The following is a 72,089-nucleotide window of genomic DNA, read 5'->3' as shown; positions in this document are numbered from 1 at the left end:
AAAACCCGAGAAAAAAATGACTGATTAATTGTGGGCTGTTCTTTACGAGAGCTGGGAACATAAAATAGCACAGTCTATGATGAAAAAAGGCAACTTGAAATGGGTTTGGGAAAGTGAACCCTGAACATATAATGTTAGGGACAGCAGAACAAGAGAGCACTGGTTCAGAGATGCAAGGTAATTTTAGGACAGCCACCAGCATGTATTTCTTTACACAGGGTGTAATTAATGATTAGAAAGGTTGTTGAGGCCAGGACACTGGATTTATTTAGTGATGCTGTGATGGGAGGATGGTAGAGTGGGTGTTCTGGAAGGATAACATCAAATAAGCTAAAAAGTTTTATTCGTACACCCATATCCCTCATAAAGCTACGAGGATTTCACAATATGAATGTTCCTTAGCTGCGTTAGTGCTGAATTAACAGTGTGATGATGCTTCACCCTTGCATTTAATAAAGTACCTTATCAGGTTGTTGAAAGGTTGTTCCATAATCAGCCATTAAATAAATAAGCAAGTTAATCTGGGGAATCGTTACCAGGACACCAAATAAAACTGCCTTCTCTTTTTGAGTAGAGTAGAGTCATGGGATCTTTTACATACACCTGAACGCTTAACATCTAATCCGAAGCATGGAACTTCCAAAAATGTGGCATAACCCTCAGTACTGGTATGGAATGTCAACAACAAAAACAACAACAACAACAACAACAACAAGTAATTGGGGGGTAGGGTTGTCATGAATGTGGAATACACTGCCCCAGAAGGCCACGAATGTGCAATCAATCGAGGGGTTTAAAAAGATAGATAGGTATTTGGGAATAAGGGTGTTAAGGGATTTGAAGAGACAGAGGAACAGGATTAGTAAAATACGCAGGCGTGAACTAATTAAATAACAGAACGTGCTCAATGTTCTGAATGGCCTTCTCTTGCGAGAATTAAAGTCATTTACAGCACAGAAGGAGGTCATTCGGCTCCAGGTGTCCATGACAGATCTCAAAAAGAACTCTCCTGTTAAGACCCCGATGTTCACATGGAAATAAAAACTGGGATCCAAACCATGAAGCGAGATGACAACCTCACATGTCGCTGTTGAAATAAATGCCAGTCATTCCATTCTCCACTTCGAGCGAACATTTCTTGTTGACATCAGCGGCTGATACACATAACGCTGGTGGCAAGGAGGCCCTATGTTGTCGCTGAGCCAGGACAAAAGATTAATGACTGGTACCTAATAATCGCTACAAGTCCATTGAGTGATAATCAACCATTGATTACCAGGAAATAACAAGATCGATACACTGTGTATTGTGAATAATTAAAGCCTCGCTTGATTGGGAATGAATAAATCTTCCAGCCAAAAAAAACACGCGATGGTTAGCAGCTGTTAGCATTGATTTAAAGCGGTCCGTAAACACCAATGACTACAACAAAATCTAGCCCTGATGTAGCACCTTTCAAGTCGTTGAACATCTCAAAGTACTGCAAGTGTTGGTAGTGCAAGAGGTTGTGGTGAGGGGTTGCTACAATCAGGTCAGCACTGCAGTTAGACTGTAAGTGTGCGTTAAGTCAGTAACTTTGTGGAACGAGTGACTTCAGCCTGATAATCGGTGGCGACACAATCATTGTGCTAAAGTCAGAGTTAAGGGACAGGAAGTGATCACTAATGTTCCTTGCTTCAAAAGCACTTCACAGGTGATTATCTGATTATCGCTAAGCATGATGGCTTTCCATTTGTAGCCGAACACTGGCCTCAAATACCTCAAATACCCGCCAGTAGCCACCAACTCACTGACCAATTTATCTGGAATGTTGGTTGCTGTGCCAAGAAGAACTCCCTCATTTTTTTAAAATCCACCTTCAACAGGATATCCACTTAATGCCAGATTCTAAGACTCTGAGCTCAAAGCCCTGACATGTAGAGCTCCACAGCACCACATGGGAGTGTCAGCCTAGACTACGTGAACTCAACTTCCGAACATGGGATTTGAACTCACAATTTTCTGGCTGAAAAATAAGAGTGCTACCAACTGAACCAGGCAAGACTGTTGCAAAACCCACAGACAAGTCAACAATTCTCAAATGGTTTGACTGCCATTCCTACTGAGGCCATGATTGTAGCATCATATGTTCTTTTAACCCTGAATAATATATAACATTTGCTGTACAGATACAGTTAACTAACGGAACAGGAGTGATAAGACTAGTGACGCCCTTATGTTTATCTTGCGATGTGGATTTGGGCAACTAAGTGGGCTGCAAAGCTCCAGGTGAAATAATCTGACCGACTGATGGTAGAGACATGAGATGTGTAACAGTATTTGGAGTACATATCCTAGACTGAATTTGCACTGGTTTGATGTTTTCTCATTCGCCTAAGAAGTTGTGTCATCCTAGCCTAGGGATCACACATTGCAGCTCAAAGGAGTTTGCATGAATTGGAAGTGCGCAGTTTCGTGCTGCAGAAGAGCAGAAAACCATTAGCTTTAGAGAATCAATATTCCCTTCTGTGCCCAACAAATCAGAGCAGAACTAGAAACATGTTACCCTGGTATCAGTGTACATGAAGAGCTTTTGCCACTGTAAGTGTTAAAGTATGCCTCTTGCTTGGTATGCAAATTAGAGGTAACAGCCTGAATCATAAATTTACAACACCCATTTCTTTTAAATAGGGAGTTATCTGACCTGGAAAATATAAAGAAAACAAACAAACTAATGGTTGGAGGCACTAAAGGAGCAACTCAAAAGATTCCTTAGAAGCTTTGTGCCTTGGCGTGTAAATAATCTGCAATAATATACATTGCTCTCTTGGTGCACATTGCTCTGCATTGGGATTTTATGATTATGATACGTTCCTTCTGCAGGTTCCTTGCTGTGCTGAGCTCGAAGCCTTTCCCATTGATATGATTTAATAATCTTAAAAACTAAAGGACTTGCAAAAATGAAAGTTTCGGGAGCTTGCAGCCTGTGAATTTCATTGAGCCTTTGCAAGTTATCGTTTGAATTCCAGCTCTTCTAAATAAAGTGACCACAACAGAATCACAAACATTGGTTTATGCTCCGTCCATTCCACAACACTGTGAAACATTGGCAAGCGCTATTTTTATGGGCTTTTTTTTAAGCACAATAATGAAAAGGTATAATCAGGATTTATAAGGGCTTTCCCTTGCAGAGAATAATGAAGCTTAAAGGATCACATCAGTTTGAGATTCTCATTTCGGAACTTTCAAGGCTATTTTCTACATGAATTTACTTGTTTTTTTTGGAGATAAAGGCTAACATGGATGGTCATTTCTCACACCGTAACAGATCAAGTACAGAATTCAGGCAGGGTTCAAATCCCTGGGAAGGATTTGTTATAGCTATGTTAACCACATTGAAACTCTTGTCTTTACAATAATACATTACAAAAAAATATACCAACACATATTCATTTTGCAATAGTGTTATTGTCATCTATCCCAACAATGTGATCCAAGTTTAATCACCACCACTTCATAAACTTTGCTAAGATAAAATGAACAATCATGTGATGTGACGTTAATTGGAAAGAGATTCATAGCGTCTATGTATTCAATTGAACAAACACCATTTGGCAAGGTAAATATACTTGATATCAGTTTTCCTTGAAACCTCATTGGCATTATCTGATGATTTTATTCTCAGCTGTGTCTTGTCTATGGCGTGCTTTGATAAATTAGGAATCTGTAAAATCACTATATTAATTACGGATTGATTTATAAATATTTTCAGTCTGTTCAACATGTTCATAAATTATGTACAAACATTATTAAGCAAAATAATGAAAAGGTATAATCAGGATTTATGAGTGCCTGGAGTAATTTTCTGGTCATAGAATTTTACAAATTGATCACCCGAAAATGTTCTTCTGCTAATTGAGGAAATCAATTATTTTGAATTCAGTGCATCAGAAATACGTGTGGAAGCTCACATCAGCTAATCGCTCTTCATGACAGCGCAGAGTTCTGTTAACACATTGTCTAATGGAGCTTTGTAAAGAAATTGTACTTTCAAGGCTGGATTAACAGCTGTCAAAATTTGGGAATCTGGTTGCACAGAACTGTAGGCGCTTGATGGCTAATGCTTCAAGTAATTTTGAGTCTTGTACTTTTGTGGTTTTGCCTGAGTGAGATGCTATTGGCAGACACAGAAGCATACAGTGGGAGTTTAGAAGATTTTTTTTAACATGAAGGGTTATTAGAATGTGGAACTTGTTACCCCAGGTGGCTACTGAAGCCAAGTCAATTACGACATTTAAAAGGGAATTAGCTAAACACATGAAGATTAAAGATATAAAAGCGTATGGGGAAGGAGCAGCAAAATGGGATTAGAGTGCATCGCTCTATTGGGGGAGATAGCAATAGCATAGCCACATTGGTCTGAAAGGCCTCATTTCAATGAGATACTTGTAAATTCATATTTGTCTTTTAATCTTCACATAACAAAGGGAATAATTGACACTTGGGAGTGATTGCATTCAGAGATAAACACACAGTTTGCAGTGTGTTATACGCCTGAGATGATAACCTGTAAGTGAAAAGCATATCTCAACACCTGAAATATATTACCGGATTGTGTGTTATTCATCATAATGTATGAAAATATAAATTTGCTTGTCATTTGGGGGAGGGCAGGGGATGATTCAGAAGTATGAAGAGTATCACTTGAATAGCGCCAACCAGGAATATGCAAAGTCAATCCACATGACTTGAACAGATATGATAATGAACTAGAATCATAGAATCATAGAATTGTACAGCACAAAAAGAGGCCATTCGGCCCATCAAGTTTGTGCCGGCTCTTTGAATAGAGCAATTAATGTCAATCCACTCCCCAGCCCTTTCCCCATAACCCTGCAAACCCGTCCTCCTCAAATACCCGTCCACCACGTTTTTAAAAGTTGTTATCGAATCGGCCTCCACCACCATTTCAGGCAATGCGTTCCAGATTCGAACAAGTTGCTGCATGAAAATATTTCTTCTCACCTCCCCTCGGCTTCTTTTAGAGACTATATGATTTAACTATATGATTTAAGCACTCTGAGATGCTATTCGGCGTGGAGGGCGCTAAATAAATCCAAGTTGTTGTTGTCGTATGATTTGAACAGCAGTGATATCGCCCAGAACACACACACACATACACACACACACATACAGTCACTGCACTTCATAGAATATCGTGTGAAGCATTTTGGAAAGTCCTCTTGACAAGAAAGGCACTATATCAAATGTAAGGATTATTATTATATCAAGAATTATTCTACAGTCTGTTTCAGGTGAATTGTGAAATTTTAGAAACGACATCAGGAGGCATTTCTTTATCCAAAGGTAATTAATGACTGGAACAGATTACCAGGAAGGGTGGTTGAGGCAAGGACTTTGGAATAATTTTAAAAAACTTAATGCTGTGATGGGAAGATGGTAAAGTGAGTGTTTTGGAAAGACAAGATCAAGTGGACTGAAGGGACTTCTTCATCCAAACCCCTCTTGTGATCTTTATGGTTATCCGGTTTCCAATTCACCATGCGGTTGTATTTGCTTTTGGTGCCAGCGCTCAGTCTAGGCATCGGCCAGTTGTTATTGCCATCCTGTTGATTTATAATGTGGGCACAACAGAACTTATGATCAAGAAGGGCATGATTCCATGGTTCCTTGAGAAATTTCCAGTGGAATAGTCCAAAAAGCTTCCAGCTAGTTTACATTACAAGTGGACAGATGCAACATTTCTACAGTTGCGAAACACCATCAACCACATTCAGCCTAAATTATTCATTATATCAGTGATTGATCCGCGTGACCATGGAAATGATTGATCAAACAAATTACAAACCATATTCAATAAATGGGGAATGTAGATGGTGTCAGAAAGCTTGAAATTGATAAATATCTGCATTCAGATCATTTTCCTGGGAACATTGAGAACAGCACAACAAAATGTTCCTTCCCTTAGAGTTTATCCAAGTACTGTAGAATACATTCATACTTAACAGCACAAAATGCTTTTGTGTGCTCACAAGAAAAAGGTCAACAAACCATCAAACTAGCACCTACTACAGGTTCGATCTCGACTGTGACTATTTAAAGTTTCCGATTTTATATACACACAAACAGATACCTGGAAATTCAACAGCTAGTCATTATCCTGAGATTTGCCATCCAAATGCCAGCCAAACTACTGTCAACATGAAAATACTCGACAAAGCACAAGCTAAGTGCAAATGAACTGGAATGACAATTGATCCCATTTGAGTAGATTCAAACTGATCACATAAACTAACATTATGGATTTCATGCAAATAGAGTCATTGAGTCAGCCAACAAGGGTTTAATTAATGAACTTAGGATATTAAGGGCCAAACAAAATTCCAGATGCAGGCAGGAATAATGGTCCCACTCTCTGGTCACTCTGTATATTAATCCTAATATACGCTGCTCTCATAGGTTGCTTACTCTAACCTACAAGTCCTGAGTGGATGTTAAAGATCTCATGGCACTGTTAAGATTAGAAGTGAGTTGATCCAGCTGGGCAACTCTCTTCCAGATAAATACATCATTGGCCGCCTCTGATTATTGTCATGCGCACATTGGCTGAAGCCTCTGCCTACGAGCACACATTCACACCTCTCTCTAACATTATAGGTGCTGCATCAGTGCAAGGATCATTATTAGTAGTAGTTTCGAGGCCTGGAAACAACAAGAAACAGTCTTAATATACAAGTCGACCTTTGCCGAAGTCAGGCAACCTTTTTTGTTTTTGCTGATCAAAGTCGAATCGTATTTTGTATGTTTTTTGCAATGTAGAAAAAAAACTCTTTCTGATTTGACCGACATGAATACTTTCAGACAGAAGTCATCTTTTGTCCTTCTCTTTCTGCAGTGCCATTGAAGTGTCACCAGGCCCAGCCCAATTCCTCTATGCACAGCTGCAGTGACTAAACTCTGCCTTATGGTGTCTTCCTGGGACCAGCGGTGGTGCTGTGCATGATAACCAGATGGCATCTCACTTATAACTCATTTTTACTGCAAACTAGGGGTCAGAATAGACCCGACATCTGCTGAAATCTGACCTCCAATTGACAGCGTCAATGGCATGCTTTCTGTGCTCCAATGCAGTCCCAGTCTGAAACAAATTGACATCTGCGATATCTGTTACAGTAGGATTGATTTAGAGGCTATAAAATGTAAATTAATAGTCAGGTTTGACGATGAATCCATCCGTCGCCCCTCCCCACACCATCGTGGCAATGGGTTGATGCCAGCACGCAAACAGTGTCACTGCTTCATCAAGATGAAAATAAAATTGCTCATTCACTTCCTGACTGTTTTGCGGGACAGTGCAAATCAGTTCGGCCACAAAATACATAGTTTCTCTACATTTTACAGTAAACAGTGCCCAGTCATGGGTGGATCCATGGGGTGGGGGGTCAAAAGGGGACTGCACACACACACCACGCCCCGAAGACCAGAGTATTTATTTTAATTGTAAGTGTTTCTCACAATCATAAACCATCTGTCAGTTTCCTGACCTTTGATCATGTTTAGAGATCAATGGAAGTGCAGAAATTAAGTCCCATTGCCCACCTTTAACGTTCTCCTCAATTAGATGTGAATCACTGACTTTTCCCGCTGTCTGTAATGACATCATTACAGATAGAGGAAAATTAAAAGAATAACTTTTTTCAAAATTAGCCTTTCTTTATCAGTGAGTGACAGGGACAGACAGAGGCTCTGATGGATTTAGAGAGGCACAGAGTATTTAAAAAAAGTTTCCCCTCTATCTGTAATGATGCCGGTATGGGGATGATGGGTTTTGGTGGCAGAGGTGGATCTGGGGTGGGTTGGGGGATAGAGAAAGGGGCCCACAACCTCCTACCCCAGACCCAAAATAAACAATGTATGCCTGATAGTCCCCACCCCAGGTAAAATCCTGGGTGTAACGCCTTGAGACGTCCTCCTGATATGAAAGACACTTTATCAAATGCAAGGATGATCATTAAGACTCACGGAAAATGTAAACACTACAATTTTAAGCCATTCATTTTGGCTGGTGGAAATTTAAATGAGGCATCTCAGCTGGATATCAGCACTCTGGGAAGCTACCCTGCATGGAGGGCGCTTTATAAATGCAAGTTGTTGTTGTTGTTCCATTCAATGCCGCAAACCTGAGCACTGGGTCAATTTTGCGCCTGGGTTTCACTGTAAACAAGATGTGAGTGAATGAGTTAACGATGCTGGAAACGTAATAGTCCAGGTGGATATGAACAGAAGAAGTGAAACAATTAAAAGGAATAGATTTTCTGAACACATTCCTCAGAGTGGCTGATTCTTTATGATTGAACCTTGATTCAAAGGCTTGATTCAACAGTCAATATCCTATATCCAAACTTTCATCAATAGATGAAGAGCATAGACTAACAATCGAAAGTTGGGTGCTAAGTTTTGCATTTTCCAATGGGAACATGCCTCAAAAGATTTTTGCTCCATAATGCCTTGATATTAAAAAGAGTAACTTTGCAGGAATTACTAATTGAAAGCAATCATGACAATTCCAATTAAACTGCAAACAGATAATCAGGAATTCAATTCCAATTACCTGTTTCACTGAAAGTAGCCAATATTGTTACAAATTACACACATATAGTCATTGATTACTGCTCAGTCAACTTTTTAGCTGAATGCCAAAAGCCCTGGCTTGAATATAATTTTTTTCTCATGTTGCTTCTAAAACCATTGTGATTCAGCGCAGGCCAGCACATGGGATTAGGCTATCACTGTAAAAAAGGCCCATTGTAAATCAGATACTTGTGGGAATTGGCCTAGATCACTCTGAAGACACAGTTACCTTGGGTTCAATTATATCCAAAATGATATAATCATTCACATCTGAGTGAATAGCTACAAACAGACTGAAGGGAATCACAAATTTCCCATTAAGTACAGTCGAACTTAATTGAGGATACCTTAATGTCATATGTTGGGAACACAGTGGGTTTTACTATATGTAACTGGGGGTAGGGCAGGATATCTTTTCGGTGTTTTACAGCAAAATGAGGCAAATACACATAATAAATGGATTATGCCTAATAACCTGCACAAGAACAGCAACAGTGAAAAGTGCTGTGCATTGAAACATTTTACAAGTTCCATTTAGATCCTTTTTTGCTCCCATCATTCGGAGCTTCAGATTCTAAATCTCAATATAAATAACACAATCAGAAATGTTGTTAAGTTAAATTCTGTGTATACATTTTCCCATCTTAAAATCTTCTGACTGGGAATGTAGCTGGGAATCTACCACTCGATATCTCAAGACATATCTCTTTGACCAGAATTTTGGTCACCCCCAGCCAGCAGTTTTGAGTGTTTGACATGAAAGGCTCTATATAAATGTAAATTGTACTGTATTGTATTGTTAATGGCACTGATCAGCTGGCTGATGGGAGATGGGCTAGAGCAGCTTTGATCAGGAACTCACAGAATGGGAAAACATAGATTACAAAAAAAGCATCGCAGGCTCTGTACTGTCGAGCAAGCACTCCCAGGGCACCTGGAAATGATGGTATTTAAAACGACACTATCAAAATGCAATGGGGAGATGCAGCGATGCAAAACAGCCAGCCAATTCCATCAGTGAGCAACTTTACACTGAGATAGAATGAATCAGTCTGTTAGAAGTGAACAGCAGGAGTGAAATTGGCTGAAGAGCGACCCGGGTGGGGGGCTGTGTGGAATGCGGATACCCCTGATAGAGAGTAGGCCATGATTTGAAGCTACTCAAGTCAGGTCAATTGGTCGCTGAGGTGTCAAGACCCCCGGTGCTAACAGATTGACTAGGTTTATAGTCGCGGAAGCACAATAAAGAGCAAAGTAACTGCTCGTGGAAAAACAATTGGGCCGCTACAAGTGATCAGACTCAGCAAAAAAAAACATTTTCAAACTCCATCTACCTGAATACATCCCAACAATGGAACCTGGAATTTCTGTTTTACCAAAATAAATTCATCCAATGCTTTTCTTACAATGTAAGTTTACTATCTCAGCTGAGCTACCCGCTGGAGAGACCAGAAAAAACATCAAACCTCAAATAGGGGGTGAAAGGAGCAAAAAATAAGTGATACATAGTAATCATTGTTCTACGTGACCTACAACAACAACAATAACATTTCATTTATAGAGCGCCTTTTATGTCGGGAGGATGTCCCAAGGCGCTGGACAGTTGGGTCGAGACCCGAGCAGGGGAGAAATGGTCAGGGTGAGGGGAGGGAAGGGAGGGAGCGACGAGGGGGTAGAGAGTCGAGAGGGGAGCTGAAGGCACGTTCAAAGAGAAAGGTCTTGAGACCGGCCTTGAAGGAGGAAAGGGAGGAGGCGGCGAAGGCACTGGGGGATGGAGTTCCAGAGCCTCGGGGCTGAGAGGCTGAAGGCCCGGCCACCAATGGTGCGGTGGTTAGGGCGGGGGGTGTGGAGCAGACTGGAGCCAGAGGAACGGAGGGTACGGGCAGGTAAGTAGGGGGATAGTAGGTCGGAGAGGTAGGAGGGAGCAAGGCCGTGAATGGCCTTGTAGGTGAGGATGAGGATCTTGAATTCGATCCTCTGGGGAATGGGGAGCCAGTGGAGGCGAGCGAACGTGGGAGTGTCAGTGTCGGTGAGGATATTCTAGAATTAAAGTAGTTCCAATGCCCCATAGAAGTGTGTTTCAATCATCAATGAGGTGGACAAAAGTAAATTGGCACAAAGACTTCAGAATTACAGGTTATAAAATCGACATCGACACAAGTTGTAAATATTTGCCTATATTTATTTCCTTCCTTACTTCCCCCTTACGCTCGTCCCTTCCTTTCTTCGCTCACTCGCTCATTTCTTTTTTTCCTTCTCCGCTGCTGGACTTTTCTTATACTCCCACTGGAAAAGCACCTTTGGTGTCTTTCACAAATACTCGTTAAACTTAACAATGTCCGTCTCAACTGGCTATTAACCATAACATGCAGTACAAAGTATTTCTTCACACAAAGGACGAAGAACAGCTGAATGGGTTACTGGAAAGGATGGTTGAAGCAAGGATTGCTGGGCATGTTTTTAAAGCCGGCTTGAAACTGCAATATACACAATACATTACAAAATTAAATTTGTATAGCGGCTTTCATGTCGGGAGGAGAGATGGTAGAATTGTTATGCTGGAAAGACAAGGCCTCAGTCAATGGAATAGTTCAAAAGCGAACTGAATAATAATAATAATAATCTTGCATTTGATATAGCGCTTTTCACGTCTTCTAGACGTCTCAAAGCGCTTCACAGAATATACTGTAATGTGAATTGACCGTATGTTTTGGGCGAAATGTGGATATTTGGGGAAAGAGATTTAAGGTGGGACTAATACAAAAAAGGACAATTTGGTAAATAGGCTGCAGTGGCAGACATGATGAGCACTTGTGTGCTGAAAATGTTTGTTTTTATATAAATTAGCCGAAGGGCCTTCTTATCTGTATCAATGTTGTGACACTCTGTGATTCCTATACTGTCAGTCAAATCATGATCTTATCAATGCTGTGTTATTACTTCCTTCAGTATACAAAAGAAAATCTTGTTCCAACCCTATTCCGACTTTCCGATTTTTTCTAATTAACAAACATGTTTTATTTTATATCTGCCGTCACAAATAAGGCAATTTGAGATGTCATACTTTCCATGAAAGGTGCAATATAGTTGCAAGTTGTAGGTGTCAGACTTCAAATTTGAACACCCTAATCTTCAATAATAAAAATATTTTTTTGATAAAATAGGCAGCCATGATGCTGTAGCGGATAGAGCCTGAAGTTTACAAACCTGGAGCTCCCTGCTTTGAACCCCAATCTTTGCCAACTTTCCTGATCTTAGCTGGGGCTTCAGGGGTGGGTAAACTGGTCTTGGAATTCCCTGGGTTTAAAATCAACTGGTTTTCAACAACTACAACTTGCATTTATATAGCGCCCCTCACACAGATAGCATCCCAGTGTGCTTTTCCTTCTCCTGGACCTTTTATTTGGTCAGTCAAGTGTCAGATACATGAGGAAACCCATTGCCATGCTTATGAATATCCAAACTAGACAAAGTTCAACATATGTACACCACCTGCACATGGACATTTCTCTTACAGTACAATACAAAATTCCATTTGTACAGCGCCTTTCACGTCGGGAATACGTCCCAAGGTGCTGGACAGTCAGGGATTTGGACCCGAGCTGGGACTTGGAATCGGGAGAGTGGAGGACAGGGAATGTAAAAGGGTGGCCAAAGGCCTAGTCGAAGAGGAGGGTTTTGAGACGCGCCTTGAAGGAGGCAAGTGAGGGAGCGAGGCGAAGGGAATGTGGAATGGAGTCCCGTAGGGTGGGGGCAGAAGGGTTAAAGGTCCAACCGCATTGTTATGGAATGCGCACCCAGAAGGACACACCTTGCTTACTTAATTACTGAGAAAACTGGCAAAGGTTTGGGATCCCCAGAGTTGCGTTTGGAAACTGCTGGATCTTAACCAGATAAAATTGCATAGCTTGCAATTGAAAACACTTCCTGCTGCTTGATTAGCTCAGATCATATTGCCCTGGTCCGTTTGTTCAGCACCCTCTGCTGGTTGTGTGTGTGTGTGTGTATGTAAGAGGTCAGGCTCGGCTGTGAAGCCCTCTAAAGCCGAGTGACCTGCCAACACTCACTGCCAAGGATACCACATGAACAATGCTGACTTGGAGGGGATGCCAGAGAGAACCAGCAAGAGGCGACAAGGGAGTAGGAGCAGCAACATATGCCACTGGGGAGAAAATTGGAAACACTATTTTTTTCACTATGAAATAGCACTCTACAACATCAAAATATCTAACACTAATTCATAACATTTTCCGTGAAACACGCATTTAGTGTACATGTGTAGGGGAAAGTGGCATCTAATTTTCGCACAGCAGTGACCCATCAACAGACTTAAAATGAATGACCAATTTTATCTCTTTCCTTTGCTCTTTTTGAATAGCTAGGAGTAGTTTTGAACATTGTAATATATGTCAAGATGTTCCTCATCGCATTATTATAAACCATCAGGGAAAAATGCAATGGAGAGTCAGCATCTCATTTGAAGATGTTACAATGTCTGCTATCAGCCGAGATTATTCCATGGGACACAAACAAAAAAAGCTATAATAATAATAATTCTTGCACTTGATATAGCTCCTTATCACGTCTCCGAGACATCTCAAAGCGCTACACAGAATATACTGTAAAGTGAATTGACTGTATATTTTGTGGGCGAAACCTCGCAGCCAATTGCGCACAGCAGCGTCCCACAAACAGTCATGGGTTGAGTGACTAATTTTTTTTTGAAGGAATTATTATCCCCGGAAAAGCAATCCGCCAATCAACTAACAACTGGGTTCCTACTTACTGCTGGGTAAACAGTGGTGCGTGGAGTAAGGAAACTTGCCTAACATTTTGCCCTGCCCGGAATCGAACCGATGTCTCTCGCTTGCGAGGCGAGCCCTCTAACCATGAGCTACAGGACTCTATATTGAAGCAAAGAGTCTTCAAATCTCACCTGTCTTGTATACGTGTGAAGCCACCCCGCACAGAACCCTACTCCAACACCATCTTACGTTCAGCTGCAGTGCTGTCATCTGTATCCACCCATGCTCTTCAGTGCGGCTGAAACTGTCCAATTAAGGAACAATATGAGGTTAGGTGACTCATTGGATAGGACACGTTTCACTGTGCTCCGAACAAGTGGTATGAAAGGGAAAAGAGCAGTTGGCAGCTGAAGAACGAAACAACAGTGGTCCCACCTACACATTCTTCTGAGTACTGCGGTGCAAGTGCTTAACTAAAGAGCACTGAGGAGGAGGCACCTACTCACATTCGAAGCCAGCTACGCTGTAAAACACAGCAGTGTAATCGGGCAGGAGCAGCGGGGTGACAGAAAGAAGTAGCAGTCTCACACAAACCAAACTCAGAAAGATTTATTTTCGATACGACCTCAGGTTTCGGTTTCACTTGTCCAAATCTGATCCCGACCTTCAACTGAAGTGACAGGTCAGGTTTTGAAGAAGAGCTCACCTTTGACTGGAATTAAAGGCAAGAAACATATTAATAAGGTGTCAGTCTGGCTCAGATTGTGGCACTCTTGCCTCTGAAGGTTATAGGTTCAAACACCATGTTGGGACTTTGAACTCGAAGTCAAAGCTGACAATCCAGTGTAGTGCCAGGGAGAACCGTTCTTCAGATGAAACATTAAACCTAGGTCCTGCCTGTCTGGTCCAGTATTAAAGACACCATAGCACTATTTGAAGAGAACATAGTTTCTGGACAACAATCCACCAGATCAAATTGCTCATTTACTTCACGAATGTTTCTGGGACATTGCTGTGGCACTACACTTCACAGTGAAGCATGTTTAGATGTCTCAACAACCTGACAAGGAGAGTCACATGGTTACCAAATATCAATCCCAATTTTTTCTTAATAGTTACTTTATCCAAAGTTTCTTCTGGTTTCTCCCTTTCCCTGCTTATCCAGCTTCTTCAGGAGATGAAACTTGTCCATATCACACAAGCTGCTGGAATATAGGAATTACAAATGGTCTTGTGAACATGTTGTTCCATGTTTGTTTGCATTGCAAACAAGCAAGGAATATCAGCAAGTTCAAGCTAGATTGTGTTGCAATCGAATGCTCAGGAAGATCATCTCTAAAAATAAAACCAGGCAAGTATTGTGCAAATTGAAATTCTTTTGTTACATTCCCCTTTCTATTCACTCCACCCCAGCTCAGGTATTGGACGACCTTCTGTGTATAAACAATTCACAAAACCCTTCATTAGACTCACCAAAAATAAGTGGCAGCGAATAACAGTATTAAATGTCCTGTCCTCACACTCAATAAAACAAAATCAAATATTTTTCTCCAATAATAACCCCTGTGCATATGTTCCCCAATTCCTGGGTTGGTGACCATTGATCTCCCTGCAGATAGATTGTCCAACCGGCTCGAAAGAACGAAGATCAAACCAAAACAAGACCAAATAAAATCAGTCGCTCAATTCATGGCTGTCTGTGGAAAATTGCCATGAACAAATTAGCCGCCATGTTCACCTAAAAATACACAGTCATTAAACTTACATCCTGTGATGCACATTCCATCCACAAAATATACAGGAGAGGACCATTTTGCCCACTGGCCACAAAATATACAGTCAATTCGCTTTACGGTATATTCTGTTAAGCACATTGAGACATCTCCATGATGTGTTACCTAGCAGTGAGCAGGAATCCGGTTGTTAGTCAATTGGCGGATCGCTTTTCCGGGTGTAATATTGCCTTAAAAACAAATAAAATAACTTTGTTACTCAATCCATGACCGTTTGCGAGACACTGCTGTGCGCAATTGGTTGCCGTGTTTTGCCCACACTTATAGAGTCAATTCGCTTTACAGTATATTCCGTGAAGCACTTTGAGACATCTTGCAGACCTGATAAGGCCCTATACCAAATGCAAGGATGACTATTTTGACGAAGTGAGTTCTGATGAAGGGTCGTGGACCCGAAACGTTGACTCACTTTCCTTTCTCCATAGATGCTGCCTGACCCGCTCTCTCTGTTTTTGTGGCTTGATTACTATTATTATTATCAGTAAATCGATACATGAGTATAGATGGTCTTCGTCTTTTACTGTCTCTTATCAGCCTGGCTCAGTTGTAGCACTCTCACCTCAGAGTTAGATTGTTGTGTATTTAAGCCCCGAGTTGGGACATTATACTCATAGTCTAGTCTGACACTCCAGTCGAGTGCTGGGGTGTTGTGCTGCATTGTCAAAGGTGCCAGCCTTTGAATAAGACGTAAAACCGAGGTCATATCTTGTGGATTATAGGAAGGACATCTTTTTGAAGCTCCACTTCTTTCTATAACTTTCATTTTTCAGGGTTTTCAGTGCAGGAAAGACAAGAGCGAGGCTGTTTTTTTGTGGTTGTGTTTGCCAGACATATCTCCATGGAAAAGTGGGTCAAAGAAAGTGTATCATCGGAGTGCTGTGTGTGGAAAGGACAGAGACATAATGGGATATAAAGTCAAAATTATAACTGCAGACATGTGTTCAGAATTTTAAAAATAATATTTTTGCATTCTATTTGCAATTCATTATTTTTTAGCGCTAATGACTTTGGCAAATGGAACAATGGACTGGATTATGCCATCTGTGCCACAGTGTATCATCAGATCTCACTGATCTTGGGCAGAAAAGTGCTGAATAGGTCAAGGTATAGTATGTGGTGCAAAAGTCCAATGACAAGATCTTATTACTTAGCAGTGTTTTTGTACTCAGGATATACTCTTGTGTTGTTTACAGTCCAGATTTAGTCCAAGTAAGTCCTGAATGTGGCTCAGTTGGCTGCACACTTGTCTGCGAGACAGAAGGCTGTGGGTTCAAACTGTTGGCTGACACTCCAATCCAGTGCTAGAGCATTGTTAAGTTGTCTCATCCTCTGAATGAGGTGTTAAACCAAAGTCCCCTCTGCCTGTTCAGGTGGAGGCTAAAAATTCCCATTATTTCATAAAATCGGTCACTCACTTCATTAGTGTGGTTGCCACAACTACCTTCAAAGTGCAAAGTCACTACACTTTACACTGTACAGCATACATATCTGTCTGTGAAACCTAATTGTATATATTAGAATAAAATACCTACATTTGCCTATAAAACACAGCCATTACATCTTAGTTTTCCTGTGAATCCATTGACACATCCGCCTGATATGGTGGGCATGATATTTAGTGCAAGTTTGTTGCTGCCCAATATGTTCTTCTTTTCCCTTTTGTAGACACTTGGACTCATTTTATTTCCACTTACAAGATACGAGTGTTCTCCATAGTTCTACAGTGCTCTTTATTCATATGTCAGTCACAATGAATGCGGTGTTAGCACATTTTTTAACTATGGATGTCATCACAATACAGTCCAGACCTGTCATCACTCGATGTCCATTCATCTTGCAGCAGGAACCTCTGGGATAGAGATCAGGAGCAGGAACCCTGACTGATTATTCCCCTCCTGACCCAGGGACATTGAGGGCAATTGTAGCTCAGCTAATGTGCCACCTGAGCCTGACTAACATAGACATGGAACTGAACCTGTCACTTCTGATCCATGTGTGGATCAGTGTTTACCAGGCAGTGCCTTCATCCAGCTGTATGTGTGTGTGTGTGTGGGGGGGGGGGGGGGGATGGAAAGGAAAAAAAATCCCTATTTCTGAAGGAAGACACATTAGTGGGAGATAAATTGTTATCGTGGAAAAGGAAGATAATGAGAATGAAAAATATTTATAAAAAGTAGAACTGGTTTGACATTTCTGTTAATATTTGGAAGAATGAAGGCAGATTGTGCTCTACTCCCCACAGTCACTGAGTAATACTGATATTAGAAAGATTTCCATTTCTTGTTTGTTGAAAGATTATGGAGAGAAATACCATCTGGAGCAACATAATTACTCAGTAAGGTAAACTGCAAGGACTGGTTTGCGAAGATAGAAAAAATATTTTACTGCAATGAATTTGACTGCCTGGTGAATTTACCTGACCCGCCAGATAAACAAATCTAATGAGAAGAGTTTATATATCTGCTCCTGTAAAGTAAGAACCAGTTCAAATTTACTCGCTTATTTCAACAAGTAGAATGGTGGTTTTCTATGTCATTTTTTCCATTCTGAACAAAAATATTCATTATATGCTGCATGACTGCTATTCAATATTGCTCTGCTTCTTGTTTCATGCCTCCATGATCACAAGGCCTGTGCCCATTGGAGGTTAAATTGTAACTTGCCTAATGCTCATGTGATTGTGCAACTTAATTATATTGCAGCCTGTTGGGGATTGAGTGTTACAGTACATTAATATACTATCCTTAAAAAACTGTCCTTCCAGTCCAGATCCATGAGAAGCATGGGTTGCTTTCATTCTTAAGGTCACTGATCAAATGAATTGCAACCGCCTCAATCCTTTTCCTGGGGAGATAGTTGCAATGTTAAAATTTGCTTCAGATTGATTTGGGATGCTAACACAGTTTTGCTTTCTTACATTATAGGATAGAATCATGAAACGTTTGTGCCACAGAGGAAAACCAATAAGTCCAGTGTGTCTGTGGAACAATCTTGCCTTATCCCATCCCCTGATGTTCCTTTCCCACAAGGATTTAAACATAAGAGTACCAAAAACATAGCAGAGTGTAAGCAATGGAAAATGGAAAGTAATGTTAGTTAGATAGAGACAGAGGGACTCGGGACAGTCAATCATCACCATCACCAACTGATTTCAAATCAGCTGCACACCACATGGCGCAGTTACTGAATGTGCGATCAGCGGAGCTTTGCAGAAGAAACAGAGTTTTAAAAGCTTATTAAGACATTGTACTGCTTAATAGGTTTCAGACCAGCAGGTCTGATGCAAATGAAAACGCAAGTCATGAGAGCAACCAATATTTGAGGTCAATAGTTCCTCTTCACAATAATTTATTTTAAAAACCTCGTAAATATCTTTTGTATATCTCAGCTTCTTGGAAGCATATTGTTGGGTCAACATTAAGCAATAAAAGTCTGACTCTGTGACACAGAGTTGTCCCCAAGAGATGGTATTTAGGCTATTTTATAGTGAACTCTGACATGTGAAGCATTAACCATGTAACCTTAGACGCAAAGTCTTTGTTAACTGGAAGATATGGGTCACTGGTTAATCTCCAGAAAAGCAATTAATACCATCAAGCTCAATTCAATATTATCTTAGATATCTTACAAAATACCGAGTGCACATCAAAAGTTTTGAATTGTAATCCTCATTAGTGGGAGGATCATTTTTATTAATATCGCAAACTTAGTGTGAGACCCAAAACTGTTTTTATCCTGTGAAACCAGATTTGTGAAAAATTGTTACAGTCAGCCTTAATTTGAAAGTCAGTTTATTTTGAAGAATTGCAGGAAAAACACAGCTTTCGAATGAAGGACTTAATTGAATAATTTTTCAATTCTTCCTTATACTAAATTTAAGACAATCATCTTAAAGCTAAGACAAGGATGACATTTTGGCTGTGGCTTGGAAACCCCATATTCCTCCAGAGATAAATGATTTTTTTCTGGATACAATACAATACAAAATTACATTTGTACAGCGCCTTTCACATCAGGAGGACGCCCCAAGGCACTTGACAGTCAAGGATTTGGACCCGAGCAGCAGGGGGTTGCGATCAAGGAGGTTGGAGGGCAGGGAGGTTAGGAAAGTGGCCGAAGGCGAGGTCGAAGAGGACGGTCTTAAGATGTCAAAGATGGGAGAAGGAAAGGACAGCTACAGGCAATTTTAGACAACCATAGGAATCACAATTACATACGAAAGATTAGTGATGTCAATTCAGGTTCTGCTGTAATTTGGGGAGTTAAGGTTGGACCCTTTGGATCTCCAAAACAACATTCAGCAGGGAATAGCCAGATCCATCTGCCCTCATTCTCACCCTTCCTCTCGGCTTAGATGCCATTGTTTTGATTCGTTTCCCATTGAAATGAGAATTTATATATGACAGGTGTACTTATATATATATTATATAAACTTTACATTTGATATGGAGCCTTTCACATCAGGAGATTGTTTCAAAGTGCTTCCCAGGACAACTAAAGTGTGGCAATTGTGTGTTTTGTAGGTGAATACAGGCAAAAGTGTCCATTGTAGGTGAATATATACATTCATATATGAGAGTCGACTATACATCCATTCAGAGAACTTAACCATGGAAGTGAGTTCCATATTCTCATCGCTCCTTGTATAAAGAAATTCCTCCTAAACCTTACTTAAGATATGTTAGCATTTTATACTGATGCCCCTTGTTATGGACTAGACAATAAATGGAAATAATCTATTTACGTTCACTTTACCTAAAATTGGGAAGAAAGAAAGGTTACAAAAATAATTAATTACTGCAATTCCAGTATTCCAATTCTCATTTGAAAATATTTTTTCCCTTCGCCCCATAATTTTTCTACACAAATCAGAGTGTTACTGTACCTAAGCGATATTAAACATTTCATTGCTAAATCATGCAAAATGTTTGAAAGGCAAGGAGAGCAACTGAATTGCAGTCATGCCTTCAGAACAAGGGAAATTCTGGAGAAACCTTTTTCAATCGTAACACAGCCTGTCAAAGGCAATCCACATAACCCTTTTGATTTTCATCCTATTTTATTGGGATATTATGCAAGATTAATACAACAAGGCTTTGTAGTTCAAAGCCTCATTGCTAGGATATCAGGAATCCCAGGCAGCAATTAAAACAGACACACAGAATAAAAATGGTGCAGATTAAGACCTTGACATCCATGGTTGCACTTGTGTATTTTCGCTGTGAAAAGCAGTTGAAGTTTTTTATTCCTTAAACATTTTGCAGATTTGAAGATAATTTTATGTTAATTGGAATTGAGTTCCGTAATTGAACAGCGGTAAAAACGTAGCAAGATTTAACAAAATTAGTTTTAATAGCAGAAAGTTTCCAATTTGCATTAGTAAATGACCCTGGATTATAATGTGATGCTGACCATAACCAAAAACAATCTAAAAGATAAGTGAGAAGGAGCACTTATTGAAACACTTAGACTTGCAGACTTGAAACTCAGCTCTTTTACTTAATGGAAGCAATTTGAAATTCCCCAAGACAGAGCAAAACAGTCCTAAAACTGACAATTTTTAAAACGTTGGGGAGTGCGAGATGGATCTCGTTGAAAGACTCAGTTCTAGCACTTTGCTGGTAAATTGTAATTTTGCTAAAATAATTCTTAAGCAACAATACTTTACTATCTAATTAAGCACACACATATTACATGGTGTCAGCCTGTTCAGTTGGGAGGGCCATTGTCTCAGAGACAGAAGGTTGTGGACTCATGTCAAGGCTCACAGTCTGGCGACACTCCAATTTGATGCATTCTTAGAAGCTCTATCCTTCGGATAATACATTAAACCAAGGTCCCATCTGCGTGTTCAGGCACTATTTGACTAGAGAGGGGAGCTCCTCCTGGTATCCTGGCCAACAATCCCTCAAATAATATTGGTCATTCATTTCATGGCTGTTTGCAGAACACGATTTGGCTGCTGTGTTCACTTACAAAGTACGCTCACTACATTTTACAGTAAATCCAGTGAAGCGCATTCCAATCTCACTTGGGATACTTCATTAATGACCCATTCTTCTCTGTTTGGTTGATTCACTCTTATTCTCAGTGACTATGGTATATGAACAATTGATTATAATCCAGACACAGTTCCAGCCACTATATCCAAAATGAAACTAAAAAGATACAGGATCACCTGCCCCCTCTCTCTTGTTTAGTTATGCCCAAATGTCTTACCAGCATTTGCTTAATATGCAATGTTTAAATTTCATCTTGGTACATCTGTCACCTGATGCAGGAGAATTCTTTGCTTGACATTTAACGAAACTAACAAACATTGCCTATTATGGGAGATGGCATCTGGTAGCATAATGCAAACCCAATCGAAATTTCCCTTGTGTCAATGTGCTGTCAAAGTACCTGTAGAGTATGCTGATGAATTAGTAAATTATCCACCCCATGCTTTGAGTTTTGTTTTAAATTGCTAATAATGAAACATATTTAGTTGATACTTTGACGAACACATTGACACGACATATTGTGGAACTGTCAGATAAATCCCCTGTGACTCATAACTCTTTCTATCGCTTTCTCTCTCACTCTCTCTCTCTCTCCCTCTCTCGCTTTCTCTCTCGCTGAAGTATAGGTGTGTTGGTGATCCAAGCGAGAGACTGATATATTTAAATCAGTGTAAAAAGAGGGTATTTGATGGGAGGTGACAGGGTATAAAATAGTATACCGATGTACAATATCAGACCTAATAAATCTGTTGTCACAGGTATGAGCAATTTGGAGGCTTGATGTCATGAGTGCTGTGCTATTTCACCAGAGATGTGTAGGAACAGGAAAAGGCCATTTGGATCACTAAGCTTGTTTTTCCATTTGTAATACAACAACAACAACAAGATTCCATTTATAGAGCGCCTTTCACGTTGGGAGGACGTCCCAAGGGGGGAAATGGTCAGGGTGAGGGGAGGGAAGGGAGGGAGTGAGGCGGGGGTAGAGAGTCGAGAGGGGAGCTGAAGGCACGGTCAAAGAGAAAGGTCTTGAGACCGGCCTTGAAGGAGGAAAGGGAGGAGGCGGCGAAGGCACTGGGAGATGGAGTTCTGGAGCCTAGGGGCTGAGAGGCTGAAGGCCCGGCCACCAATGGTAGGGCGGTTGGGGCGGGGGATGTGGAGCAGACCGGAGCCAGAGGAACGGAGGGTACGGGCAGGAAGGTAGGGGGATAGTAGGTCAGAGAGGTAGGAGGGAGCAAGGCCGTTAATGGCCTTGTAGGTGAGGATGAGGATCTTCAATTCGATCCTCTGGGGGATGGGGAGCCAGTGGAGGCGAGCGAGGGTGGGAGTGATGTGTTCCCGAAGCCTGGTGCGGGACAGTACATGAGCTGCAGAGTTCTGAATGACCTGCAGTGTGGAGGGAGGGCCGGGAAGGCCGGCGAGGAGAGAGTTCCCATAGTCCAGCCTTGAGGTGATAAAGGCGTGGACCAGAGTTTCAGCCGCGTGAGGGGTGAGGTAGTGCCGTAGTCTGGCGATGTTTCGGAGGTGATGGAAGGCGGTGCCAGTTGTGACGCGGATATGAGGAAGAAAGGACCACGACAGATCTTTTAATCCATTTTTCCACTTTTCACCATTTCCCTGAAATCCTAATAATTTACCTATCTCCCTATTAAACATACTCTATGACAATATTATGACATATTGTAATATGATAACATGATAAGGCGCTATAACAATAAAAAATTACAATGCAAAATTACATTTGTATAGCATCTTTCACGTTAGGAGGATAACAGATGCAAAGATTATTATTATTACAATTGTTTTTCACCTACTCTTTCCCTGACACCCGGCTACCCGTTGCAACATACAGAGAGATGAACACATGTTGCAAAGGCCTATGAAAAAAAAATCAGGCCCTAATCCTAACATTAGCTAGTCCACATTGAGAAAACGCAATTTAAAACAAAGCATTTATCACAGTGTTAAACCAATTTAAAGAATGCCATTAATGGTAAATTATCTATCCCTTCTGCAGAATTATTACATGCTACTGCTTCTTCACTACTTATCATCGGCACAATACTGCGGTATGGACTTTGATCTGTAAATGATGGTGCATAAACACCAGAATACAGAATTCCTAAAGTGCATGTAAAAAACCAAAACTCCAACTTGGCCCAATCTACGCAGCAAAATCAATTTTCTATTTCTTTCCTGCAAAACTTTGTTAAGTTTTATGCTGTAATAGTTCTCAGCATAGTGTCTGGCTGAGAAGCCATCCAAGAAAACTCCAGTAAACAGTGATAGGTGTCTCCAATAAAAAACAACATAGATGCCCTGGACACTGCGTTAGCAATTTAGCGACAAATAACTGGCTCAAGCGTAAATGGTTTTACTGGACTTTCAGTCTGTGGATTCAGATGCTTCAAAATTATTAGCAAACGTCTACCCACGACTCTGCCAAGAATTCCGTTGTCAAGCAACAAGGTAGAGTGTCTAGATTATCGCATGACCAGTGTCACAAGTAAACACCAACTTTTGAGAAAAAAATTACCAGCCGTATCAATAAATTGTCAGGCCCGTTTCTGTATCTATTTATGGTGCTATGTGCAATACATTCAGGGCTTTTCATAAGCTGAGGATCAGCTGCAACTTTTATCTTGAAAGATTCTCTGATGTTATTGAACACCAATACACCTGCAGCCCACACAGGAAACTTAAGGATAAAATGCGTGGTCTTTTGAAGGTTTTAAACAAAAACTTTGATAATTGCAGCCAGTGGTAACCCTTCTAGAAGTAAGTGGAATCATCTTCTTCCAACTCACCTGAATTTTTTTCTATTCCTTGTTTTTTCATATCATTTTACCTATGGGAAGTATATTAACCTTTTTTTAAATATGTGCTTTGTGGGCTTGATCAGCCTTCGAGGGGATAAATCTATGTTGTTCCGAGCCTAAAAGTAACCTTTAACCATTAATGAGACTTTGACTCAGCCTCGATCCCATTTGCCACCTGATAGTTATCAAGTGTTCTTTGAATAACACAAGAAGCATTTTAAAAACATTACTACAAATTGTACTCTATAGAAGCAATTCCTGCGCTTACATTTTTAGGAAATTGATAAGTTCTCACCAACAAGTCCACAAGTCCATAGTTAGCTCCAAGAAACCCAGCAACAATCCTGCCCACGAGATATTATTTAGAATTAAACACATCAAAAAGTACATTATTTTAGAACACCTTCCCACCGAACCTCTGCAGGAATGCCCATCAACCATCATGATACTGAGACATGGACCTGTATTATATTGTATACGACCGACAATATTTCACTGGAACCAATTTAACTGTTGGGACGAACTTGAACTGGATTGATTCAAGCCACTTAAAGGCTTATAGCTGGATTCATCCATCCGAATCATCTGGAAAGCAATGTGCGAACCATAAAACACTTAGGAGACCATCAGTCTTGATGTGGTCTGTCATAGATAAATGTAACTGTGACTATGAATTGAAAACTTTGCTAAACTAATGTCCCCAAGTTGTAAGACACAGAAGTAAGGGAGAAAGTGTGGTGTGTACCAACTAGGTTCGGTTGGTGGCACTTTCTCTCATCCCTGGATTCAAAGGCAATGGATTCAAGTCCTACTTCAAGCAACTTTTCTCAATGTTCTGGCCACCAATCCCCGAAGTAAACTGATTGTTCATGTCATGTGCAACCTTTTCAGATTTTTGTCTGACTCTGACTCTGAAAATGCCATCGCTACATCTGTTCTTTTGTAATAGCTAACGATTAAGGGAATGATTAAATCATATCCTATTTTCCTTGAAAACTCTTAACAAAATTGCAAGTGAAACTACTTCAAATTAGTTTTAAACTTTTATAATAACCCTTTTTATTACTTCTGTTCAACCATAAATAAAAAAGCAGGTAAAATTCTGTGCCAGTTGCTTTCATTTTCATTCTTCCACTTTGACGTGGCACTTTGTAACCCATTGAGGTGATAAATTGTTCCGACCTGTATTTCTAACCAGGCAGAGGTATATAATTTGCAGAGCTCTGAATCCTTCCAATATTCCCTATTGAAGTCTCTGATAGCTTTCAACATATCTGTTGCTACTTGGCAGCTTTTTATATTTGTGTTACCAAAAACACAATTCACTCTTTGGCACCTAGAGGCGTTGCTAAGTGCATACAAAACTATTTTTCCCCCAACTAAGCATCCTGCTAATGTGATGTTTTCTCATAGTGTGCAAGCTGATAAAGCTTGTGAAGGGGTGCACTAGTGCCATGTGCTGATTGGTGCCAACAAAGTCATTCGATGCAGGTTCGTGCCAGTGAATCTTCGCTTGGCAAGTTCTGAGCTTCACTATCACCATCGGATGGAGATGCCAAACAGAGTCTGGTTTATTGCTGCTCACAGCGGATAAAAGTGACATTGGAAGTGGATTGATCATATTTTTATTCCTCTCGTCTCAGCTAGCAAATGGTGCATGCAATTGGACGACTTAAGGGGCGTTGAGAATAAAATCTAAAAAGCATTTGATTAAATATTTAAAGAGGAATAGTGAAGGGCTCAAGGAAAGGGCAGTGAATTGGAATTAGACTAGATACCTCCAGTAAACAAACTAGCACCAACATAGGTGTGATGTACTGAATGTCTCTATGTCATTCAATAACAAACGTAAATAAGTATAAAAAATGTGTGGATAAATTAAATATCTCTGTTAACCTTCACACTACCTTAAAACATTACCTTAGTTACCTTGAAACTACTTTTTAGCTTCAAAAATTCTGCAGTACTTGTGCATAAGGATAAGAGACAATGTGTTAGTTTGGCTCAGTTGGTGGCACTCACATTTCTGGGTCAAAAGGCTATTTAAATCCTACGTTGGGACTTAAAATTGACATTCAAATGCAGTATCAAGGGAGTGCTGTATTGCTAGAGGTGCTGTCCTTTGAATGAGACATTAAACTGAGATCCCATTTATCTGTTCATGTGAATATTAAATATCTTGCAACAATATTTGAAAAGAGAATACTGTTTCTCCTGGTGTCTTGCCCAACCATCTGGTCGTTCATTTCACAATTGTTTGTGGGGCATTGTGGTGCGCAAATTGGCTGTGGCACTTGGCTAAAAATACACAGTCACCACACTTTGCAACATTCCCTGGAAAATGTTTTTCACATTGTAGGTTCTGTATCAAATGAAAAAGAAGATTAACAATAGGAAAATAAGAATCCAGTCCAAATCCCTATCCATCATTTTTAAACGCTCAACCCTTCTTTGCCAGAATTGTGTGACTTGGATTGTGTGACTTGAATACTTGAGCAATGGAGAATTTGGCCTCTACTTTGATACTTTGCGATTTGGATAATATATTTGATTTCACACTATGAGATCCTTTAGGCATATAAAACCCATTCCTCCCTTTAGGAAGTCAACAGATTGACCATCTCAGCCCTCACTCTGATGAATGGCCTCTCCTTTTCTACTACTCACATATTGGTGTCAAGTTAGAAACCGGACCTCAAATTGGAATATAGCATTAAGGACACGGTTGTATTACCAATAAGAACGGATACAGAACATGAAACTGTGCTGCCACTAACTTTTCCTGCCCCTTTGGTTCCCGTTGAATTATTGAACATTATTAAGCGATACTTTATGCAGAAAAAATTGGGAGGAAAGATAAATTTATTTGAGGATAAAGCGTTAAGGCAGAGATTGGGGCTAAAAAAAAAGTAGCAGCAGGCAGGAGTTCGGAGGTATTCATTTTTCATAATATGTGATTATTGCATTCTCTCCAATGTCAAGTAGATTTATTGTGCAAAAGTACTTTTTTTTTAAGCTAGCTGTGCCCACACTCTACTTCCTAAGCACATTCATGGCTCAATGTTGCACTGACTTTTTCACAAACCCCTGAAATGCTTTCAGCCACCCTGCTCATCCAGCTTTTCGAATTTGTTCCCAGCTGTAATTTCAAGGAAAAGCATTTACATCTGCCTTTGAATGAATGACACTGGACTTTGTACAACTGTTATCTGCAGTGCAGACTGAAGAATGCACAAAGGATTTAAAATGCTCCGATTTCACCTAAATACTTCTGAATTGTGATTTAGATGTTAACGCAGCTATCAATTTGTCTCAGTCCAGTGCTCTTGTATTCATCCAACAGCTGCCTCTTGACCCAGAGGTCAGTGTCTGTGAGTGTAAATTTAGCAAAGTTCAAGATACTTTATCACACATGAATTAATTGATCTGAGGGTTCGCTGGCCGATGGGGAGCGAGGTTAAACATTTGAGTGGCAGATGGTACTAAAGGACTTAACCATCACCTGCCTTTTACTAAACAGCTGTTGAACCCTCGGCCTGGCTCCATGACCTCAGACCCTCCGCCTCATAAGATCTCCCGCCTGACTGAACTCAGGGCAAAGGCAGCTGGGCAGAGTTTGATTTCACACGGCGCCCTGTAAATCGATTAGACCCATCAGCAAACTTCCTATCTTCCCTCTGCATCACTATATTCAGTGGTAGATCAGTAATCTGCTTACAGAAACAGAAAGGGCATCTGAACTGGGGCTGGTAATGCACAAACCTACGCTGGATACATGCAAGTCTTTTAAAACCACTCAGAAAGACATTCGGTTCACAAATGGGTAACAGAAAACTTAACGCTTTTAATCTCCAGGATGATTTTAATTGGTTATTTTCCAAATGCACGCATCTGTTACAGTGCAGGGTGTATAGCTCATAAATACTGTACCTCGCATGACAGATCAAGTATAATTCAGGCATTTTAGGGGAAGAAATATCTTAAACCTTGATTATGGAAGTAAAAGGAGTGTTTTGTTTGCTCACCTTGACTGAAGGATGGGGCATGTGCTGAGGTAGTTTTGTCCCCTGAAGTGATGGGTACTTTTCTGTTTTCTCAGTTTTCTCAGAACTTGGCCTCATCCTTGTACAAGTAGTGGAATTTGCTACATTTCTCGATTCCATTGTGCAGAATCAGGAACCATAGAACTGTATTCAAAGGCCATTCAACCCATCGTATTATTGGTATGTCCTTCCAATGTGAAATGCGCTATATAAATGTAACTTCTTGTTGACGGTCGGGCCTTCAGTCTCTCTCTGCCCCCACCCTTTGGAACTTCATCTCACATTCCTATTGCCTAGCTCCCTGCCTTGCCTCCTTCAAGCCATGCCTCAAGATCCTCCTCTTCGACCGTGCCTTCAACCACTCTCCTACCCTCCCCGTTCTCTATCCTCCCTTACCCCAACCTCCAGTTGTCCAGTGCCTTGGGGCATCCTCCTGAAGTGAAAGGCGCTATACAAATGTACTTTTGGTATTGTATTGCGTTTGTTTTTCCAATGAAGCTAGATGCCCCAATTCCAATTCCCCATTCTTTCCTCATGCCTCCAACATTTTCCATCTGCAGGTCTCCATTTAAATTAAATATCCACATTCAACTCTGCTTCAACTACCACCCCTGGGAAATCATTTTTTTTTAAAAAAGTGATCAGTTATTTTTCCAATTTTCTCCCAATTAGCCTATGTGTCCTTGTCCCTTGTCCCAGGGCTTCCATATTCTATGGTTCAGTTTCACAGGCACTGGTCTCTCTCCAGTACCCACACAAGTGATGACTATTCATGTGGGACCCTTGGTTAGTGAGTTCTGATAGTCCACATAACTCTAAAGGGTATCACAATGCCTGATCTCTCTTCACCCAGCTGCCCCGCACACTGTCATTTGAGGGATGCTTGTAAAGTGATGGCAATCAGGAATTCTGACTGGGTTACCCTAACCCCAAGACAGCCTAGGCCCAAGTTAGCTTCCCCATTCAGCGGAAACCAGCAAACTCATCCTTTCCTATTCAGAATTTAAAAACTCCTCTCTTCGAATAGTTGATCTGGTCTTCACAGGAAGGGAGCCTAGCCAAGCTGGTATAAAGTGGCTGATGCAAATCTCCTGACCTTTTCCGTGTGGAGGCAAGGCCTAACACAAGCAAAGAGTTAGTAATTTAATACCACCCATGAACTGAATATGTGATGCCATAAATATAAACCCTAGGAGATCACATTCAGTTCAAATCATCCTGATTCATGCTCAATACAATCTCTACAGGGGCTGTTACATAAATGAAGCTTGAGGGAGTCAGCGTCTGTGTCTTTTTGAAGCAGAAATGCTTTATGATGCCTGAAATCGAGCACTGTTAACCAGGTTCTGTTATTCTGGTAAAACGCAAAATTTAACTAACACCTTATCTCTTCTCCTTATGCACAAGCACATAAGGTGCCAGTTTTAGTTCATTTCGACATCTGGGATTTCTCAAAATATGTTTTGCCCTTTGCAACAAGTACTTGAAAATCGTGAAGAGGTAACAGTATCCAGTAATATGGTAAGAGCTTCCGAGGCATTGGTCTCTGAACATCAGTATCACTGGGTTGCGTGTCTTTGTTAACAAATAATTCAGGTGCTACATTAGTATTAAAAGTAGCAATAAGAAGAATCTGTGCAATATCACATTGTTGAGATTTCTCAAAGTGCTTCGCAGGATCTAATGTAAAGTGTAGTGACAGTATCTGTAGATGCAAGAGGCAGTCATTTTGCACCCAGCAATATCCCACAAAGATCCATGGAGTGAGTGACCAATTATATCTGGAGAATTGTTGGCCAGGATATCAGGAGAAACTTGCTTCTCTTTTCGAATAGCATGGAATATTCAACATCCACCTGAACAGGCAGAAACCTCAGGACCTCAATTTAATATCTGACACAAAGAATGACACCTCCAACAATACTGCCATCGTTGACTGTGAACACCTTGGAGCTTGTTGAAGGTCTGTAATAGTTTTATTGTGGATTTACCATAACACATTATTTAAATCATTGGTATGATTAACAGATATGCAAGGGTTATTGTACTTATTAAGAATATGATTTTCAGCATGCAACTACACTAGTTGATATGCCTTCTGCTGACATATGAGGCAAAGGGTAACACTGTATGATGAGTCATTCGATGACTGTGTAACCTATGGAATTAGGTGTCACCAAGCTTACAACAGAAATTCTGAGCAGAAAATAGCTTTGCATGACATGTGCACGCAAAAACAATTTTCTGACTTGGAATGAAACTGAAATGAGCTGCGACCAAATTTGGATACCATAGTTAGTAAAATCTGCATTTTGGCCCAATTAAGTCATGTTGAATTTAGTTGCATCTGTTACCTTGCAGAGACTGCGGCTGTACAGTCATCGGTTACACCAATGGTTTCTCATGGAAACATATAATAGGTGCCACAAGTCCAGGAACACAACATTAGTATTCAGATCATGAGAGACTCTATTCGCAAGTTAAAAGTTTGCTGTTGATATTGATCTGCTTACAATTGGAAATCTGTAGAGAATCCTTGAAGCCATCAATAGAGCTAACTAGCATTTCAGAATAGAGATAAGCAAAGACAAGAATAAAAGAAATCCAAATAATTAGAAATAACTTCTGGCTTAACATTGAATTGGATGGTTTGATTAACTGAGATAAGTAACTTTTTTTTTGGGTGGGGGTGAAATGATCACCATTTCCTCTTTTCATCAAGTCCCAGATTAATAAAAAGCGAAGTGTGAGACAAATGGATGTCTGCTTTACCTCAAATCTATGAAAAGCATTGTTGTGCATCAGTGTGATATTCATATATTCATATATTCTGCACCAGTGAGCATTCTGTCCTCCCTGAATAAGTCTGCTGGATTATGGGTTGTTTTGTGATATAGACTCACATCTAGTAAGTGTGTTTGAGACGGTTGCCAGCTAGTATTACTTTGAAGTCTTACAACTGGAAGAGAATGGAGGCTTCTATTCAGACCTTCAGTTTCGAAGTAAACTTGAACTCAGTGCTCAGACGTAAGAGGATAATTGACTGTGTCAACCAATCCTCCTTCATTCTGAAGTAGGGATATTTTACTAAAGACATAAATGCCTAATTGAAAGACAACAGATTATTTTGGTTGATATTATCCCCCACATGTGTAATCATTCCTTTGGTAGGTTAGATCACAAAATCTAAAGAGAGGTATAGATGAAAGTCTCTCAGCCCATTTGATCATTCCAAGAACATCCCTCCCATATTCCCATGACAACAACAGCAACTCACATTTTTTAATAGCCTTCACGTAGGGTAACGTCTCAGAGTATTTATGCGTTAAGCTTATTTTGAGACAAGTCCAGTGTCCTGGCCTCTACTGCTGATTTCAACTATTTGATGATATAAGGCAGGCATCCAATTTGTTTTGCTTATGTAAGCAAAACACAGGCAGGCATCTGTGACCAGGGCTTCCTCTGCCTGCTTGTCCTCCTGGACCTCTCCGCCATGTTCGACACAGTCGACCATGCCATCTTCCTCCACCGCCTTTCCTCCGTCATCCACCTCAGTGGGACCACACTCGCCTGGTTCGAGTCCTACCTCACAAACCACCAGCAGTACATATGCATAAACAGCTTTCCTCCCGCTCTCACCCAGTTACCTGCGGGTACCCCAAGGATCCATCCTTGGCCCCCTCCCCTTTCTGATCTATATGCTCCCTCTTGGGGATTTCATCCGTAGACATGGGGTACATTTCCACATGTATGCAGATGACACCCAACTCTATTTTTTCACCTCTCTTTGCGACCCCCAGTCTCCTGATGTTCTGTCAGCTGCCTGTCAGATCTCAAGGGCTGGATGAGCGCAAATTTCTTTCAGCTGAACATTGACAATACGGAAGCCATACTCTTTAGCTATCGTCAACATCTAAAATCTCATGGTTCTCACCTCCTCCACCTGCCCGACCTCCCCCTAAAACTCTCCAAACCCGTACGCAACCTCTGCATCAGGTTCGACCCCCAATTATCCTTCCTCCCCCACATCCGGTCCCTTACCAGCAGCGCCTTTTTCCTCCTCCGTCGCATCGCCCATCTCCACCAATACCTCTCCCCGAAAGCTGCTGAAACTCTGGTCCATGTCTTTGTCACCTCTTGGCTGGACTACTCTAACGCCCTCCTCGCCGGTCTTCCATCCAGCACCATCCATAAAATCCAACTCATTCAAAACTCTGCCGCCCGCATTCTAACCCGCACGAAACTCCACTCCCCGATCACCCCAGTCCTGGCCAGACTGCACTGGCTGCCTATCCCAGAGAGGATCGACTTCAAGATCCTCACACTTGTATTCAAGTCCCTGCACTCCTCTGCAGTCCTCTACCTCTCTGACCTCCTGTGCTCAAAACAGCACCTATTGCCTTTGTTCCTCCGGGTCTGGCCTCCTCCTTGTCCCCCGAGTCCTCCGCTCCACCCTCGGTGGTCGTGCCTTCAGCCACTATGCCCCGAGGCTCTGGAACTGCCTTCCTCACTCCCTTCGTCTCGTTCCCTCCCTTCCCATTTTCAGGTCTGTGCTGAAGATCTTTCTTTTCAACCACGCCTTTGGTCACCTTCCCACCCCTCCCCCTCCCCCTGGCTCCTCCCCCTCTCTCCGACTCCTCCCCCTGTCTTGGCCCTGGGATCCGAAACTGTAAAGCGCTCTGAGACGCCGTCCGGCGTGGAGGGCGCTATATAAATCCAAGTTGTTGTTGTTGTTGTTGATGAGTCAATTAACACCCCTACATGGTGTGGAATCTTGTAGCTCAGCGGTTAGAGCACTCACCTCGCAAGCGAGAGACTTGGGTTCGATTCCCATCAAGACAAAACCTTGGGCAAGTTTCCTTACTCCACACGCCTGATAATAATCCCTCAAGAAAAGAATAACTTGGTCACTCAATCCACAACTGTTTGTGGAACGCTGCTGTGCGCAATTGGCTGCCGCGTTTCGCCCACAAATTATACAGTCAATTCACTTTACAGTATATTCTGTGAAGCATTTTGAGACGTCTCGAAGACGTGAAAAGCGCTATATCAAACGCACGGATTATTATTATTATTTACATCTCTTTTGATTTTCCCCTTGGCAAGTTCTGTTCCATTCATGATGTACATATGTGTTTTATTTTTAATGTCTATATCTTTGTTTATTTGTATCGAAATTCATTTGACAGTGAATGAGCCAGGAGCCCTGTTAAATACCCTTCATAAGATCTTGTCTGTTTCCTCAAATTCAACTCTCCCTAGCTTTGTATCATGTGCAACTTTAATGATCTAGTAATAAATATGTAAATACAGGTCATTCATTTTTTGAACTCGATACCAGTTTCTAAAGGAGTTTGTCATGTAGTAACTTTGGAAAAAGCATTTTGGAATTGTGGGTAGTCAAATTTGGGAATGTCACTGAGTCATGAAAATGAAATAAGATCTATCCTTCCCCACGCTCTCATTTATTAGGTTTTTTTCCATGCAAGTAATCATCCACTTTGCATTAAATGATTAATTATTTGACTATTGACAATTGAGGTCAGGCTAATGGATCATAGTTCTTGAATCTGGCAACCATATGTATTTGCTTCCAGTCTGTCAGAATCTCCTAACATTGATCAACTCCCTTAAAATGTCCAATGGTGCTTCAGAAATCTTCTGACCTGATTCTTGGAGAATGCTGGGGGTACAGTTGATGTATCTTCAGAGACTTGTTGATTTAATGTTCTGCCTCAACTGATACCAAAGCCCTGGTGCTCACACACCATGTGTTGAATGCTGTGATTGTGTGCCCTTTCAAGCAAAATGTAGTGAATTGAAAGATTTGTTATCTGTTCATAATTGTTTGCGCACCTTTAAATTTTTCCCTAACCACAGTCTTACTATCATAACATTGAAATAATTTGTAGCGTCAGTAAGGATATCCAGACATGGAACTCGAACCCACAACCTTCTGATCTGGAAACAAGAATGCTACCAACAGAACACAACTGACACCTAATGCAATAAGTAAGCATATGGAAAGTTTGAAAAACAACAAACAGTGTATCTGTCCAAAAGTGAAGTTTATGACCATGGGATGGATGCATTGATTGGCCCAGTTGGGTTTAGGTTGTAAAACATGGAACAGTAAGTCTTGATGAACCATTAATGGACACCGTGACAAGCTCCCAGAGTGGAGTGGGCAAGGGAATGACATTGAGTACTTGAGCTGGAAGAACACTCTGCCAACTAACAGAATTGACAAATGGAGAGGAGTGCAGATCAGTCATTTTTTGCGCACTAGCCTTCCAAGCCACAAATTGTGGTGCATTTAGAATGGTAGAACTAAGTGTTACATAGATTACTCCAGCTCCGAGGATAAAATAAACAACACCAGGCGTATGGTGGAAGTGCACTGTGTGAGTGCCTCAAGTCACAAAGGAAAAGATCGAAGACCTTCTTAAAGACCTTCAATGGCAATATAATGTGATACAAGTTTATCTTCTTCTCTGCTGCTGGGGATGGGGGTTGCCAGCTAAAAAGGAATTACAAAGATTGGTTGTTTTAAATGACTGGTGTCCATTCAAAGTTTGGTCTTTTGGTCATTTATTCATAACACTTATTTCCCTATTGATGTAGCAGAATCTCTGTGGCATTTGTTCACTGTTGGGCTACTCAGTCCAGTTACCGCTTCATTGAATTATAACTGTGACAATGTAAGCTTGATCACAAGAGAGACTGAGAACACCCTGAGTCTATGATCTATTGCCTCCTGTAATTGAACTGGGAATGCTGAACGGCATTGTTTGAAAGTAGCTGCTATCACGCTCTGTATTGGGGCTTTGAACTCACAGTTCAGGCTGACACTCAGATGCAGTAGTGCATTGTCGGAGGTGCCGTCCTTCGGATGAGATTTTAAACCAGTTCAAGTGAAAAATAAAGCCTGTTCAGGTAGACCATAAAGATCCGATAGCACTATTTTCATTTAGTTCATGGCTGTTTGTGGCACTTTGGTGTATCCAAATTGGCTGCCACATTCACCTACAAAAAACACAGTCACTATATTTTACAGTAAATGTCCTGTGAAGCACTTTGAGATATCTCAATGATGTGATAAGGTCAAATACTATATATGAAATACAATGATTAGTATTATATTATTGTTTAGTTAGAAGACAAAGTTATTATTATTATAAAGACTTGTAGCTCCCTTCGAAATCAACTTCACCGTATCAGCACTAAGAGATTACAGAGCTACAAAACATCTAGAGAAATTAATTGACGCCTCTTAGTTTCACATAAATTTTTTTAAACAAAAAAGCCTGAGAACAGGTCTGGACGCATAATGTGTTGAGCCTCTCTGCCTCTTGAGCTTTCTGGTTGAAAAGAATAATGTTTTGTTTAAATTTGAATACTTTTGGCCCATTTGATTGCATCATTCCAAAATACATACATTATCTTCTCATTATGGCATCAAGCTGTTATTTAAATGAGTCCCAAGGTTCTGGCCTCTACCATCTATCTTTGCAACACATTCTACTTGCTGGCTATCTTTTTGTGTGTGTGTGTGTGTGTGTGTAAAAAAAACACTTTCTGATGTTGGCCCCAAATTGTCCTTCACAACCCTGAACTCATGCTCTCCAGCTGTGGCATGTCTTTATTGCTCTGGGATTAGTTTATCTCTCATGCAGGAGATAATATGCATCACTAGAGAAAGCTATCTTGGTAAATTCTATTCATAGGACAAACGTTGGAATCTGGTAGGGCTAACGATGGGATCTTCAGCTCCGAAATGTAGTTCAAAACCCAGTTTCTCTTCAAGCCCAACATTTCTGAGTTTGAGTTTGTCAAGGTGAGTTCAAAGACCCGACATGGGACTTGAATCCTTAGGTGAGAATGCTACTAACTGAACACGGCCCTTGTTTCATATAAAATTAATACAACATTAACAACAAAGTAGGAAGGCGTGTTTACCTGTGCATGAATCTCCGTTGAAGTGAGTTGTTTGTAGAAAGTGTAACTATGTGAATGAGTCTGCTTGTCTTCATGTACGTCTCTGCCCCCACCCAATCCACCCCTCTTTGTCGTTATATTTTCCCCTTTCTTGTTCTCCATTTCTTTCTTGTCAATATTTCTCTGTGAGTTTTCCATTGCCTTCTGAGCTTCCTAGTTGTAAAGCTGGAAAGTTCTCTGCAGCTCCGTGTTCAATTTAAGTCCAAACACTGTTGTGATGATTCTGGATGGAAACCCTTTTTGTGCCAACCTGCCAAAATAATTCCATTTTAATTCAAACACATTTGCTTTTAAAAATATCGCAGAGTATGAGTTACCCTTTCACAAGCTCATTTATGTGTCTGTGTTACAAGGTTAAGTAATATATGTTGCAGTTGCCAAGTTTACACTTTCACAGAGAATGGCTCCCACATGCTGAATAAATGATAGGACCATGTTGCTTGAGTGCGTGGGAGCAGGGTTTTGCCCAGTAATCTGAACAGCTCAAAAGAAGATCAAAGGAAATTCTAAGAACAGAATAAGCCAATATGGCACAGTACATCTTCATTGATCTCAGTCCTACTTTCCCAATGAATCCCAGAGCTGCTGTGAAGCAATCGAATAACAAAGTAGGTGTGATGGACCTACTCTTGCATGTATATTCTCTCAATCTCTTCTTTCGTGGAGTCCTGTAGCTCAGTGGTTAGAGCACTCGCTTTGCAAGTGAGAGACCTGAGTTCAATTCCAGGCAGAGGGTGAAACCTTGGGCAAGTTTCCTTACTCCACACAGAGCCTAATAATGATCCCTCCAAAACCAAACAATAATAAATTGGTCATTTTCAATCCACGACTGTTTGTGGGACATTGCTGTGCGCAATTGGCTGCCACGTTCGCCCACAAATATACAGTCAATTCACTTTACAGTGTGTTCTGTGAAGCGCTTTGGGACGTCCTCCCGACGTGAAAAGCGCTATATCAAATGCAAGGATTATTATTATTATTATTATTATTTCTCCAGATTTGAAACGTGATATGGTTTGTCTCAATGGCTTTCCTAAATCTCTCATTCTATCTAAATAATGGGCACTTTTATTGTGCCTTAACCTATGCTAAATGGAGCAAAGAAAGCAAGCCTTTTTCGTTCTCTGTTCTCAGCAAACAAAACTTTCAAATCATCAAGGAAGTAGGATAGCATTCAATAATGTAACGTGCATATTTACAATGAGACATAATGGCTTGATGTGAAGGATAACCAATAACTACAACAGGTTACCTAGAAAGGGTGGTTGAGGCCAAGGGTCTGGATTCATTTCAGAAACTGCTTGATAGTAAAATGCGAAGGCAGTTGGGTTAACATTCGAGATCGATGAGATCAAATGTGCGAAAGAGGCTTCTTCATCCCAAGTTGTCCTTTGACTTTGTGTCTATTCTTGAAATCTGCACTCTCCAAACAAACTGCAAATGAAACCATATAATGAATCGTTACATTTGATATATTGTCACATCTTAAAGTGCTTCACGGGATATACTGTAAATTTCTATGACTGTATTTTGTAGGTAAACGCAGCAGCCAATTTACACACAGCGATGTCCTACAAACAGCCGTGGAGTGAATGATAAATTCCATTTGCAGATTGCTGGTCAGGACACTGGGAGGAACATGGGTGTAAAACCTGAACGTGAAGATTCACAGTATTGGAAAGCCCAAGACACTGAGTCTTTTTGTGTCCTGGTCTTTTCATTACTGTGAATCTTCACTTTCAGGTTTTCTCTCTTAGAATTTATTTTTAATTAAAAACAAACACACTTTTAGGTTTACACCCGGAGTGTAAGAGAAAAACAAGTTAACATTTCTATTGTGACTTTTCATTAGCAGACCGTGCCCAAATTGAGTTGAAGCATAGAAAGAAAACCACGAAAATCTCCCTCAGTATTTTCTAGTGCTGCAGATTATTTCTTTTATGGTGAGCAGCTTTAACAACCTTCATAATGTGGGATTTAAAAAGCTCGTTGGAATTTAGTGGTATTACCAAATGACAATTCAAAACAACTGCGATCAAGCAAATGGGATTCACGGTATTGAGTTCATGTGATGAGTTACAAGAGTGTTGAACCATTTGTAAATGAAATAAATATCAACTTTTTACACGAGGAACCATAAAAAAACACATTTGTTCCTGTTATGAATTCAGTTTATCGGAAATGATGCATGTTGTTTTCAACAAATGGCAAATTTTAAAACTCCCAATTTTATCTTCACAACGAAAGCTCGTCCTCAACCATTCTCATCTGTAGGTCGGAAAGCGATGGACAGAAGTCTCACATTGGCCTTGAGCTCATAACCTGGGCTGATAACAGAGTGCAGGACTGGGGGAGCACTGCACTGTTGGAGGGGCTTTCATTTGGATATTAAAGGGGATGTTAAAGCTTGCATAATACTGTTTGTAAGAGAAGGGAGTTTCTTCCAGTGTCCTGATGAATTGATCATTCACCTCATGTCTGTTCATGGGACTTCACTGCCACATTTCCTACAAATACAGAATCACTGCACTCGACAGCAAACACTTTGACGCTGTTATCATTAGTAAATAGCAATTTGTAGCTCAGATAAAGATGCATTGCTTTTTCTAGTCATTAAACATGTTGGGATTGAGGGTCAGTGCAAACACTCCAGCAACTGTTTAGCCGTTGACGGGCGCAGAATTCTATCAGCAACATGAATGAAGCCTGACTTCAATTGCAACCTGCTGCCGCTGTTTCAAAAAGGAAAGGAGTTTCTCCTGCTGTCCTGGCCAACAACCCCTCAAATAATATCGCTAATCTCTTCATTCGTTGATGGAATATTATTATTCTGAATTCATATTATTAATTATTCATAATAAGATTATTATGATTGCTTCACATCCCCCATCTCGCCCGCCCCACCATTGACGGGCGGACCTGCTGCCACTCTGCCCCCACCTTCTGGAACTCCATCCAGCAGTCCCTCCGCCTTGCCTCCTCCCTTGCCTCCTTCAAGACCCGTCTCAATACCCTCCTCTTCCTCAGCTTAGGTCCGAAACATTGATTGTCCAGCGCCTAAGGACGTCCTCCTGACATGAAAGGCTCTATAAAAATGTAACTTTGTTGTTGTTGCGCAAATGTGTTCCTAGGTTCAACTGCAGAATGTACAGTCACTACACTTTGAGGCGTCATCCTCCATGAAGAGCGCTATATCAATTGCAAGGATTATTAGCCCACAAAATATACAGTCAATTTACTTCACAGTATATTCTGTGAAGCTCTTTGAGACATCTCGAAGACGCGATAAGGTGCTATATCAAATGCAAGGAATTATTATTATTATGACTATAGCAGTTTACCATTGAACATTTCTTTAGAAAGGTGTTTTTATTTTTATGTTTGTTTTGAAGGGCAGTGCAATAAGTCCCGTACAATCCTTTCAAACCTGGTGAGCAATGGACACACTGGTCAGAATCAATGAAATGAAAAATTCAACATTTCATAACCGCGTGTGATAATTATCACAAATCCTTTATGGAATGTCTCCCTTTTCACCCCCATTAATGTGATCTAGTTGTGCCTAATGAAAGCCCTGTTGCTAATTTTTCTTTACAGTTTTAGCGAGCAATATGCAGATACTATAAATGTACCATTCTTTGCATGCATGTGTGCTCATTAGTGTGAGGAATATCCATGCTGGGAATGGATCATTTTACACTGTGCATTGACTAATGGCATCAGGCTCTCTCAGGTCGGGCATGTCACAGATCAGACACACAGCACAGCTCCTCTGCACTGATAATATACCTCCATGTTGCCTCCTGCTCAGAGAGATTATTTCTCTGCACCAGAACAGAACAGCATTCTTTTATAATGCTCGCGAACATCCTATAATTTCTGCAAAAGATCCTTGCTTTAGAGACTGAATTTGTTTTAAAAAAATATTACTGTCATTGCCAGGGATGGGGAAGGTGTGGGGGGGAGAGATGAGAGACTGTAAATTCACACTAATGAAGTAGATACCTCTATAATGAAACTTTTTGTTAATTAGCAACATCTATTAAATTAATCATGATGTTTACTAATCTATAAATGTGCGCATTGCAGTAAATTGTAAATTGTATTGTGTAGCAGTTTTAAAACCCTGTCTCTATTATATATGCAATAAAAGGACGGAATTTAAGTATTTTGGTTTGGTGATTGCACAGGTTCAGGACAATAGAGTTTTTATAGTCTTGTCCAGGGGGCACTGCGCTACCTATTTGGATATTTCCTGATCTCATTGGCAGCCATTAATGATCCTTTAGAAATAAATAACATTCCGATGGTGACTCCAGTTACCCGAACCCCTTGCCCAGGGATAGGAGATTTATTTGTAGGAGATGTGCCACTTATTGATTCATGTTTCGTCGGGTATGTCCAACAATTTCAAGATTGGTAAGTAGGATGGGTGCCTCGAAGGGAATGTGGATTCCATTTCAGACACAGGGACATTTTTCTGTGGATGTAGTATCTATATGTGGAATTATATCTGGTTTGCATATTTTTCAGAGTGGTAATGGTGGGTTTCCTTGTGAATTATCTTTGTGTTTCGCCCACAAAGCACACAGTCAATTCACTTTACAGTACGTTCTGTGCAGCGCTTTGAGACGTCTCAACGATATGATAAAGCGCTGGGTCAAATGCAAGTATTATTGCATTATACATTATTATAATTAGTCACCCACCTGACCAAAAGAGAGGACTGGATGGACCTCTCAAAGCTACTGAGATGGATTAAGTTCTTGAAAATCACTTAAACAATTTACCAAATAAAAATGATCATATCAGTTTCATAAAACAACCTCATTGAGTCTAGCACAGCCCTAATATCCTAAATAAATCAACATGATTTCCAACTGAGCACATTTTTCCCCAGTGAACAGAAATTATATAAGCCTCACTATCACTTGCTATCTGCACCCACGAGAGTTAATTCCTGATCACTGAGTAATTCCAGTTGAAATTCTTGTTGAGTGAATCTTCTGTTTACATCGCAATGTAATCAGTCTTCTGTAGAGCAAACTTCTGATATTTCCTAATTGATGGCAAGTTAAAAGCAATAACCATACCAAACATAATTTAAGGAAATATATCATTATTAGAAATATAGTGTGCACAACCTGGTGGACTGCAAAATTACTAGAAGTTCTCTTTGAATTTGTGATACGTGAAAACAATATTGGAAGAAAAAAAAGTTAATAAGAATTGATTGACGAGCTATTCTTTCAGTTTTAATCCCCGCTGACGAGTAATGCTGATGTTTCACAGGAATCAACCCTGAGCGTCTGCACTAACAGATAGGACAATAAAATATCTCCTAATTTAGTTCAACATTCATAACGCCAGGGTACACTATGAATTCATCACACCTTTTTCCATAGAAGTACAATGCTGATCGATGTCTGCCACCATTCTTGATATTACACATGATGGGTAGGCTTTTTATTCTTTCTTGATTTGTTTTTCTGTCCTTCAGTTTTTACTTTGATATTGTCCCTTTTAATATAAATCCTAAACACCACTGAAATAAATAATAAAAACAATCCTTGCATTTGATATAGAGCCTTATCACATCGTCGAGATGTCTCAAAGCACTTCACAGGATGTATCGTAAAGTGGAGTGACTACGTATTTTATGGGGGAAACATGGCAGCCAGTTTTGCGCACAGCAATATCCCACAAACAAACATGGAGTGAGTGACCAATTTTATTTGGAGGATTTGTTGACCAGGGCACCAAGAGAAACTCCCTTCTTTTTTCAAATAGTGCCATGGGATCTTTAACGTCTACCTGAATGGGCAGATGGGATCTCAGTTTAACATCTCATGCAAAGGACAACACCTCTGTCAATGCAGGCAACCTTTTAACTCAGAGGCCAGATGCTAACACTGCGCCAGGCTGACACACAATAACCTTGGCAGAGGTAGCGCTCTCACTTCTGAATAACCTTGTTCTATTCACTGACATATTATGTCTGATGATCCAGTACTTCAAGAAATCTATTCTAAATAAAAGGCCCTATAGAAATGCAAGTTGTTGTAACCAGGCTAGAATGGAGCACGGGCAGCATCAATTCAAGCATCCTGCCTCTCGCACCACTTCCCTTCATGGTGTAAATCTGTTCAGAATGTATGAGTTATTCTCTGGTTGCTGAATGTACTGATTTCTTTTCCCATTATGAGCGTATATGCCAGGGTCAACAGACTTAAATAGCAGCAAATTACCCCCAATGTCCTCAATGGCTGCCGACAATGCTACATCCGTTTGAGAGATTGGGTCCATCTCCCCCTGTATGAACAAAGAGTAGTTGAGATCTCCAAATTCTGGGCTAATTGTATTGCTCAATGGGTCTTCCACTTCAATGGAAGTGTCATTTTAGCTCAGGTAATTCTATCTTCTTGTCGGAATTCTATAATTTGAATGTATGTACATCATTGCTGGTCGATTATTCTATTTCGTATTCTATTTGGGATTAGAGAAGATCGCTCCAATGGGAGTAGGGTTGGTGGGGGGGGGGGGGGGGGGTGGTGTTGAGAGCTGGTACCAGCACAAACATGATGGGAGGGGGGAAATAGTATCAGATGAATAGGATTAAAGTTCATAGCCCCAGTGGGGGGAGCACCAGCACGGACATGATGATAATCCTCACACTAGATATAGTGCCTCATCACATCATTAAGATGTCTCAAAGCGCTTCACCCAAGATACTTTAAAGTGGTGTGGTTGTGTGTATTTTGTGAGTCAAAGCAAATGATGAGCTCAATGGGCTCCTATGTTCTAAGCTTTCTCTGATTCGATGAGTGTTTTGCTATATGAAGGAATACTGCAGACATTGTGAATGTCAACCCAGAATGAACAAATTCTCTGTCAACTCTTATTGGAATATTTCAAATGTATTATCTATGTAACTGAAACTTTGCCTATTTTGGATTGGTTTACGTTTTAATAAACTGTAGCCAAGTAAAGGAGATTGCTGCAATGTCTCAGCACCATTTGTAGTCACACAGAGGGACAAGGAGATTACTTCGTTTTAAAGGTCAACAGAAAGCCGTTTGGATCTTTCAGAAAAAAATAATTTCAGCACATTTTTTTAAAATTCTGCTTCTGCGTAGAAACAAACGGATTATTTCTGCTGCCCTTTCAAAGGTTGATTACGAATTCATTTCGGAGTTCTGAGTGTATTTGATATTTTGCTTTCATTCTGCATAAAAGTCGATTTAAATATTGCAGCACCCAAAGAAGGGTCTGAAGAAAATATATCATTTTGTGGTGAAACGTATTTCAAGGGTCATAAATAAACATGAAGAAAATAGTTCAAGCGCAATATTTGATATTCGATTGCCTATACCATTTATGTGCGGCATTATTAATGATTTTGGAATAGAATCTGAGAAGAAAAGAGCGATTTGAAGGCCTCTTGAATAGAATGGCTGAATTGTTTCATAATCCTTTTAATGTAGGGTTAGTCTTAGAAGTTAATTAGTCTGTTGGTAACATTCTTGTTTCTGAGTCAGAAGTTTGAGTTCAAACCCTGAACTCGGACTCTGAGCTCAACATCCAGACTAACAATCCAGCACAGTACAGGGGAACACTGCATTGTTGGAGGTGCTATCCTTCAAATGGCACATTGACAAGGTCCTGTCTGCCTGTTCAGCCATTAAAAATCTCTGTGACACTGTTCAAAAAGTAAAGAACATTTCTGCCATGTTACCTTTTCCCTCCCTCCATTTGTGAATAATGGAGTGACATTTGCGATTTTCCAATTCCCGGCGACAAATCTTGAATCCAATGAAGTTGGAAAAATTTTAGTTGAGGCATCAGCAATTTCCTTGCTTAACTCTGGGATGTAATCCATCCATTCCTGGAGATGTGTCTGTCTTAAGTTCCAATAGTTTATCTATAACCATTTTTTTTAGTGATATGAAATCCCGTAAGTTCCTTTCTTTCACTAACATTTAGCTTTTCCCAAACCACCGCTATTGTTATTCTCTTTCTCCACGATGCACACTGATGCAAAGTGTTGTCGCTCGCCACATTATTAGATGAGAGGATTTTTAGGGCTCAGGAGGGATTGGGAATAATAGCCTATAACCCTGCGGGCACTGAAATGAGCATTTTAGCCAGGAATTGTCCTTGACAATACATCAATTTCTACGTCTTGTTAAACAAAAATGAGGCAGACAATTTTTCAAACGATGCCTGTTAATAATTTATAGAGAGTCCGTTCTGCCTGGCGATTGCCCCAAGGATTGGCTTTGGTTAATGCAGAAGCCTCATGGGAATTGGTCTGATTGCTTAGGAAATGTAACTTATTTATTGCACTGTCTGGTTAACCTTTTGATGGCTGGCGTAGAACAGAATAGGCTTGTACAGAGCACACCTGAAGCGGGTAATGGGAAATGCAAGTGTTTTTTACAATAATAATAATATAATAATCCTTGCATTTGATATAGTGCCTTATCACATCTACGAGACGTCTCAAAGCGCTTCACAACATATACTGTAAAGTGAGTTGACTCTATACTTTGTGGGCGAAAAGCAGCAGCCAATTGCACACAGCAGTGTCCCACAAACAGTCTTGGATTGAAGTGATCATTTTATTTGAAGGAATTATTCCCCCGAAAAAGCTGTCCACCAATCTAACAACTGGTTTCCTACTTACTGCTAAGTAAACAGAGGTGTGTGGAGTAGAGAAACTTGCCCAACGTTTCGCCCTGCCTGGGATTTGAACCCAGCTCTCTCACTTGCGAGGCTCTAACCACTGAGCTATTTTGAATTCCACTTTGAATTCAGTGATGGGAATGAGGAGCATGTCTTTTATAATCTACCACAAGGCAGTAAATATAGGAAACCCAAAGGCAAATGTGGAAATGTGCAAACTGAGCATCACCTGAAAGTGAGGGATTAAAACTTCTTATCACAGGAGGCCATTCAGCATAGAGGCAAAGCAAGAGAACAAGAAGACCCCAATTTTGAAGGCATGAGCTGTGAGCAACAATTAGACAAACTTGGGCTCTTCCACTTTGAGACATCTTATAGAGGTGTCTAACATTATAAATTGGATTGAAAAGGTAAACCCAAAATTACTTTCGCATTCACCAGAACAGTAGAAAAAGAGGATATAAGATTTAAAGTCACAAAGGCAATTTCAGGACAGACACCAGGAAGTTTTTCTTTTTCCTGGGGGGAAAAGAAAAGCTAATTGTATTTTTGTATTTGATAAAAATTTAAGCAGCCTGATGCTGTGATGGGAGGACAGTAGGATGGATGTTCTGGAGGGATGAGGTTAGATGGACCAAATGCTTAATTTTTTTTCCCAAAAGCTTTATTCTCGTCACCATTTGAAATCTCTCACATTCCAAATCATTCATTCAACTGCCTTTGTCGTTCTGTTCTGTGAATGATGCGTGGGAGCTGAGTCAAAACAGCTTATGGGTGACTCATACTCTGTTTCCCCCCTGATTGTTAGCCAAGTGATAAACATATTATGGCTGCCAACTGGTGCCTTCACTTTAACAGGGATTGCGGGCAGGAGCTTGGTACTGAAACGGAGTCACAACCATTTAATGAAACATTCAAACAATGCAAATTTTACACTGAAGACAACACAGATTTTGTGAACTTCGAAAGGTGCCACTGAGCTTAGAAAGTCTACTTAACTGGCATTCAATTTGTAACACAGGTTCCATTTCTGTGGGCCATTGAACGGGTGTTAAATCAGTGATAGATTACAAGCAGTCACTAATCACAAGAACATTATTCCCCTTACTTTACCATTCTTAAGATAAAAGTCATGCGTTTCATATGAGTAGTTATTGTGGAAGATCGCTAAAACTGCTTTATTGCTGCCACAGTAATAGCCATAGCCTACTAAATGATGCCTTGGAAATAATTAAGAGACAGTAGCGCTTGGGAATGATGTATATGCATGGATTAAATGTCAGAGTTGAGAAGATGCAGGGTCAATTCACCACAGCTCCCCTGAGAGTAGTATAGGAGGTTCCTACCACACATTTGACTCCAGCTTTTCAAGCGCATTGATAAACGTCCCTCGAGGGGAAGATTACGTTTTCATTTCCTCTTCGATGCATGTTCAGGGAAGAATGAACAAAGCCTGATTACTCCGACTGACTGACGGACCCTCTTTCAACAAAATGTAAAGTCTCAGAGGCACAGAATCAGGAAACTCACTCTGGCAAGGAACAAAGAGATACCTGTGTGTTGTGTTAATTTTGCCAAGGATTTGAGTGGCAGGGCTGCCTGTCATTCAACAAACATTTATTCTTTTGACAGAAGAGTTTGGTCACCTCTTCCCCAAGGAATTTCTACAATTGATGGTCTAATATCTGTGTCTTTATCACGTGGTCATATTTGTTCACTGACTGTCAGTTTTGCAAATGTTATAGGGCAACAGTGGTAGTTTAGGCAATAATATATTAAGAGCAGGCTATTCAGCCCTGGTAGCTCTTATCTTTCTAATTCCCATCTTATTGTATTCCTAAACGTAAACTCTTACTTCCTGAGTTTTTATTCATCTCCTTGTTTTTAAACACAGTACCTCCTTTAATTTGGTGTCTGTGGTGCTGTCGAGCAGTGCGATACCTGATCTCACACCTGCTTGACCCATAAAATCCCCTCTGAGCACATAGACTTGACCTCACTTTCTTAACTTGATCACCAGTGAGATTGGTGCAGAAAGGTTGGTGCAATCACCAATGCAGAAATCCAGCCCTAAAGATAATTAAGCAGATGCTCAAATTATTCATTCATCTACATATTCCTACATCAAACGTGTACCTCCAGAAACATCACTGCCTCGTTTTTTATGTGATGAATTCACTTATTCTATTTTCCTCTTCACTGTTTCACTGACCCTCTTAAAATTAAATTGGTAGTGTTGGATCTAGATAATGTCATCCCTCGCCTTTCCTGTTTAGATCTGTGAAGATGCATTTTTTGCGTAATTAACAAGCAATACAACTTACATTGAAATTAGCACCTTTCATGTGGGAGGATGTCTCAAAACACTTAAGCAATGAAGCATTTATACATGGCGTAAACAACTCGCATACAATACTTGCATGTCAGACTCCAGATTTTGCACAAGGTTTACACATCTCTCGTTTAAACCCCAATAACCCTGCAAACCTGAAGAACTGTGTTCTACTGAAAGATTATGGAATGACTGATTTTCACAATTTGCCAGCAAGCTTCTTAGTTTTGATTGATTTTAAATGGGGAATAATTTCAGTCAATAGTCGAGTGTATGTAATAATAATCCTTATATTTAATGTAGCAGCTGCAGCATTGAACCGTCTCAAAGCACTTCACAAGCAATGTTGGATCTCGTAAGGTAACTATGCAGGCAGCACAGTAGCTATTCTACACAGAGCAATGTCCAATAAATGGCGATGGGGTGAATGAAAAGCTTATCAAGAAACCGGGAAAAACTAAAAACCGATCTGAAAGCCAGATTTGTTAAGATTTGTTAAGTTGCTGCTCTTGGATTTAGAATCTTGGAACCTTTGGAAGTGACTTAACACTCACAGATTTCGCTGCATTAACATTTTGCCGCAAAACAAAATGCCTGGCATCACTGTCCGGGGCCCTGTGTTGTCAGCTACGTTTGTGTAACAGCCCCAGTAAGTTTCAGACTATCAATGAAAGGCTGATTTCAAATCCCACCTGTAAATTTCTGCAATTTCTCAACTTATTCTATTCTGCTTCAGACCAATTGAGTGCATCAGTTTCATCCTGGCTTCCTTAATGGTCACCGACAGTCTTGTATTTTTTTTCAAATTAAATATTTGTTAGGCTTCGGTCCCATTTCCATCCACATTTAATTGCCTCGGGTTATCAAATGTCAGTCAGTCCCTGCTGCTTCACTAGGCTGCCCTGATGCGTGCAGTATGCCAGTGCTACGTTCACGTACGTAACATTCGAATCCGAGAACTGGACCGAAAAACACATTTCCAATACTCTGCTCGGATTGTGCATAGTGAGAGTTAAGTTGTGCAAAGTGAGCTTACAAGCAGCAGGCTCGAGGATAATGCAAATTGTGTTTCTGAGCACAGCGCGCTGGGAATTCAGATGCATTGGCAGAGCTGCAGGCATCAGACAGCAATAGCAGTGACTGGGGCTATGGTACAATTATCAGATCAGTGCCTCAGTGGGCCAGAGTCCAAGTCTTGCACTTATTTCTCCCATCTCGTCTTGTGGGTCTGGGCTCGTTGATCTGTGAATTCAGATCGACTGTACGGAGGACATTAGCCAAGTTTGACTCGAAGAGCTTAAGCAATTGCATTTTATTTTCTCTTTGTTCCCATTCTTAAAGGCTAAACAATCCATCGCTAAATAAGATTGAAATGTAAACTTCTCGACTCTCTCGGCTCTCCTTATAATTGCAAACCACTGCAAACAGCAGGGAGGAAAAGCAGAGCGATGCCATTAATATACTCGGGCAGTGCTGTTATTCAAGGCTCACTTTTTATTAATGTGTTGAAATTTGGCCATAGCTGAGGGACAAGATACAGTTTCCGTTTTTGCAGCGAGTGTAGGCATTGAACACTGCCAGAATAGATGAAGCTAGATGTATAGCTTTTGCTGGTCTGTGCCAATAGTAGGATAATATTTGTGGTATTTTTTGCAGTGTTACTTAACTTTTAAAATAAGTACTTGAAAGAACATCAACAGATGGCACTTCTCTTCAGGTAAGCAGCTGAAGACCAGAAAAGTTTACATCAACAAAAGATAATAATAATAATCCTTGCATTTGATCTCGTCTTTAAGGTGTTTCAAAGCGCTTTATCACAGAATATAATGTAAAGTGAATTGACTGTATATTTTGTGGACGAAACGCGGTACCCAATTGCGCACAGCAGTGTCACCCACAAACAGTCGTGGATTGAGAGGCCAATTTTTGAAAAAAAATTTAGTGGCCATTTTGTCCATAACTGTCTACTGCCTGTTTTAATGAGCAATCCTTTCTGTCTAATTTATCTGCTTTTTCCCAATATCCCCGACGTTTATTCGTTTTCAAATATCTACCTATATACAAAAAACTTTCCCTTTTGAAAGCTGTGTTTTCTCGCCTCCCTCTGCTGTCTTTTTGTGTAAATATAAGGCAAGCACTTTATTTAAAAGAACAAATTGAAGCCAAATCAATTGCTCTACCTAAAATTGGGATATCTTGGTTATTACGCTTCAGTTAAAAACCTCAAATGCTAAACTTTCTGCGAAACCTGTTAACTCTGTCTCTAAATCTGTTAACTCTGCTCGAAATCCCTCCTTAGGCCCTTGGTTTGTTTCTGAGACCCTGGTTCCTCTTGCCTGAGGCAGGCCCTGTGCTCTTTAGATGAACTTTGACAGTGTCCTGAAAAAATGCTCTCCCAATATTTTGCACGCTGCTGTTATTCGACAATAGGAATAAAGCTTGGGGGTGTTTCTTAAGGATATTGCTTGTGCTAATTAACACAGGAACACGTTATGGAATCTTGCAAACTTTGTTCTCTAAATGTAATACATTATTTCCAATTTTGAATACAGTATCAGGTTTCAATTCTGGGTCAAATGCCTAAGAAACAGCGAGCTATTTGCTCCTGCTCTGAATGATGCAGCACAGAAATGGGCCATTCAGCCATCAGATGTGCCATGATGTTTTTTCACCACATGAACCACCTATGGCTAATCCCACGCTCCCGCTCGGTCTCCACACCCTTTAATATTCTTCTGTGAGCGTCTATATAATTCCCCTTTTTAAAGGATTTATGGACTCTGCTTCCTGCAATGCATCCCATCTGGCCCAGGGATCCTGTGGATTTAGTGCTTTCACTTTCTTCCGAGCACATGCTTTATGCACCACTCCATATGCTATAAATTCCTGAGCCACTGTTGTGTGGACCTGGAATTGGTTCAGGATCTTTATGACAGCAGATGTGTTAATTTAATTCTTTACAGCTGAATTTCTACCATGATGCGTCCAACCAATTTATTGATTAAAGGACTGTTTGTTCATTGTCTACTTTTATATGGGCAAAATGCATGTGTGATGTTTCTTTCCTGCTAGTGACAACCTGCTTTTATAGCAATGCTTGTGGCACAGAAGGAGGCTATCCAGCTCATTGTCTGTGCCGCTGATCACTTTCCCACTGAGCTACTCTGATTCCATTCCCCTGCTCTGTTCTCTGTCAGGTCTTTGATGATGCTAAATGGAGCTATCTACTCTTACCCCATTGCCCTGTTCCTTCCCCCCATCATGTCTGTGCTGCTGCTTGCTCCCCCACTGTGGCTAACCTGCTCTAATCCCAATGTATGATTCCAGATCCTTTTTATGTTTAATTTCTTTCAAAAGTTTCCCTTCAATATCGTTTAAAAATCACTCCATATCACACAGTCTTTAATAGTAAAAAAGCCATTTTCTTCCATCCTTTTATTTTTCAAGTGCTGCTTCCCATTTAATCTGCCCTTGTGCTCTTTTCAAAGTTCCAAAGTTTGCTGTTCTAATATTGCTCAATGACATCAATTTACTTTAGTATAACCTATCTTCCAAATCGATTCTTGGAAAGGCAACAGACTGTGTCATGAAGCCTCGAATAGAGTAATGTGAAAACTCATATTTAGAAATGGAAAGCTTTGGCTAGTGCTTGGAATAATAGTTTCAAAAATTAGTATATCAGCGTTTATAATTCCAAATGCCCATTGGGAATACTATAGAGGTGATATTACTGCTTCATAACGCGTTCAATGTGATAATTATCAGTTCTGAAATGCTATTGATTTTGCCCCAATGTAAGCATGCCTTCCACTGTACAGGTTATTTGACTGCATTTTTTATTATCCATCTGTTCTTTTTCTTTTTTTTACAACTCTTGCAACCAATAAATATTTTAAAACAGAGAAGGCAAAATGTATGTTAATTTTTTTTGTAGAACATATCACTCCCAGTCCTCCTCGTTTAGTTGCTTTTCATCATTAAAAACCACTGCATTTTGAATCCCCCTCACAAATCCCTGGCCACACAAACAGCTTGTACAATCTTTTGTGACTGGAGTAAACTAGGTTCAGAAATGAATCCAGTACAACTTAGAAAAAAAGCCTGAAAAGATAAGTTTGCGAATGTTCTGCTGCTTACAATGAGGTTGTTTAGTGCTGTGCTCTGATCTGAGGTCCTATTTCCTCTACCCATCCCGGCCACTCTACCAACTGCTCTGTGTCCCCTACTATCTCTGCCCCACCAATGGCTGAGGTTTCAGCCATATTACTTCAGCTGTCTAAGTCTCTCTGACCTAATTCCACACATACTCACACCCTCCTCATCCATTTTCAAACTCCTTCTAGCCATTTACCTCTTTCCCAGTGCCTTTAGACATCTCGTCACCCCCTCCCTCCACAAATCCAACTCTTCTCAAGTTCCTACTCCATCTCTGTGAAATGCTTTGTGACAATTGACTCCATGAAAGGCAAATTGTTGTTGAACATCATCTCATCCATGCCCAGGTTCTAGGAAGAACCTATTATGTCTCTACCACACAACATAATTTCCTTACCCCCACCCCCATAAAGAGATTGCACTCTAAAACTTAAAGGAATGGTCAAATGTTTACAAGCAGGACTTCAGGTGGAGGTGCTAGCTAAGGAATAGTATGTGGTGGAATGGGGCGACATCCAGGCAAATGTGCGAAAACAGAAGCAAACATGTTAATTATTCTACTGAGAGATAAACCAAGACATGAACTGGCAGAAATCCCAGAAACTGCAGCCATCCACAGTCAAACCATCAGCTTATGTGATCTCAAACCAACCTAAACGAGACCTTGTAAACATCTGTCAGAGTTAGGCCAATAGATGTTCCCAGAATTCTCTACGTTCTGCTGCCCCCTTCCACATTGCAATAAATCTTCATGACCCCAAACAGATGAATCCTGGCACAGAACTGTCTGTTGGAGGTGTCATATTCTCTGAAATAACAAAAGACTTGTCAAAGCCAGTGTAATTACAAAATGATGAGAATCTGAAACCATCAACTTAATACACAACGATTTGCAATTATGCCTTTAAACCTTTCACGTACATTATTGTCTCAGAGCATTTTTCGTGGCTTAAGTGACCAAATTTTTTTTTAAACAGGGGTTATTACCCTAGGAAAGCAATCCAACAATTGGCTAACAAATGCGATCCTACTTACTGCTAGGTAAACAAGAGGGGGAAAGATGGCTATTGACTCTGTTGAAAAGGTTCAGGAGGATAGAAAGGGGGAAAGCAGAGAGATTTGGGGTATGATATGATAGAATATGATCGATTGCCAGTGATGGGCAGAGGAGATGAGGAACCTTCCTGTTCTCTGTCCCACAACCTCCCTGCTCGATGTCCGGGACTGCCTCTGTAAAACGCTTTGAGAAGTTTGAGACGAGAATAGATGAAAAGCGCTACGTAGATGTAAGTTATCTCCCCCGTCTCCCCAAAATACTCTAACACTTAAAGATGTTAAGCATTTTTTCTGATAGTCAAGTTGTTAACTTTATCATACAGATGATTCTTAAATTATTACTATTCCAATTCAATTTATTGTTGAACACGTACCGAATCAAATATGCCAATCCCCAGTTAAGGTGCCTTCTGATTGGAACCTTGCTGTGATAGCTTTTAGGAACTTAGTAAGAGATGACAACCTCAAAAAGATGAACCCCTTTCAACCCAGTTTTAAATAAATGTTTCCAGACTAGATGGAATGTCTTCCCTCCCTCCAGTCTCAAATTGAAAAATGTTCCAGTTCAAGTAAAAACTATGTTTATGTCTTGAGTTGCTGGCACCTAACTCAAGTCATCCATAATTTCTGCTACCAAAATTGTTGATCACTACTGACACCTACAAATCAAAATGCAGACAATACAGATTTGCTCCCCGTGTAGTTTTAACAGCGCTAAAACCTCTCCCATCAAAAGGGCTGTTGGACAATCTCATTTGTTTCAACTGCTTGAGCTATTTAATCATATTTATCTCCTGTTCAAACAAGTACCTCACATCCTCCCGGGACCAGTAAAGTCATGGTCTTGGAGTTGGCAATGATTGCTCTCAGGAGAGTTAACAGACAACCTTGGACATTCAATCTCATTCTTCCAGAATACCTGCCTCATCTTCCCATTGCAGCCCCAAGCTGTTAAATAATTCCAGTGCCACGGCCCCTACTACCCTCACAAGGAACTAGATTAAGGCCGGGCAGGAGTCCTTTTTGCATTTTATTGGGTGAAGGATCTGCCGTACTCCTGGTCACTGTTGATGACAGACAAGCCAACCTGGTAGGATTTGGACTGGGCACAAGGATTCTTCCATTCAGCTCTTGTTAAACCTGCAAGTCAAAGCCGAATGTAGTGGTGCCCAAAATGTGGCACACAAGGCTGTCAAGAAGATTCTTGATTGAATATTTCTTGATTTATGGCATAATGCCCTAATGGGCAGGATGCTGCCCACTGGACAAACAACGGTATTTGTCAGACAATAATCTCAAACTATGAGTTTAGCTGGTTGAGCTCCAGCAGTAACCCAATGCACAATTTGGGGTCCCCCAAGCCTTGGCTTTTGCTAACCAGTGCTGCATAATGTCCAGGGTTATGTTAGCAGAATCTTTCCCTCCAGGGAGAGAGTGCACACTCCATTCCAGGCATAAGGACATTTCCAAGTGTAGGTGGCATACTTTTGTGGAACTCTGTCTGATCTGGATACTCTTAAGCATGGTGATGGGATTTTGCGAGTGTCAGACACTTGGCTGACCAAATCAAATAGAGGGAAGGACTGAAGTATGACTACCCTATGCAGCCCTGTATCAACTCATTGTATCATTGTATTGTTTTGAAATCTACCCCAGTTGTTGTTTGAAATTGGTAAATAGGTAAATACTCTTTAAATGCAGTCAATGTGTTTTTTTTAAATAAGAAAATGAAAGAAAATACAAAATAATATTTCAACAAAGCGCATTATGTTTAGTAACTCAGAAGAGAGATTGTACTTTCAGGCTCAGAGGGTGAGATCTAATTTTCTCCGACTTTCATTTAAAAACTCATTTATTTCACTAGCCTGCATTTATTTGCTAATTGTGTTCCATTTAATATAAAATAAATACCTAGGCATGAATGATTTTGCCGTCACCATATATTCCCTAACACTATCTTCATGCTCATTGTTTGATTCAGGGGGATTTGAAATTATGAAGGAATTTCACTACAATGCAATCAGACACTGATTAGGAATTATTCTTTATCAACTGAATCTCCAGGTTATTAAACACTTCTTCCTTCTCGCTGCCAAAAGCTGCAATAATCGAGAACTCCTGGGAAATTGCTCAAGATAATCTGTCGGAAAGACGCATTAAAACGAAACAAGCTTTGGTGAGGACGGAATACGTCTTGACATTCTTTCTTTCTCCTCAGTGATAGTCACCATCATGGATTATTATGATTACAGAAAATTCCTTCAAAAATAGTAATAATAAATTGGTCACTTCAATCCATGACTGTTTGTAGGATGCTGCTGTGTGCAATCGGCTGCTGCGTTTCACCCACAAAATATACAATCAATTCACTTTACAGTATACTTTGCGACGTCTCGAAAACCTGATATGATCTATATCAAATGCAAGAATTATATGCCTGCCTGTATCTGTCAGTCCAGATCTGGGTCAGTAGATTGTGGTTCAAGCCACACATTGCAACTTTGAGATCATAGCCTAGGCTCGCCCACCAGTGCAGTACACGGGTTGGGGTTTGTGCTGAACCCTCTGAGATGCCATCCTTTGGAGGAGACAATCCAGGATCTTCTGCCTTGTTCGGTTCCCACGGCACTTTCATAGAAAGCAATTTCTCCTGATGCTCTGCCCAAAAATCTCCTGCCCCCCACTACCCCCCCGCCCCCAATAAAATTGTTCACTCACTTCATGGCTGTTTGACATTGCTATACGCAAATTACATGCAGTTTTTGACACCTCACTTTACATCAACTGCCTGTGAAGTGCCTTGTGACGCTTCAACGTTACAGTGCCATATGAAATGCACGGTTTATTACAGTGCTGTGTTTTCCAGTCAGCGATATCATCAAAATTGCCATCTGGGAGTTGAAGGCACTCATCCCTTGATGGGTCCCATATATCCCGCATAGAAGCCGTAAATTGTGTTCATGATCATTATTCCGGTCTTAAATTCCATGTGCCATGTAAATCGAGATTCAGCAGCGAAATAGAGGATATACAGTGTGTAACTCTGAGATGTTTTGGTCACTGTGGGACTATATTGACCAAAACCACTAAAAACATATCTGTGTTCAGAATCATTTTATATTCAGGCAAATAATTGGCTCCCAGCTATACTTGTTTTATTTCAAATAAGCAACCGAAGAGCTCTTAGGATCGGCATAAGGCATTATTGTACCAACAAAGTAAAGGTATTAGAACAAACTGTGGGACTATGACACCCATTGCCCTAAGATATCTACTTGACAGATCAGCCAAGCTGATAGGCACAAAGAAGACAATCATGAAAAATGATGACTGGCATAATTCAGATTAATTGTTAAGTTAAAATACTTCCACTTAACTATTAAGAAATGGATTATCAATGAACACGGAGAAATGGCACTGCATTTGTAGTATGTTGGCTCATTTGAATTGAGTCAAATACTACAATTGCTGCAAATACGATCTGGAATGCACTGCCTGGTGGAATCTGCTGGTGGAAGCAGAGTCAATAATAGCTTTCAAATGTGAATTGGATATTTAGTTGAAAAGAAAAAAATTGCCAGACTATGGGGAAAGAGCAGAGGAGTGGGACTAATTGGAAAGCTCTTTCAAAGAGCTGGCACAGGCACGATGGGCTGAATGGCCTCCTTCTGTGCTGTAAGATTCTATGATGCATTCAGTGAGTAGTGAGAGATCTTTTATGCTTTATTTTCACTTTGTTGCAAAGTGACCTAATGCCAAGGTTTGGGCAGGCAAACAAGCTCAATGACCTTTTCTTGTGCCAATTTTTTGTGCTCTTAGGGAGAGACCTGGCACATTAGAAAGGTTGAATGAACTTATACTTTCAGATGCACCAAGACACAACAAGACGACACAGGTTTAAAGCTTATTTTCTTAAGGAAAATGCAGAATAAATATGTTCAAAGAAAAGAAAGGAACGTTTCTTCAGATCTGAATGAAATGGATTCCTTAATAGCCTCTAACATGCTGATAAGATAGATATATAGAGCTTATTTATCTCAATACTTTTTCCAAGTACTAATTGGATGGTGTTTATATATTGCAACTGCCGTTTTTTTTAAACAATAGAATTAACGTTATTGTCTTGAGACAGTAAACTCAGAACAATACTTACTGCCAGTGTAGTGAGTTTAGAGATCACAGGATTAGAGTTGCAAAGTGTAATTTTAGAAAGTTGAAAGCATTTAGTTACACAGAGGATTGTGTTATAAATAGAGGGCTACCAGAAACGGTGGTTGAGGCCAGGAAGTCCCTCTTGATCCCAATCTCTCTTCTGCTCTTTGAGACATCCTCCTGACATGAAAGGCATTATTTAAAGTAAATTCTATTGTACCTATTTTGTTTTAATTAAAATTTTGGTCGGTTTGGCTCTCAGATCCAAGGGGCAAAATTTAACATAAGTCTTATGTTAATTAGCACAAGTAACTAAAATGTTCAGTTACCTGAAGTTTGTCACTTCAGTATGGAGTTTTGTACACAGGCTGGGAGCAGTGCAGGGAGTGCAAGTAAATTCTTAATCACCACTCAAGAAACTGTAACAAATCCATGAGTATTCCTCAAAGTGTTCATTGTGCTAATTAACACAGGGAACACATTAAGGGATATTGCAAATGTTTGTCCCTGAATTTCACCAAGTCGCTCGTACAATTACCCAAAGATAATTGCATTGGAACAGTTGTTTTGGAAGGGGACTACTTGGGGAACTGATCAACCAATTCGTAACTCGTGAGAGGGTAAGTGTGATCCTTGGCTGTTCTGAGTTGACCCTGCATGCCTCTGCAAGGAGCATCTTGCCTCTTGCAGATATTGGGAGTGTAATAAATATTAGAATGAAGGCTTGATCTACATTGCAGTCTGATATCCTTTCCTTTTCTCTCTATGTCTCTCTCTGTTTCTTTCTCTCTTTTCTATTTCCGAAATGAATAAAGGTTATTTTGCAGGGTCGATCTGAATTGAAGCACTACAAGTGACCACCACACCAGGGTCCATGGTAAACGATGGTTTTACGTCACAGATTTTCAGGTGATAGACATTCACACGCAGATTCCATTCATCAATTCTCTCTGTTCACATAAAACATTGAGCAGTGCGATACACAAATACAGGATCAACAATAAACCCTTTCATGGGTATTCTGTTTGGTTCTTGATGTTTCTAATAGCTCTTTTATTACACATTGACATAATTAAACCACAAATGTGTTGGATATTGCTGTTATCCCACTATATGACTGAAATTCGATACGCAGAAAAATGCATAACCTCAGTCTTGTTATTAAGCACGCTGGTCACATTTCTAATTTAGTTCTTTATTTTCATTTTTCTCTCCTTTTTCAGACACTAACTCATGCTGATGTACTGTTGCTTGCATTGATTCTGCACTAACTCAGTTAGTGATCATTATTTGCATGTGATTGCTGACTGTATGTTTCTCGGGCTATTTGACCATGGGCTATGACACAGCCGAGCCTGATGCAGTTCTTACTCAATGTCCACCTGCACAGTTTATAGAAGGGAGTTACTAGGTATCAATCAACAGAACCCTAGCTGATGTCCACTCTCTTAATCCATAGTTGCTTAGGTCAGTTGAAGAATCTCTTTGATCAGCAAACTCAGTATAGATCAGACTCAACCCTGTGATCTTTCTGTTCAACTAGCAAAGGCTTCAAACCTGTGTTTGTCAGAAGATCAAATGGAGATTATCTTCTTGAGTCGTGTTGGGGGATTTGGGGGGAGGGAGGTTTGGGGGGAGGGGGGTGGGGGGGGGGTGTTGCGGAGAGTGGAGATTGGGTGGGAAAGGGGGGGAGAGTGGGAGGGCAGTGGGGGGGATGGGGAGGGGGAGTGGGAGGGGAGCGGAATGTGGGGGAAGGGAGTGGGGGAGAGGGGAGTGGAAGGGGGAGGGGAATGGAGGGGAGCAGAATGGGGGAGTATGTGGGAGAGGGGAGTGGGAGGGGGAGAGGAATGGGGGTAGGGAAGAGCAGGGGAGTGGGAGGGGGAAGGGGGGTCGGAGGGGAGGGGGGGTGTTGAGGATGATGCAGGATCTGTTTGGGGCTCTGACATGTCAGACAATGGAAGATTGGAATCAAGTAGATCCTTCGAGACAGGCTCATGGGTCCAAGGTAATGTTGAAGAAGGTATTGTTGGCAGCACTTACAGGAAGGAGCACATAGATCAGTGGGAGCTGGGATTTTTCCAATGTGGTGCTCGTTACCTAGAATTAATGGATAGGGTGGTCCTAGCTGGACAAGCAGCAGGAAGTTTGCCATCAGTGCTTGCATGGCAAGCTGTGCGGTTTTAGTTAGTTCAACTCCTAGAAGATCTCAGTATACTTCTGGGGTTCCCGAGCCTGCACCTGAACTCCTTGAGATTAAGTGAACAGGATGTGTTCCTCCAGAGAGAGAATGTGCAAGTCATACCAGAGAATCTATACTTTCATAGAACTCTCACTGCTTTGCTTTGGAGACTCTTAAGCATAGTGATGGGCTTCCACAAGCTTCAGATACTCGGCTGTCCAGAGACATTCATCTGCAAGGCTCTATTTTAGTGCCATTAATAAACTGCGCCTGAAGTAGATAGCAAAGAAATGGCTTTGAGGCAAACTTGTTCCAGACTGAAGATGCATTTAATTCATGAGTTGACAAACTCTTATTACCCAGGGCCTTTGGATTAAGTCCAGACTTCAGACTTTCACTGAATAATCTCAGGATTTTGTCAGAAGGCGTTGAATAATGTACATTTGGCAGGATTCCATTCATTAAAAACTTCAGTTCCAATGGGGAAGACTAAAAGTAATTCTATTTGATAGAGAATAGAGAATACTATTAATAGGACCTGGCTGAAAAAAAAAATTGGCTATACATCAAAATATTGATGGCATGTTGACAGTGGCGTTCATCACTGAGTTGAGTGCAAACTGCACGATTCTACTTTGAAAGACTGCACTGCAGACAAGTATCCCAACAGACAGCTTCAGAGGCGGGAGAGTAGTATTGTGGTCGCACCTCAAGATATGGCGAGCTGTTACCATAGTGATGACTTCAGCACTGCGCCATCTGAGGTGTCAGCCCGATACAGGAACTGTACCTTTTAGGAGTTCTGCATGCTTTGATTTCACACAGAAATGTCTGTAAAAGGCTGCACCGTGCAATTTTCTTTCGAAATGTTGGCAAGCTTTTTTTCACAGGTAAGTACTCCAATGGACTTTTGTTCCTGCGGTGTGTCCCCAGTTAAAACCAATAAGAGCACAAGAGTTTTGAGCAATATGAAAAGGATGTCAGATCACCAGGAACCAGCCTATCTCGATTAGTTTTTCCAACCCTCGCCACTCATCTTCATGCCCCACCAAGAAGCCATTGGACCAGTTGGTGTTTTCTCCTTTAATGGTTCTAATCATCTGTTTTAATCCCAATTCCCAGCTCTTTCCCTTATACCCCTGCAATGCCCTTCCATGCCCCTGCATTCTTCACATGTAACTCAGTTTAAACCAAGTATTCTAAATTTAAAACCATTTCCACAGCCATTTGAGTCCTCCATCAGTGAAAAAAATTGACCACGTTGAATTTGTCAGATCCCTTTTTTAATCTTAAAAACTTTTCCAAAGGGAAACAGACCTGACCAACTTGAACTTTCCCATGCAATTTAAATTCCAGCAGTAATTCCGTCCTAAGATTATGTGATCTGAACTGCATGCAATGCTTTTACTTATTTAATAACAACTTTAAACCTTTCATTTGAGCCTAGATTATGTGAGTTCCAAAGTCCTAATGTGGGGCTTGAACCCACAACCTTACGACTCGAAAGTGAGAGTGCTACTACTGAGCCAGCTGACGTACATTTTGCTACATTCTTCTACTAATGAAATGCAGCACCTTAATTGTCATTTTTACCGCAGCCAAGCACTAAGCAAGCCAATGTTTGCACTTTCCCTCTTCCCTGTTACAAAACCAGTCACACGCATGCACACACACACCTCTGATAACTGTTTCCAACCTTTATGATTTCTCTTGAAGACAGACCACAACATTATTCCCAAGTTTATCTCAACAAGAACCGTCAGGTCTGGCTCTGCCAGTGAATCTCATCCAAGGAGACAGCTAAATTCCAATTAGCCACAGATAACACAAAGGTTGTTATACAAATTTGCCTCATCACGAATTGGCAGAGCATCATGATTCTGCTGAGGATACCTTCTAGAGTTCTATAATAGCAAAAGTAAAGCTAGAACAATGCTAAGGAACAGGGGAAGAGAAGGGAATTGGGATTACAGTTATTGTGTAGGTGAGCTCGCAATAAATTAGCCTCAATCGCCCAAATGACCTGACACACTATAATTATTATCATCCTATTTGACCGTAGAGTAATAGATTCAGGGTTGCGAAAGGCAATTTTAAGACAGGTCCAGAAAATATATCAAGACCTGCATTTCATTAGTAGAAGAAGAACTCTGTAAATGTGGAAAGAAATAACAATAAACCTGACATTTGGTATAACAGCTCTCAATTTAGGAGGATGTCCCAAAACACTTCACATGAATATATTGTAAAGTGCAGTGAGTGTGTGTCTTGTAGATGAAGAACGGATTGACTTCAAGATCCTCACAAATCCCTTCACTCTCTGGCATCTCCCTGGCTCTCCAACCTCCTCACTCCCCAGTCCTCCATCCAGCGCCTCTGGTCGACTAGCACCAGCCGTCCCTCGCACCCTCTGCCCCACCATCGGAGGTCGCGCTTTCAGCCACTATGCCCCAATACTCTGGAACACTCTTCCTCAATCCCTCCGCCTTGGACCCCCTCTCCCCTCTTCCAAGTCCCGCCTGAAAACTTTCCTCTTCTACTGTGCTTACCGCCACCTCCCCCCTCCCACTACCCCTGCTCGGAGTCAGGCTCCGCCACTGTTACTCGCTCTGAAACGCTATCCTGTGTGTAAGGTGCTGTCTAAGTGCAAGTTGTTGCTGTTGTTGTTGAAGAAGATAGTGGCCAGAGTACTGCTGCAATGGGAAGACGGTAGGGTTAGTACACTGAAAAGATGGGATCCAGTTGTCTGCAGGAGATTCTTCATCTGAATTTATCTTGTGAGCCAGGAGCATTAAGACGGCCAAAATATTCCTCCCTTTAGGAACATATAGAAGCTTATATCTTTGTGAAGCACTTTGAGACATCCTACATGAATAGTGCTTAGAAAAATACAAGTTGTATGTTTATTTGTGCATTCAAGCTCTCTTGTCGCTCGTGAATTAGGGGAATCTTACTCATTCGTGGAAATAGACTGGTATTCCGAGGCTTGCTGCTCTTTATACTCTGTATAATGTTGGTTTCCATGGAGACAAAGTGCTCGCAAAGTCTGGGGACATTGTGTTTGTTTATCACTGGCAGAAACCAGGTTACTGAAAGTCAAAGAAGCCAAGGGGCGGAGTAGTAAAAGCATCAAACATATGGCTACTTTAACAGAGCACACAGGTTACAGTTGTCAGTACTGCACCTTTTGTATGTACTAAATGTGTGTGAAATTAGCAGATGCATCAAATTGAGTCCATTGAGAAAGAAGCAGTTGGAGAGATTGCACCGTGCACCATTTCTGCTTAGTTACAGCAAGATCTGGTCAGGGAAGTTAGACATTTATTACATTAATAAATAATAATTACCCTTGCATTTTGATATCGTACTTTATCACTTCATCGAAATATCTCAAAGTCCTTCACAGAATTTGAAGTGCAGTGACTGTGTGTTTGTAGGCAAACCCAGCAGCCCATTTGTGCATGGCAATGTCACAAACAACCTTGAAGTGAATGAACATATTTTTCATCAAAGGACATCAACACTAAAAAGACAGCACTCCCCCAGCATTGTACTGAGGCATCTGCTATAATAGGAATCTAGGTTTCATCCACATACTGCCAACCTTGTAGAATAGGTATCAGCCTCAATAGTTGGTAGAAATCTCACTTCGGAGTTAGAAGGTTGTGGATTCAAATCCAACATTGGGACTTTGAATTCACAATCTAGGCTAACATTCCAGGACATTGCTGGGGGAGTGCTGCGTTGTCAGAGATGCTGTACTTAAGATGAGATGTTGAACCTCACATTCCATGTGCCTTTCAGTTCTGATGACACGTTTGAAAAAAAAAGGAGGGTTTCTTCCAATATCTCGGTCAAAAATACATCAAGATACAATTGGTCATTGACTTCATTAAAGGCTGTTTATGGGATATATATCTGTGCAAATTGACTGTAATGTTTACTAAAAAAAATAAATCCTGTGAAATGCTTTGAGACATCCTGACATTTAAGGTGCTATATCAAATGCAAGGATTATTATTTATTAGAATTATTATTTATTCTGTTTGATTCAACCAATGATTGCTTGATAGATTTCATGCCACCCATTCTGCCTACCAGAATTTGGATATAGAAACTCTCTGACTCCCAAAGTCAATCAAGAAAAAAAAACTCCATAATCTCTCATGACAATTCCAGTATTCAAGGTTCTCAATCCCGATACCCGGTCTTTGCAGTGAATATTCCTCCACTCTTCAGTGCTCATTGTCTCAGTCCAATTGTACCATACACTTCACTATCTCTTCACAAAGCGGGGGGGGGAAATCATTTCTCCTGGCTGAATGTTATATGATATCCCGCAAGTTTAAATGAAAGATAGCTATGGCAGTCAGAGACAAATTTAATTAAAAGTGTGATATTTTAAGTTGAATAATAAAGTGCAGAGATTTTAATTATAACTTGAATCAGTGTGACTTAGATTCTACAATTAATTCAGAAACTGTTTCTGCCTCTTATACAGGAGTCTTGAATTAACAGTAAGATTTACATGCTCTCAGCATTAACTCCTATGCCTCCACACGATTTAGATAGAGCACCACAATCGCCAAATATGCCAGTATAAATACCCACCTATAAAGTACAGTCAATGCACTTTACAGTTAAATCTGTGAAGTTCTTTGAGACATCCTCCCGACTTGAAATGCGCTGTATCAAGTGCAAGGATTATTATATTCTAAAGTTTCTCGCATTGTTCAAAGTAATGATGTCCTTCTAAAGAAAGTAAGCATAACATTTCACATTAAACTTGGAATAGCCTTTTATTTTGACTTCAAGATCCTCTCATTCATTTTCAAACCCCATCATGCACTCGCACCTCCCTATCTATCCGACCTGCTTACCCCCGCACTCCACAACCCGCTGCCTCCGCTCAGCTGGCTCCGGCTTCATGTTTGTCTTTTTTTTGAAGGCCTGGTCCTCTCTTTTCCACCATCGGTAGCCGTGCCTTCAGCCACACAGTCCAAAACTCTGGAACTCTCTCCCTCAATCCCTCCACCTTGGCCCTCCCTCCCCACCTTCAAATCCTGCTTAAACACCTTCCTTTTTGATCATGTTCACAGTCACTCTCTCCCTGGCTTGTTGTCAGACTCCACCACTGTGAAGCGCTCTGGAACTGTAACCCACCTGAACTTGTTTTATAAATGCAAATTGTTGTATTTTCCCTTATCCTTGGTTTCTCCCTCACTATCCTAAGTCGCTGATATGTGCTGGGGTATGATTCCAGTACTTGCTCCAAAGTGTCTAATTTTCACATAAGAGCCTGTACAGTGAGAGTGCCAAACTGTGAGATCAGGAAGATCTCACATCCAGACCTGATCATGCCCTCATTCGATGTTCACACACACACAAACACACGCTTTCTGTCAGAGGTCACACACACGCTTTCTGTTTATTGGTCAGGAGCAGAAATTCCAGGTCTTTCTCTCCACAAGAGCAGAGTATAATTATGGGTTCACTGCCCACTGAGATCGGCAACTCAGTACAATGAATAGCAAATCTGTCAGAGCAGTGTGTGAAGGTAACACTACCAACCCACCTACTCCCTCCGCTCAGCGGGCACTGGCCTGCTTCAATCCCCCCGGCCTTTCTATCCCACCATTGGTGGTCAGACCTTCAGCCTCTCTGCCCCCAATCTTTGGAATTCCATCTCACAGTCCCTTTGCCTTGTTCCCTCTCTTACCTCCTTCAAGGCATGATTTAAGACCCTCCTTTTTGATGCTGCCTTCAGCCACTCTTCTACCCCTACCCTCCCCGCCGTCCACCCCTCTTGATTCCAACCCCATGCTCGGGTCCAAAGCCCTGACTTTCAGTGGCTTGGGTCGTCCTCCCGGCATGAAAGACGCTATACAAATGTAAGTCATTGTTGTTGCTGCAAGGATTACTGTCGGTGATTTAGACCTGGTCATCTGCCCAGCCTAGCCTCTCTGCTGGGGTAATGTGAATGATGCAGAGACCTAGAGGGAAAAAATAGTCATCAAAAGAAACCTTTTAGAACAAGGCTGATTTTTAATTTTAAAAAATCTTAGGTTCCACTCTAGGGCACATCCATCACATAACAACTCTATCGAGTTCCTGATAAGAATTCAAACTGATTTCAAAGAGTGCAAAGCCCTCCTACTGGTGTCCTGCAAAAGCCTTCCCCTTCTCATGCCTCTCAAAATTGTAATAACCCAGCTTCGCAAATTTAAAATCTGTTCAACTTAGATAACAGCAAAGTGTTTTATTTGGAAACTTGCCCTATTTCAGCTGTTGTGTAGAGGGATGCGTTCAATGGAGATGATAGGCAAGGTAGGCCAGACCCAAGCTCTGATCCCACCAAACGTCAAATAAAACGTTTAGTGGTGAAACCAAAGTACTTTATTACTGCTGGGAGCAAAGCAATTCCGATCCCAGCAAATGCACATGGGGGAAATGATCTTAGAAGCTCCTTATATCAGGGGTTACCGCACGTTTGAAGTGGCCAAGAACCTGCACTGCAAAGTGGTCAATAATGTGATTGCGTCTTCAATGCTTGTGGCCTTTTTCTTCAACAAATTTGGTTCATCTCTGCTTACCTTTGCGCTTTTGCTCGTCGCTATGTTAAGATTGTCGAGCAGGCTGCTTCTCTCTCATTTTTCTCCCACAGGAAAAAAAGTATCTTTCCTCCTCATCCTGCCCCTCTCCAATCCCTTGGAGATCAACATCAACAACAACTTGCATTTATATAGCACCTTTCATGCGGCTTAGTGTCTTGGTTTTCTCAGCAGAATTGTCTTTCCTTAAATTTAATAGATAAAACACTGGAGGTAGTTCTGACTATTCACTGCCTCCATTAATCCTCTGTTGACTGTACTGCAGTCTGGATGGGAGGACAGTGCGAGGGATATGAAATATTAGACAAATTGCCTGTACAGTACCATAAAAAAGCAAGTTGAGAAATAAATGATGTGCTAGTCAGAGACTTCCACATGACACATTTCCTCAATTAAATAGGGAGACAGTAAGTGGAGGAAACGGCAGAGATTTAGCTACAATGATGTGCCCTTGCTCTAATGCTCTCGACAACTCAGATCAACAATCTGTACTTCGACTATTTCTTTCGAGGGGGTGTGGGGATTGGGAGGGAAAGGGAGAAGGTCTGATTCATCTGCGCACATCCTAGAAAGTAGTCAGTTTCTCACTGCTCTGTCTGTTTCCTGTGCATTCAATTTGCTTTACAGGGACCCGGACAGCAGAAAGCATCGTGATGGATTTATTTTCACTTCGCTTGCTTGAAGCAGACACAGCGTTCTATGTGAACTTGAATATTCGAAACCCGAAAAAATCAATTTCTTGAAGTGGCAGATACGCTGCCGATTTGCAATATTTCTAAACAGAATTTCCTCTGGAAGGAATTCCAAGTTGCTATAATATAGGGTCTGTCCAGAACCCCGCTTCCACATCCCTGGCTTGCGGAGTGAAGCCACACATTAAACTCCATTGTTCAGAACCGTACAAAGCTTACACTTACTGAATAATTTGCAAGGGAGCAAAACTGGGAGCTCGCCATCAAAATGTACAGTTAATTCATTTTACAGGATATTCTGTGAATGGCTTTGAGACGTCTCAACATGATAAAGCGCTATATTAAATGCAGGAATTATTATTATTATTATTACTATTATTATGTGGAATGCCCTGCTGGGTGCAATGATCAAGGCAAGATCTATATTAGCTTTCAAGAGAGTGTTAAATAGATATCAAAAAAGAAGGAATTGGCAGAGGTAAAGGAGGGGGTGGTCAGGGAGGGGACTGAATAAATGGGACTGAATGGATTGCCCAAATGGCCATCTTCTGTGTTGTAAATTTCTCTGTTTCTGGAAAGCACTTTGGGACGTCCTGAGGACGTGATAAGGTTCTATGTCAAACGCAAGAATTATTGTTATTATTAAAGAGACCATTGGACCCTTTGTGGCTGAGCTTGGTGCAAGCCCCCGGCTCAGACTCCTTTTCCTTGTCCTTTCCCCACTTCCTTTAACGTTGGTTTCCCATTTCATTTCAAGGGCAGCACCTCCGAAGATGCAGGGCATAGTTCTAGAGCGGCAGCTCTTATGGGCTGAGGTCCTGGTTTGGCTCTCAAACCCACGCACTTCTACCTCAGAGGTTCCACCAAATAAACCACACAAGAGATTTGGTGGTGGGGGGTTGGCATGGGGGCTTGGGGTTGGGAAGGTGGGAGGGAGCATGTAAACTGAACCCTGGGTCCAGCTATTTTATTGAGAAGATCATCTCATTTCAACAATGAATCTGCAATAATAATATAATAATAATCCTTGCATTTGATACAGCGTCTTATCACATCTTCAAGATGTCTCAAAGCGCTTCACAGAATATATCATCACACCCCCTCACACCCCCGCCAGCATGAATTCATTCACTCATTCATTTATTCATTCCAGACATTTAATAGCCTTCATTTTTGTCTGTGACCGCATTCCACGAGTTTCCTTTTGATGTTTTGATCTCTAATACATTCATTTTTCTACGGTGGTTTAGATGGTTCGGAAGCCGCTAATGAATAATAAGGAATATCCTTCTCTCTCAAAAAAATTGCCTTAATAATTATTATAAAATTGATCCCAGATTCGGAGAGTGTTCGTATGAAGGGGGGAGGGGGGGGGAAAATCAATCACAAAGCTAAGACCAAACCATTTCGAAGAAAAGATTTTTTTTGGGTTACACACACTCTCATTCCAGGCATTAATAACGAAACGCTCCAAGACCTGATTAATCTGGCTTCCTTTGTAAAACCTCCAGAACACTTGACCCGTCTGCTGCTGAGCGCCAAACTACAGCTTTGTGTCTGGGCAGTGTTATCATTGTCATGCAAAGTGTTTTTTTTTTGCTGTGAATTTTTCCTTCGGCACGTTTTTAATAAAAAAACCTTTAATTATTTCACCCTTTCCCCTGCCACCAATTCCGTCCCTTCTCCCGAATTAATTAAAGGGAATGGGAGTCGTACTGCTGGGAATGCAGTAATTCGTTGCATTCTGTGCCCGAAGTGGGAGATTTGTGATTCCTGAACGTGGGACTTGAGCTCAGAAGGGAACATTAAAACAGAGATCTCATTTTGCAAATCGGATTATAATTTTAAGAAGGAGCACAAAATTCTCCCAGCTCCCAAGTCGCTATAATCAACAATCTTTACGCTTGATATCACGTCTGTAATGTTGGAATGTCTCAAAGCACTTTATAGGTAATTGCCGCCAGTGTAGTGACTCTTCTTTTTTAAGCAAACAAATGTAGCCAAAAACTCTCTTATAGCCCTAAAATGAATGACCAATTCATCTGGAAGACTGGTGACCAGGCAAAGCTCCCTTCTCTTTGTCATATTGTGCCATGGGATCTTTATCATCTAACTGCAGAGCCAGATGGGACGTCAATTTGACTTCTCATCTGACTGACGGTTTCTCTGACATTACGGTGCTCTGCTGGAATGCCAGTCTACACTATCAGCTCGGCCTCAACATGGTGTTTGAACCCACAACCTATTGACTTAGAGTACTGTCAACTGAGCCAAATTGCCAATACACCTCCCTCATCCAAGTTCTCCAAAGCAGATCAATGTTCATTCATCTCATTGCTGGTAAAAAGATTAGACGTCACATTTTTCTACATAAGGAGTGTTTTCACATTTAACTAATTGTGTAAAGCTTTCAGGTACATCTAAGTAATAAGGCTCCAGGTTAAGCGTATTCATTACCATTGGGTATTGATAGGCTGATCTGAGTCAGACAGATACTGAACACATGAGACGGAGTTGGTTTATTGTAGTGGGGGGTGGGGGATGCCTCTGGAGTCATCTGGAGTTGTACAGGAGATACAACGTTTTCAGTCTCAATCTCAGGGATGTGCGGGTGTCTGGGTTTGCAGTCGCTCTTCATGCCTTACTCTCACTCACAGTTTCTCTCCTTCCCCCCACCACACCTCTACCATGCTCCTTACGCCTCCTTGTCTTTCAGTCTCTGCCATCAAAACTGTGGGACTCTTGATAATGCAGTCATGAGGGAAGGGCTCAGGGAGCCTGCAGTAACCCAAGCCTGGTCATATGGCTAGGCCATGGGCTTCCTTTGCTCTCCCTATCCCTAGGCTAGAGGATGCAGAGCCTTCCACTTGCCGCATTTTAGGGGAACAAAGGAGCTAAGTGTCAGTGTTCGTATTGGCCAGGCTGTGCCCTCTCATTACAGTTGAGAGTTTCTTCAGAGTTACCAAATGATAATAATCCTTGCATTTCCCATCAGGAGGAAGTCCTGATCTGACTGCGTATCTGCAGGCGAATGTGATTGTTTGGCGATGTCATTGCATAGCTACATATTACCAGTTACAAAGTCTCTGACAGTATTAACATGACCAAGAAGGTGCACAGAAAAGCTTAACTTGCACAGAACAACATTGGGGTGCGAACTTGAATTGTTCTCCACATTTCAATCGTTCAGCAAAAGCTTAGCTGTGTGCATTTATAATGGGAAGATCTGATAAGACTCTCTCTCTCTCAACACTTCATAGCTTAACACACCCCTAAATCTCAGAGTAATCCTTGCTTCCATTTTCTGAACTCTCTCCAATGCATCGGTGCCTATTGATGAGGTAGAGTGCTGAGACACAAAACACAATTATTGCCATAATCATGAGCTACACAGGGTTAAAATCATCCATTCCGTTTATACTCAAGTACCCTCCTATATGCATCTCAGTGCTTGATAACCTTGTTGATACAGATTCATACTGACTGCTTATTTTCTGAATCCATCTCCAGTATACTTCCACCACCGCCTGCATTTAAATTGTATTAGAAATAATTCAATAATTTATAACCGATCAAATATCTCGGCGGATCTCATAATGGGACATCTAAGGCTTGAGAGAAATATTACTGAGGACTCTGTGATTGAAACAGGCAAGTTAGACACACCACCTCCACCCACCCGAACCAATCAGTTGTACAGCATGAAAAAAAATCTCATTTACAAACCTAATAAATCAGTACAACTGAAGGTGATGTTTTGGGATGTAAACGCACCTCCTCTCCAGATTCTGTTTATCATGCAAAAATCAAATTGTAATTTCCTGATGGTCCTTAAGTCTGACTCGCTATCATTTCAAGAGCTGGCATCATTAGGATGCATTGATTGCAAGCTTTTGGGGGCTAAATAGTCACAGTTTCATCATACAAGCAAGTGCATCTCAGTGGGATAGTTCGTAGGAGACAGCAAGATCCCACAAACAGGTATGAAGTGAATAACCAGTTTTATCTGAGGGCAGATTGTTAGCAGGACACTGGGAGAGACTTTTGTCTTTTTTAAAATGATGACACAGGATCTCTGACATACACCTGGAGAGGAAGACAGGACCTGAGTTAACATCTCATCCAAACTTCCCAAGACCTGCAATGAATTGTGAGTCGAGACAATGAGCTCAAAGCCCTGATATGGGGTTGGGACCCATGATCTTATGACTCAAAGGTGAGATTGCTACCGACTGAGCCAGCCTGACCAACTATGATCTCAGCATAAAAAAACACACACAATCGTGGTCATTCCCATTCTTCATCAGTGTCTATGACAAAAAAGGAATATTAATTTAACCCTTTATATGACCACTAATTGTACTTGTATTAGAGTTTAATTATTATCGAGCATGAGCCAGTGCTCTATGATTCAACTCCTTTCTTTCTTTCTTTCTTTCTTTCTTTCTTTCTTTCTTTCTTTCTTTCTTTCTTTCTTTCTTTTGTTTCTTTCTTTTGTTTCTTTCTTTCTTTCTTTTGTTTCTTTCTAATTCTTCTTTACAATATGCAGCCTGATAAATTTTGAAGTTGAAAAAATGACTTTGCAGATTTTCTGTGAATGATATAACCACCTCGAAAGCCTACAGGGTCTTTCAATACTCAAAGGGCTAATGCAGTTCTTATTGTGAAATAAATAATCTATTTAAAGAGAAGTGTAGCAATGCAGAAATCACTGTTCATAATTCCTCGGCTTAAGACAATAGGCTTATGTGGTTTGAAAATGAAATCTTGCATAAATAAAGGACTAATTCAAGCACAGTACAGTATTGATTGTCTATTAAATTCCCTGTGAGGCCGAATCCCAACTCACTTTTCTTAGAGATCAGAATTGTGGCTCAAATAAACATTTATCAATGATATCCTGTTCAGTTACACTTTGGATGATCAAGGGCTAAGTTTTATTAATCAGATGCCATGTTTCGCCCACAAAATACAGACAATCCACTTTACAGAATATTCTGTGAAGCGCTTTGAGGGTCTCAATGATGTGATAAAATGCTCTACCAAATGCCAGGATTATTATTTTTATTAATTCTTCTGCACTTCTAAGAACATTTTTTTTACTAAAGTTACTTGCACAATACTGGACAAGTTTGAATGGCTTTCATTAGGCACTGAAGGATTGGCACAGCACACTGCTGTTGAAAGTGGGAGGTGGATAAAGAAATCTATATTAATGCAATACAGAAAGTAGCACCAATCAACTCTCACTAGAAAACAATCTCAAATCAATTTGGTCAATAGCGCTCCAATTTTTGAAACATCAATTTCTGGTCTCAATGACATCTGGCCCAAGATCTCGTTAGTTATATATATATATATATATTTTATATATCTATATAATTTTTTTNGATTCGAGTTGATTAAAGCCTTAACAGCTTGATGTTGTAATGGGAAGATTGCAGGGTACTATAATGGCCTATGAGATCAAATGGGCTGAAGAGCTTTCTTCATCTGAACCTCTCTTTGTGATTGATTTGTCTCTCGTGATTAACTTCCAACGTTGTCTGCAGCCATCTCTGCTTGACACTCTAGATAAAGCACAATGACAATTTCACAATCCTGAGATGCACCGTTGATGCAGAGTTAACCAGTACAAACAAAATCCAGCCCACACCACAGTCTTCTGTCAGGACACTGACTCAGTTCGTTGTAAACTGGTGTGCCTTTTAGGAAGGGAAAACATAATGGCTAAACTTGCTTGAATTCCTGCACCGTGCAATAGAAGGTCAGATCCTGTGCAGAAGCTGACATGGAGAGTGCTCACACAGAGTGTCAGCCATCTTAAACTGCTCTTCTTTTCAGTGGCTCTACTCATGATCTTTCTTCGTCTATCAACATCCTGGGCCTCATCATCTTTTCTGGTCTTGAATGGAATCTCACATTGATTCCGTTGCTAAAACAAGCTCTAAAATAAACTCCTCTTTTCTCTTCGATACCAAATATTTATTGTTGCTGCCTAAAACCTAAACCTAAGTTTATTAAAGATGCTTCCACATGTCTTTTAGCATTTTATTATCATTTTTGGACAGAATGGAGGGGAAGGCACATGTTTCTGCAGACATGTCTCCTCTTCTCCTCTTTGGTTTAAACCATGTGCTGTCCACACATTTTTGTCTCCTCGGTGCTAAATTACAAACTTTGGCTCCAAACCCATTCT

This window comes from Callorhinchus milii, unplaced genomic scaffold (genome assembly GCF_018977255.1).
Source record: "Callorhinchus milii isolate IMCB2004 unplaced genomic scaffold, IMCB_Cmil_1.0 Scaffold22, whole genome shotgun sequence".
NCBI lineage: Eukaryota > Metazoa > Chordata > Chondrichthyes > Chimaeriformes > Callorhinchidae > Callorhinchus > Callorhinchus milii.
The sequence above is the reverse complement of the archived record's forward strand: the minus strand, read 5'-3'. Positions refer to the sequence as shown.